The sequence below is a fragment of the Triturus cristatus genome, chromosome 11, assembly GCF_964204655.1.
Source record: "Triturus cristatus chromosome 11, aTriCri1.1, whole genome shotgun sequence".
Lineage (NCBI taxonomy): Eukaryota > Metazoa > Chordata > Amphibia > Caudata > Salamandridae > Triturus > Triturus cristatus.
In genome coordinates, this window is record NC_140594.1 from 1,127,677,308 (window position 1) to 1,127,749,396 (window position 72,089).

Sequence of the window (72,089 nt, forward strand, 5' to 3'; positions counted from 1 at the left end):
TGGCACCGGGGCAGGGACAGTGAGAGTCATGGAATACACTGGCACCGGGGCAGGGGCAGTTAGAGTCATGGAATACACTGGCACTGGGGCAGGGCAGTAAGAGTCATGCAATACACTGGCCCTGGGGCAGGGGCAGTTAGAGTCATGGATGCACTGGCACCGGGGCAGGGTGCGTGAGAGTCATGAAATACACTGGGGCAGGGGCAGTGAGAGTCATGGAATACACTGACACTGGGGCAGGGACAGTGAGAGTGATGGAATACACTGGCACCGGGGCAGAGGCAGAGAGAGTCATGGAATACACTGGCACCGGGGCAGGGGCAGTGAGAGTCATGGAATACACTGGCACCGGAGCAGGGGCAGTGAGAGTCATGGAATACACTGACACTGGGGCAGGGACAGTGAGAGTCATGGAATACACTGACACAGGGGCAGTGAGAGTCATGGAATATACTGGCACCGGGGCAGGGGCAGTGAGAGTCATGGAATACACTGGCACCGGGGCAGAGGCAGAGAGAGTCATGGAATACACTGGCACCGGGGCAAGGGCAGTGAGAGTCATGGAATACACTGGCACAGGGGCAGTGAGAGTCATGGAATACACTGGCACCGGGGTAGGGGCAGTGAGAGTCATGGAATACACTGGCACCGGGGCAGGGGCAGTGAGAGTTATGGAATACACTGGCATAGGGGCAGGGGCAGTTAGAGTCATGGAATACACTGTCACTTGGGCAGGGACAGTGAGAGTCATGGAATACACTGGCACCGGGGCAGGGGAAGTGAGAGTCATGGAATACACTGGCACTGGGGCAGGGGCAGTAAGAGTCATGGAATACACTGGCACTGGGGCAGGGGCAGTGAGAGTCATGGAATACACTGGCACCGGGGCAGGGGCAGTGAGAGTCATGGAATACACTGGCACCGGGGCAGGGGCAAGGAGAGTCATGGAATACACTGACACCGGGGCAGGGGCAGGGAGAGTCATGGAATACACGGGCACTGGGGCAGGGGCAGTGAGAGTCATGGAATACACTGGCACTGGGGCAGGGACAGTGAGAGTCATGGAATACACTGGCACCGGGGCAGGGGCAGTGAGAGTCATGGAATACACTGGCACTGGGGCAGGGAGAGTCATGGAATACACTGGCGCAGGGACAGTGAGAATCATGGAATACACTGACACTGGGGCAGGGACAGTGAGAGTCATGGAATACACTGGCACTGGGGCAGGTGCAGTGAGATTCATGGAATACACTGGTACCGTGCAGAGGCAGAGAGAGTCATGGAATATACTGGCACTGGGGCAGGGACAGTGAGAGTCATGGAATACACTGGCACCGGGGCAGGGGCAGTGAGAGTCATGGAATACAATGGCACCGAGGCAGGGACACTGAGAGTCATGGAATACACTGGCACCGAGGCAGGGACAGTGAGAGTCATGGAATACACTGGCACCGGGGCAGGGGAAGTGAGAGTCATGGAATACACTGGCACCGGGGCAGGGACAGTGAGAGTCATGGAATACACTGGCACCAGGGCAGGAACAGTGAGAGTCATGGAATACACTGGCACCAGGGCAGGGGAAGTGAGAGTCATGGAATACACTGGCACAGGGGCAGGGACAGTGAGAGTCATGGAATACACTGGCACCGCGGCAGGGGCAGTGAGCGTCATGGAATACACTGGCACTGGGGCAGGGACAGTGAGAGTCATGGACTACACTGGCACCGGGTCAGGGGCAGTGAGAGTCATGGAATACACTGGCACAGGGGCAGTGAGCGTCATGCATTCAGTAGTGAGTCAGTTCACTCCTTCTCAAATAGATTTGAAAAGCAAGAAAATCAAATGAGTTGGTAAATCCAAATTATTGTTTTATTTGTTCAAATGAAGGACTTGTATTTCAGCTGATCCAATCATTCAAGCTTATATTTGTCAAAATAAAGCGAACAAGCACATTTGAAGCGGAGGTGAACAGCCGACACGTGTTTCGCCCTTAAGGCACAATATCAGGCCAGGGCTTTCTCAAGGCTGAAAAAAGATATTTGTGAAAAAATTATTAGATGAATTAGAGTCTATAAAGAAATCTAATATCACCCGGTGATGTGTAAGGAAAGTAACCGTGATATATAAAAGACCAGGATAATGGGAAAGTGCTCAGGGCAACGTGAAGGGGATCCCTGGACCTTGGTATCTCTATAATAGCAGTGAGAGTCATGTATACACTGGCACCGGGGCAGGGGCAGTGAGAGTCATGGAATACACTGGCACAGGGGCAGGGGCAGTGAGAGTCATGGAATACAGGGGCACCGGGGCAGGGGCAGTGAGAGTCATGGAATACACTGGCACTGGGGCAGGGACAGTGAGAGTCATGGAATACACTGGGGCAGGGACAGAGAGAGTAATGGAATACACTGGCACCGGGGCAGTGACAGTGAGAGTCATGGAATACAATGGCACCGAGGCAGGGACAGTGGGAGTCATGGAATACACTGGCACCGGGGCAGGGACAGTGAGAGTCATGGAATACACTGGCACCGGGGCAGGGATAGTGAGAGTCATGGAATACACTGGCGCCGGGGCAGGGGAAGTGAGAGTCATGGAATACACTGGCACAGGGGCAGGGGCAGTGAGAGTCATGGAATACACTGGCACAGGGGCAGTGAGAGTCATGTATACACTGGCACCGGGGCAGGGGCAGTGAGAGTCATAGAATACACAAGTACCGGGTTAGAGGCAGAGAGAGTCATGGAATACACTGGCACTGGGGCAGGGGCAGTGAGAGTCATGGAATACACTGGCACCGGGGCAGGGGCAGTGAGAGTCATGGAATACACTGGCACCGGGGTATGGGCAGTGAGAGTCATGGAATACACTGGCACTGTGGCAGTGACAGTAATGGAATACACTGGCACCGGGGCAGGGGCAGTTAGAGTCATGGAATACACTGGCACTGGGGCAGGGGCAGGGGCAGTGAGAGTCATGGAATACACTGGCACCGGGGCAGGGACAGTGAGAGTCATGGAATAAACTGACACCGGGGCAGGGGCAGTGAGATTCATGGAATACACTGGCACCGGGGCAGGGGAAGTGAGAGTCATGGAATACACTGGCACAGGGGCAGGGGCAGTGAGAGTCATGGAATACACTGGCACAGGGGCAGGGGCAGTGAGAGTCATGGAATACACTTGCACCGGGGCAGGGGCAGTGAGAGTCATGGAATACACAGGCACTGGGGCAGGGACAGTGAGAGTCATGGAATACACTGGCACCGGGGCAGGGGCAGTGAGAGTCATGGAATACACTGGCACAGGGGCAGGGACAGTGAGAGTCATGGAATACACTGGCACAGGGGCAGTGAGAGTCATGTATACACTGGCACCGGGGCAGGGGCAGTGAGAGTCATGGAATACACTGGCACAGGGGCAGGGGCAGTGAGAGTCATGGAATACACTGGCACCGGGGCAGGGGCAGTGAGAGTCATGGAATACACTGGCACCGGGGCAGGGACAGTGAGAGTCATGGAATACACTGGCACCGGGGCAGGGGAAGTGAGAGTCATGGAATACACTGGCACAGGGGCAGGGGCAGTGTGAGTCATTGAATACACTGGCACAGGGGCAGTGAGAGTCATATATACACTGGCACCGGGGCAGGGGCAGTGAGAGTCATAGAATACACAGGTACCGGGGCAGAGGCAGAGAGAGTCATGGAATACACTGGCACTGGGGCAGGGTCAGGGGCAGTGAGAGTCATGGAATACACTGGCACCGGGGCAGGGGCAGTGAGAGTCAAGGAATACACTGGCACTGGGGCAGGGGCAGTGAGAGTCATGGAATACACTGGCACTGGGGAAGGGGCAATGAGAGTCATGGAATACACTGGCACCGGGGCAGGGGTAGTGAGAGTTATGGAATATACTGGCACCGGGGCAGGGGTAGCGAGAGTCATGGAATACACTGGCACTGGGGCAGGGGCAGTTAGAGTCATGGAATACACTGGCACTGGGGCAGGGGCAGTGAGAGTCATGGAATACACTGGCACCGGGGCAGGGGCAGTGAGAGTCATGGAATACACTGGCACCAGGGCAGGGGCAGGGAGAGTCATGGAATACACTGGCACCGGGGCAGGGGCAGGGAGAGTCATGGAATACACTGGCACCAGGGCAGAGGCAGAGAGAGTCATGGAATACACTGGCACTGGGGCAGGGACAGTGAGAGTCATGGAATACACTGGCACTAAGGCAGGGACAGTGAGAGTCATGGAATACACTGGCATCAGGGCAGGGGCAGTGAGAGTCATGGAATACACTGGCATCGGGGCAGGGACAGTAAGTGTCATGGAATACACTGGCAACGGGGCAGGGACAGTGAGAGTCATGGAATACACTGGCACTAAGGCAGGGACAGTGAGAGTCAGGGAATACACTGGCATCGGGGCAGGGACAGTAAGTGTCATGGAATACACTGGCATCGGGGCAGGGGCAGTGAGAGTCATGGAATATAAAACCAAAGATGGAAGGTGCACTCATTGTGTCCGGACACATTAAATCAAATAGTCCAAACGGTATAAGATCTCTCTTCTTTTTATTCTTGAGATTTTTTTCTTATGATCATTCAGACACGAGCAATGTACAGCCAACGCGTTTCGTTCCGTACAGGAACTTCATCAGGGCTCTTTTAAAAAAAAGTAGAATATAGATAAGGTACTCCTAGGGCGATATGTGCTCCTTTATGGCTCGTTGCGTCACAGACAGAATTAATAGAGCATAGGAAAGTTATTTCATTCCTTGCGTATTGTCATCCCATGTGTGAATTAATACAATTGGACCCTCATGCGGTCCAAATGATGAGACTCATTCAGAGTGGTAAGATTCCTATAGGATGTTGTTAGAAATGGGATTTCTGGTTGGCTAAGGCTTGCGCCAAAGTCAGGCAGAAACCACCACTCTAGTCAGGGCTGGGGAGTTACACGCCAAAGATAACCCCTGCTCACCCCCTTGGTAGCTTGGCACGAGCAGTCAGGCTTATCCCTGAGGCGATGTGTAAAGCGTTTGCGCGCGCACCCAGCAACAACACCCAAGGCCCACCACAAAGGAAACTCCACACAAGGTATTCTATAAAAATAACCTTTGTATTATACACAACACATTAGATAAAAACACACACTCTACAATGTGCCAACAGGCACGGGCAGAATTTACAAGGGATTATATGTACAGGGGACAGGGCCACATGGACCACTGTCAGGAATTAGCACTCTTAGAACATAGCACTTAGAACATAGGAAATAAAATTACTGTTGCACAAAATTACACCTAGCACACAACCAGTCACTACTGGTATCAGGTAAGTACCACCTACGCAACCCTAACCACCTTAGGAAAATATTGCACAGGGAATCAGGACCTCACTGGCACTACCTGTACTAGGGAGAAAACAACCACCTAAGTATCACAATACCTGTAGGGGTCTAAGCACATAAACACATGATGCATAACATTCAGAGGTGTAAAGCAAAGCACATGACGCATAAACATACATTCAGAGGTGCAGAAAAGGTACAATGGCGCCAAAACTCACATTAGCCACTACTGTGGCAGTCCCTGGGCCAACTGGCCTTGACGGGGCTAGGACGCCCGGCGTCCAACAAAGTCAGGGGCAAGACTGCGCACGCAGTCAGGGCAAAGCGCAAAGTCACTGCGCACAACCTACACGTTGCAGCTGCCCACGAAGTGCTGGGCAGCTGTGGCACTGAACTTGGGCACCACTGTGCCTGTACATCAATTGTGGCATACGCTGGAGCCCCTCTGGGCTCTGAACTACTATGCCCCTTGGGAGCCTCGTGGGCTCGAGAAAAAGGATGTGCCCAAAAAAAGTTGGAGCGGCCCGCTGCCTTCCGGGGCCGCTCTGATCGCAAAGAAAGGTGCCCCCAGACGTTGGAGTCCCTCGGGACTCTAAGCAACACTGTCCCCAACTTGGGAGCAACCTCGCGCTTCCAAACAAATATGCCCCCGCAATGGATTGGAGCCACGTAGACTCTGGAGATCGCCTAGATCCTCCACGCCGCTGCCCACTGTCAGGTGGGGCAGCGGAAATGTGCACTGTGTGCTCGAGACGGGCACCGAAGCTGTGCCCCGACACCGTTGGGGAAATGCCCCCTACCTGAGCCTCTCTAGGCTCGAGAGCACCGCTCCCCCCCAGGCCAGAGCCCCACTCACCGGGCCTCGTCGGGGGGAGTCTCTCTTTAGCTGGCAGTCCTTCGGAGTCGAGGGAGCGCGGGGTAGGCTCCCGCCCGCTCCCGCTGGCACCTCCTTTCGGCGGCGTTCTTCTTCCTGGCGCGGGGCTTCCCTCCGTCACACGGGAGCCCTGCGCCGCGTCGAGATGCTGGCGCCACTTCCTGCCCGGCTGCAGGCTCCGCCCCCGTCACGGCAGGAGCGCCTGACTTCCGGATCAGTCGAACGGGGCCGCAGCGGTGATTATCCCGGCAGTCAGAGGGGTAGGCTCCCTCGCGATAGGCAATATATGGCGGGGTGGGCACCCGCCGTAGGAAAATAATTAAATAAGCGGGATAGGCACCCGCAAGTACACGGCAACGACAGCGGGGCGGGCTCCCGCTGTAAAAATAATGAATTAAGCGGGGCAAATGCCGGGTGGGCACCGGCCTCCAGAAATACAGTGCTCCTAGCGCTACTGCCAACAATGAAAGCGCCCTAGAAGCGCTGGGGGTCCAAATAAAGCGCTCCTAGCGCTATAAGCCAAGGAAAAGCGCTCCCAGCGCTTAGGCATACAAAAAAGCACCACAAAGTCCAGCAGAGTTCTTCCCTGCATGCAGCAGGGCAGGGGTGGGGGGGGCAAGGCTGGACCCAGAGCCAGCTCACTGGGCCTCCAGGCAGGGAGGTAGTCCAGGTGGCGGTCCTCTGGTCCAGCAGCAGCAGCAGCCCCCCTCAGGTAAGATCCTGGCAGAGAACAGTTTCTGTGGGGACACAGCCCCATTTTATACAGGCAAACCCTTTGTTCTGGGTTCAGGGTGAGGGGGAAAACCAGTCGCAGCTGGTTGGGGAGCACCCTTGATGTGCTCAGCCCCTCACTCTATTCACTGGCAGGGCTAGGGTCGTCAGTCGCACCACAGGGGGCGGGGCCAGCATTGTGTGTGGAAAACCCTGTCCTATTCAGGACCCAGGTGTACTCCTCCCACCCATCTAGCTGCTGATCTCCCCATTCACCACTGGGTGACTCATCCTGACTCTGGGGAATCCCTAGCCCGTCACATGACATGACCAGCCAATCACGCGACAGACACACTGCACACAGAAGTGCCCACTTCTAGAAGTGGCACTTCCCCACTAGGTACATGCACGCCGCACACATCATCGCGCAGCATTCACTCCCACGAGTCCGCACATACCAAACTCGGGCCTGCACACCCCACGCATCAGGAACTACTAGGGACACATACATTCCCCATGCATTCCTATGGGAGGGCAGGCCTATCTCACCACATGCACTCAGAGCACGCACGCACTTTACCCTGGGACACAGGGAAAGTGCGCAGAAACCAAAAAAATTACCACACCAAGTCACCAATAAAAAGCAAAAAAGTTCAGGGGTGAACCTGCCAGAAGGGCCAAGTCCAACACAACCCCCTTCCAGCCAAAACGCAGGGCAGACCAATCACCACCGTGATGGACTTCCCTGCTTGGGGCGATAGAACACGGACGCGGGCCTGCAACTGCAGGGACACCCTCCGGTTCTACGCCACGGTGAACCTATGGAATTCTTTCTAACACCACTGTCTGGACCAACTGGGCTACCCCACTGGTACTCCCAAGCTGTCCGCGGCCAAGACCAGGCCCTAGGCCACCCAGGTGCCACTGGTCTTTGCCTAACCACAGAGTGGGGGGTAGTAACCCCTGGCACATAGCGGCCATTCTCCACTCTTCCTCTCTGAAAGATAGGACTAGACTGCCACTGGTTCTCCAGCCTAGGGTCTACACCCTCAGGCGGACCAGGAGTCTCAGGGAAGGCTCTCCTCCCCCTACCTCTTCTCCTAGGGTTCCTCCTCCTCTGGCGAGGGGTACACCTAGAACGCTGTTCCAACCCAGAGTTTAACCCCTCAGGTTGTACCGGGGGCAGAGGTGGGCTCTCCCACCCTCTGCACCCCCTTCCAGAGCCCTGCTCCCTACCAACTGGGGCGGTACCTCTGGAAGAAGAACTGGTCGGGACGCTGGTTACAGACGTCCCACCCTTCAGGTCAGGCTGATCCTGAACCTGGCCTCCCAACCTCCGGCCTAGAACCTTTGGTGGAATAATTGCCTGGCACTCCAGGACTTCTGGGGATTTCCACTCCATCCCCCTGAGGCTATCAAAGGACACATATGTCGAGCGACTGTCTGTCTGGCGCTGATCTCCCGTCCCCTGTCCACCTGACAGTGCGCGGAGATCCCCCAGAACAGAAGTGGTGCCACCCTGGTCACTACACGGGATCCTAGCCCAACTGGGTAGTCCCTGACCCACAGGCTCTTCCACTGGGAAACTCATCCCCCAATCACTCCTCACACTGGACTCCTGTACCCTCCCTACCGGAGCGGTACTGCCAGACTCTAGAACCACAGGAGCCCTGGTTACAGGTGCTCCAGGTCCTCTACTCACCAGGAGATCTTCCTCAAATGGGCTAACAGGACAGCCTAGGTCCCCAACTTGGTGTTCCCTCATGAAACCATCCAAGTCCTGAGGCAGGGTTTCGGGCGTCTGGGGACCCTCGGTCACCCCCTCACTCCTGCTCCACTGAGCCAGGCAGTGAGCCCCTACACCCTCCTCGCTATCCTGGGACCTAGCTGGGCTACACTGAGCCTCTTCCACCACTCTGGGCTGGAAGATACCTGACCCACTACTTTTGGAGTCACTCCCTAATGACTCTAGAGAACCTCTAGCCCTTTCCCAGCGCTCTGCCTCATCCGCAAGGTCAAATGGCTCAGACAATCCACACCCCAACAGGTGTTGGCGCAGCCCCGGCACACAACAACTGAGCAGGTGTTCTTTGAGAACCAGATTACACAGTATATCAAAATCACTTGCTGTGGAAATCCAATCAAACATTGCATCCTCACATCCATCCACAAACTCCTCCCAAGTCTGGTGAGACAGTTTCCTACTGCCCCTGAATTTCAACCTTAACTCCTCCTCCTGGGGAACAGGTACCAGACTGGGGGAACTGGGACTGGGATTTCCTACACTGGAATCTACATCGCTACTACCACTGGACTCAACCCTCCCTGGGGAGCCCAGAAAATTAAAACTGCGCGCAGGGGATAGTCTACCCTCCAGAGCTACTTTGCCTCTGGTGGAGGCCCTCTCAGCATCCTCTACCCTCTCCCGCGCCAAGACCCACTCAGTCTCCCGCTGTTGCTTCCTGGCCTCCAGCTGCGCCATAGCCTGAGCATGCTCTAACCTGAGCTTCTCTAACGCCAGCTGGTGCTCCCTTTCTTTCCTCCTATCTTCCCACTCCTCTGGGGACAGGGAAAGGGATGAGGCGCTGCTTCCTACGCTGGACCCAGCAAGGGACGCCCTACCTATGGGGTCCTCACTCTCTACTGGCGTCCAGGTATTATCATCCTCTACCTCCTCTTCTGAATCTTCAGGGCTCCCCACAGACCCACCACCCTCCAGGTGTGAGGCCCGGGCCCTTTCCATACTGTGCTCAAGATCCCATGGACCCTTTTGCCATAGGACCAGGTGGTCCTGAAGTTCGTACAGGGTGTCGGACTCTCCCTCTGTACAGTACCTTTCTAACTCCTGCCTCTGGCGCCAAGCTAGCTCGTAGGGATCACAAGCAGGCTCCATTCTGGCGGACGTTATGGTAAAAATTATACAGGGAACCTAGGGGTCTGAGTTTCACACAGGAGCACACAATTCACAAAAAGATTCAGCAAGCTCTCTAACCCAGAGAACTCACACTCACTTGCCTAGTGCCACACACCATTCATCCACACACACAACCCTCCCCTCGGACTGGTAAGGCAGTTTCTACCACCCCTGATTCCTCAACCTGACCACCACGTGACACAGGTACCAACTCTGGGCGCAGGGCGGGGGACAAATGTACTGGACACTATTACGCTGCCACCACTGGATCCCACCCTCTGGTGAATCCAGAAACACAATGCACTAAGGGGGATGATCTACCCTCCCGAGCTAGGGACACCTAACTCACAGTGCACAAAAACACATTTCCAAAGAAATGACAATTAAAAACAATCTTTAAAACAATAATCCCTATACCATGTGATTTATCTAAATGCAGAGTTTTGTAGTGCGGCCAGTTGCCGCTGCGGTACAGCGCAAGCGCAAGTCCAAATCCCACCGCTGATCACCAATGTTAGAAATGGGATTTCTGGTTGGCTAAGGCTTGCGCCAAAGTCAGGCAGAAACCACCACTCTAGTCAGGGCTGGGGAGTTACACGCCAAAGATAACCCCTGCTCACCCCCTTGGTAGCTTGGCACGAGCAGTCAGGCTTATCCCTGAGGCGATGTGTAAAGCGTTTGCGCGCGCACCCAGCAACAACACCCAAGGCCCACCACAAAGGAAACTCCACACAAGGTATTCTATAAAAATAACCTTTGTATTATACACAACACATTAGATAAAAACACACACTCTACAATGTGCCAACAGGCACGGGCAGAATTTACAAGGGATTATATGTACAGGGGACAGGGCCACATGGACCACTGTCAGGAATTAGCACTCTTAGAACATAGCACTTAGAACATAGGAAATAAAATTACTGTTGCACAAAATTACACCTAGCACACAACCAGTCACTACTGGTATCAGGTAAGTACCACCTACGCAACCCTAACCACCTTAGGAAAATATTGCACAGGGAATCAGGACCTCACTGGCACTACCTGTACTAGGGAGAAAACAACCACCTAAGTATCATAATACCTGTAGGGGTCTAAGCACATAAACACATGATGCATAACATTCAGAGGTGTAAAGCACAGCACATGACGCATAAACATACATTCAGAGGTGCAGAAAAGGTACAATGGCGCCAAAACTCACATTAGCCACTACTGTGGCAGTCCCTGGGCCAACTGGCCTTGACGGGGCTAGGACGCCCGGCGTCCAACAAAGTCAGGGGCAAGACTGCGCACGCAGTCAGGGCAAAGCGCAAAGTCACTGCGCACAACCTACACGTTGCAGCTGCCCACGAAGTGCTGGGCAGCTGTGGCACTGAACTTGGGCACCACTGTGCCTGTACATCAATTGTGGCATACGCTGGAGCCCCTCTGGGCTCTGAACTACTATGCCCCTTGGGAGCCTCGTGGGCTCGAGAAAAAGGATGTGCCCAAAAAAAGTTGGAGCGGCCCGCTGCCTTCCGGGGCCGCTCTGATCGCAAAGAAAGGTGCCCCCAGACGTTGGAGTCCCTCGGGACTCTAAGCAACACTGTCCCCAACTTGGGAGCGACCTCGCGCTTCCAAACAAATATGCCCCCGCAATGGATTGGAGCCACGTAGACTCTGGAGATCGCCTAGATCCTCCACGCCGCTGCCCACTGTCAGGTGGGGCAGCGGAAATGTGCACTGCGTGCTCGAGACGGGCACCGAAGCTGTGCCCCGACACCGTTGGGGAAATGCCCCCTACCTGAGCCTCTCTAGGCTCGAGAGCACCGCTCCCCCCCAGGCCAGAGCCCCACTCACCGGGCCTCGTCGGGGGGAGTCTCTCTTTAGCTGGCAGTCCTTCGGAGTCGAGGGAGCGCGGGGTAGGCTCCCGCCCGCTCCCGCTGGCACCTCCTTTCGGCGGCGTTCCTCTTCCTGGCGCGGGGCTTCCCTCCGTCACACGGGAGCCCTGCGCCGCGTCGAGATGCTGGCGCCACTTCCTGCCCGGCTGCAGGCTCCGCCCCCGTCACGGGCAGGAGCGCCTGACTTCCGGATCAGTCGAACGGGGCCGCAGCGGTGATTATCCCGGCAGTCAGAGGGGTAGGCTCCCTCGCGATAGGCAATATACGGCGGGGTGGGCACCCGCCGTAGGAAAATAATTAAATAAGCGGGGTAGGCACCCGCAAGTACACGGCAACGACAGCGGTGTGGGCTCCCGCTGTAAAAATAATGAATTAAGCGGGGCAAATGCCGGGTGGGCACCGGCCTCCAGAAATACAGCGCTCCTAGCGCTACTGCCAACAATAAAAGCGCCCTAGAAGCGCTGGGGGTCCAAATAAAGCGCTCCTAGCGCTATAAGCCAAGGAAAAGCGCTCCCAGCGCTTAGGCATACAAAAAAGCACCACAAAGTCCAGCAGAGTTCTTCCCTGCATGCAGCATGGCAGGGGTGGGGGGGGCAAGGCTGGACCCAGAGCCAGCTCACTGGGCCTCCAGGCAGGGAGGTAGTCCAAGTGGCGGTCCTCTGGTCCAGCAGCAGCAGCAGCCCCCCTCAGGTAAGATCCTGGCAGAGAACAGTTTCTGTGGGGACACAGCCCCATTTTTATACAGGCAAACCCTTTGTTCTGGGTTCAGGGTGAGGGGGAAAACCAGTCGCAGCTGGTTGGGGAGCACCCTTGATGTGCTCAGCCCCTCACTCTATTCACTGGCAGGGCTAGGGTCGTCAGTCGCACCACAGGGGGCGGGGCCAGCATTGTGTGTGGAAAACCCTGTCCTATTCAGGACCCAGGTGTACTCCTCCCACCCATCTAGCTGCTGATCTCCCCATTCACCACTGGGTGACTCATCCTGACTCTGGGGAATCCCTAGCCCGTCACATGACATGACCAGCCAATCACGCGACAGACACACTGCACACAGAAGTGCCCACTTCTAGAAGTGGCACTTCCCCACTAGGTACATGCACGCCGCACACATCATCGCGCAGCATTCACTCCCACGAGTCCGCACATACCAAACTCGGGCCTGCACACCCCACGCATCAGGAACTACTAGGGACACATACATTCCCCATGCATTCCTATGGGAGGGCAGGCCTATCTCACCACATGCACTCAGAGCACGCACGCACTTTACCCTGGGACACAGGGAAAGTGCGCAGAAACCAAAAAAATTACCACACCAAGTCACCAATAAAAAGCAAAAAAGTTCAGGGGTGAACCTGCCAGAAGGGCCAAGTCCAACAGATGTGCAGTATAGGCCTTGTATCCGGCGTTCGGTCCAAGCAGGGTAGTCATCACAAACTTTCTTGCTCCAGGATGGCTTCAATAATTTTAATTTCTAAGATGGTTTGTGCCAAACATCTTATCCTAATACATCCTCACTGATGTCAGTGTTGGATTTATTATTAAAGTCACACAGGAGACCCTTTTAGAGGGTCCCCTGAAAACCTACCAAGCACTGGTGTGGTCTCTGACTTGTCTTTACCTGTCTGCCACCACTAGGCCGGTTTCTGACCTCATGGGGTGAGAACCAGGACTCTCAGAGGCCGGAAACAAAACCTGCTCTGTAGCTTCACACCTCTTCCAGGAAAGGATGGCCTTCCTGGGCGGGAAGCTTTGAAATCCAACCCAGGAACCTCCAGATAGCAGGGGAACTCAAGCCCCCTTTTTCCTGTTCCACGTTTGGTGGGAGGCAAAGCGGGGAAATTAGTTAGATTAGGGGGATGGCTCACACCTAACCTACACCACCCCTAGGGTGGGGCAAGCAAGGTGAACCACCCGCCTGAAATTCCATCATCTTGGAATAGTTTAGAAACAACCTATCAGGGCTGGGATAGTGCCCTTTCCCACAGAAACCTGTCTCCCCCTGTAACGCCCCTAAATTCAGTATTTAGGCGGCTCACTGAGATCTGAACATCAGATCTGATGGACAAGAGAAGACCAGGACAAAGAAGACCCGCTGCACGAGAACTGATGCCCTGCGGCAGAAGAAAAAAAAGCGCCAATCCCTGCCTGCTGCCTCAAGGACTCGACAATCACTGCCTGCTGTGTCATCCTGAACCTGAAAGGACTCCTAGAACCCCAGAGCACCTCCAGCCTTCAATCAAATGCTGAGAAGCTCATTTGGAGTGAAGGTATCACCCCCCTGCACCCCGCAGGCGCCGACCCCATGAAGTCCAGTTTGTCAACTTGTTGCTCCACAATGACCTTGACGCAGCAATGAAGCAAGAAAAGGTACAACAGCTTTAAAGGGTCAGATCTGTCTCTTCACCAATACCCCGGGGTACTAGACCCCCCAACGGCAAACACTGAGAAGAAGAATACACACCGGACTCCCAAAGCACCAGAAGCAAGCACCCATCGAGGGGCGTCAAGACACCTGAGGTCCACCTATTGAGTGGCCAGCTGTCCAGAGACAACCTCCCTCAGTTGCCTACTCATGACTGCAAGGACTTCAAGATGCACGACGCCCATCAGACTTGTTTACTCTGCAACCAACCCCACTGGCCCCAGCAATGACTAACCAGCTGTGCTCCCATGGTCCCCAAGCCCTCGCGACCTCCTCCCTACAAGGAGACCCACGGTACTTACCTGTAAGTCCTCCAGTGCAGTGTGTTTTCAAGTAGGCCTCTTCGTCTTTGTGTATCAGCTTCCAAGACCCTCAGAACTCTGCTCCCGGCCACACCAAGATGCCCCCGAACTTCAGTGGATGCACCGACCCTGGGGCAGGAAGAAGTGTACAATCTTGAATTACACTGACAACGGGGCAGGGACAGTGAGAGTCATGGATGCACTGACCCTGGGGCAGGAAGAAGTGTACAATCTTGAATTACACAGACCCTGGGGCAGGAAGAAGTATACAATCTTGAATTACACTGACAATGGGGCAGGGACAGTGAGTCATGGATGCACTGACCCTGGGGCAGGAAGAAGTGTACAATCTTGAATTACACAGACCCTGGGGCAGGAAGAAGTATACAATCTTGAATTACACTGACAATGGGGCAGGGACAGTGAGTCATGGATGCACTGACCCTGGGGCAGGAACAGAAACAGTGAGAGTCAGGAAATACACTGACACTGGGGCAGGGATAGTGATAATCAGGGATACACTGACACTGGGGCAGGAAGAAGTACGCAGTGGGTCTTGAATTACTGTGACACTGGGACGGGAACAGTGAAAGTTAGGGACTACAATGACACTGGAGCAGGAAGAAGCACGCAGTGTGTCAGAGGATACACTGACAATGGGCAGGGACAGTGAGAACCAGGAAATACACTGACACCGGGGCAGGGCCACGGACAGTCAGTTAATACACCGATACCGCGGCAGGAAGAAGCACACAGTGAGTATAGGAATGCCCTGACATTCAGGCAGGCACAGTGTGACTCAGGGGATACAATGACACTGGGGCAGGGACAGTATAAACCAGGGAATACACTGACATTGGGGCACAAGGAAGCACACAGTGAGTTGGTATTACACTCAAACTAGGTCAGGGACAGTGAGATTCAGAGAATATACTGACCTGGGACAGTGACAGGAACTGTGATAGTCAGGGAACACACTGACACTGAGAAACTGATGATGCATGCACATGTATCTTGAGCGCACCTTGGACGCCAAGCACACCGCAGCTGCCTGCCGCTCCCCGCTCCCTGTCCCCGGCTCAGCACCTGGCCTCCAGCTCCTCCAACACGTTTGTCGATTGCCGACAGTGATGGTGGAGACCACAAGGTGATTCCCTGGCAGCCGGTGGACAACCGAGCTTGCGGCCCTTCACAGTTCAAGGAGGGCGCGGATTAGATTCAACCTTGTTTTGTCCCGGCCAGGCTCATGGAGGGCTCTGACTAGGACCAAGTATCCAGGCATCCAGGTGGGAGAGTCCTGTGCGAACCCTAAGGGAGCAACCTGGTGGCCCCGGTGTCGAAGGATCTTTGCGCTGTACTTACGGGCCCGACAATCAGACTGCGAAGTGACTGGGGACTGAAAGGGGTCGAGTGAGCGTGGTGGCCTTAGAGCACCGCCACTGAGTGCGTGCCCACGGTAATCTCCACGAACGTGGCCCAGATAGTCTGGGTGCAGCTTGTGGAGTCCAGAAAGCTCCGCTTTGCTCCCCCACGTTCTCCACCTACATTTGCCACTGGCTGTCTCAAAGCGGCAGCAGGATAAGCCGGAAACAACGGAGGGAGTGTTCGGTCCTTCACCTGAATTGGAAAACCAGCCTACCTCACTAGTTGCAGCACAGGTGCCCAAAACAGGCACAAGTAACTACACAGCAGCCAAGGTAGCCATCCCCAAGGGTCTCTCTTTTGATGCACAGGGCTTGGGGGGGTGGGGTGTGAAGGCGGGAAGAAGGAAGGAGGTGGACACAAGGAGCACAGATTCCCCAGCAGGAGTTCCAAGGTGAGCCCCGTTGCCAATAACACCAAAAACAATCTACTTTAAGCTCACATTTTAAAAGGCTCAGTGCCGCTCCTGCACTTGGCCACGCCCAATCAAAAAAAATGTCTCTCTTCCTTCCCCGATTAACATGGCGTTTAAAAAGAAGACTTCTCGACACCTAGGGATCGACATTGACGAGAACAAACTCATTGGGCCAACACAAACAAGGGTTACCAGAAGCCCTGCCCTGTCATTCAAGCAAGAACAACCCCCAGTGAATGAACCCCCAACAAGGGCTCATAACTCAATACTTCCAAACACCTGCTAGTCAACTAACAATCCTGGACAGTCCCTTGGAGGGGGTAGAAGATGTGACAATACATAAAATCCTATGGCTAGGCTCTAGCCAAACTACTGCGGACTCTTAGCAATCCCGCCTCCAAGCGCAGATCACACTCATGTCCCAGGGAATGGGAAGCACATGACCAGGCCCCATCTAGAGGGACCCAAGGGGCGAATGAGGGAAACAGCTGCATCACCCACCAATAAAGGGACCAAGTGACACTGCCCAGGAAGATCTCACCAAACCCAGAGAATACCAGGGTGACACCAAACAAGGTAAACGGTCCCCAGTTCACTGAAACTCTAATTCACTGGCGAAGCGAGTGAGAGCCTGAAGTCCCAATGAAGGATTTAACACTATCTACCCCAAGGTGTGCTTTAACTACCTCACCAGCAAACAGCCAAAAGGTCGACACCTAAGAGGCAGACGATCTTACTGCCTCCTTTTTTACAAAAACTGGAATTAACATCAAAAGAACCCTGGAACTCATCCCAAAATTATTTGGGAAGACCGAAGAAGCAAAGGAACATCGTAGAGAGATGGTCACCTGGCCAACGATCGAGCAGGAAGACCTTCATATGAAAGCCCTAAGAGAAGCTCAAAACATTTTAGCCAGGGCTCTGCTGTGGCATTCAACAAAAAGGGAGGTTCAAATTGACCTTCTGCAATCAATGGCCCAGCGCCTCGCGAACCAGGGAAATAGGTTGGCAAATACGGAAGTAAACATCCTCTGCAACCAGGCAATGAAGCCTGATGGTGCTCAAGTGCTGCCATCATACACAAGTGGGCAGACCTGCCAGAGATACTAGGGGAGATGGTAGTGATAGCAAGGGGCAAGGGGGAAGCATTGATGGCAACCAGTGGATTTTCCAGACCAACATTAGGGCGCAAACTCCCACCGTGTCTAAAAGGCAAAGGCAGCCGTGCCCCAAGTCCTAAAATAAAGGTAATCAAGGAAGGGCAAAGAAGCAGGGTTGGGACTGAAGTATTTGATAGCCCACGAGTGGCAGGTACATGTGCAGGGGAAGAACTCAAAAACAACTCCGAGGGGGCAGCAGGAGCGATGGAACTTGCTCTGGCAGAAGCCCCCCTTTCTGGGGGGGCCAAGAAGAAGCTGAAAAAAACACTAAAAAAGACGAAAGCCAAAAGAAGATCAATCTTGCTGTCAACGCTGCAAAGTCGCAGTCCTGCGGAGAGTGACAATCTAAGGCCATTCTATACCATCTTTACTGCCAAACATCAGAAGAAGCTACAGGCACCAGTGGATGGAAACCCCTAAGGGAGTGAGGCCCAACCGTGTCAAAGCAAGCCTCATGTTCTCCAGCCACTAACTGGGCCAACATTAGCCTCCGGACTCTACGAAGAACTGGCGGTAAGCCCAGAGAAGGCGGTCGCTACTACACAGATCTGGGCATCTAACCAACCAAGTTCCGAGATGCAGAGCGGTCCGGAAGGGTGCAACACACTCTCCCAGATGGAACAGCAGATAAAAGAAAGTCTAGCAAGCACCTCAAGAGGGGACGCCGGTCAACAGCAGCACAGAATTACTCACAACCCTCCCTTAAATTCCGGTCCCCAAACCTTTTTACAAGTGAAAGACAGGAGCACAATGGATGCACCAATCCTAAAAGATACACCTCGAATTCATGCTCACCCCCAGGTACCACATCAAGGGCCCTCAAGGCATATTGAACAGGTCCAACATCCTTTGGCTATTCAGCCCCATTGCAACCCTTGTAAAAATTGTCTCGGGAAATCTAGAGTGGATAGAATTCAGAAAGCTCCCAGGGGACACCCACAGTGATTCCACCCTAGAGTGATTCAGTCAACAGCGACTCCAACTGGCCGTTTTATGGGAAGCACAACAGTTAGCCAGCTGGGGCATGGATGCAGACTCACCCGAAATACCCATATGTTCTAATTTCCGATTACGAGGACAAGGACGGGGGGGCCCCATCAATCATGCAAGGACCAAACAATCGCAAAAAAGGAGGCAGAAGCAACCAAGCACGATTAAGCACCTCTACAAACATGGGCATCACAGAGAAACAACCAGAGTGGTGCGCAAATGTGCCAGCTCGAGCAGGCAATTACAGAGAAACCCAGGCAGCAGCAGCAGTTTCCATAACAATAGACAAATATTCATCATCGTAGAGCAGAAACTGGGGGAGCTCTCAGATCAACATCATTCAACAACTAACACTAATCTCCTGGAACATTGCAGGGCTCAGGAAAATCACCAGGGACAAGAAAATAGAGGACTGTCTCGCGAAGGGAGATATAGTATGTTTCCAGGAAACCTGGGCAGTATCAACACCTTTAGTCAGTTTCCATGAATATCAAGTAGCCACCTCGAAAAGGAACATCTTTGACTGCCCGTCAGGAGGACTCTCGGTATTCCTAAATCACACCCGTAAATTTAAAACCACAGAAATAAGCGTCAAATCTCCTGAGCTGCAAGTTCTTATAATCAAGGGGCCCAGGTTGAATCATCATCCCTTCTGCTTGCTGTTAATAAACTGCTACATTAACCCAGTGCAAAGTCAAAAGAAAGCCTTCATGGAAACCCCCATCAGCACATTGGAAGATTTATTAATTAAATTAATTAAATTCGAACACCACCACGTGATCATTGCCGGAGATTTCAGCGCGAGAGTCTTGGATATGGCATTAGATTCGGATAGACATGGAGACAAGGTGGGGCCCTTTTCTCTCTTCTTCAAAATCACAAGTTGCGATCGACTCACTTTATAAAAAAAAACTTGCTCCCCTTCATGGTGCACCCAACCGACCTTTAAGAACGCATCCACAATTGACTACATTTTACTTAATGAGAAACTGGCCGACAAGCTGGGAGACTTTGCAGTCAATGACAGAGGAGAAAGCAATCATAGGCCACTGTGCGCCTCTCTTCAACTAGCAGTGCAAACAGCAGCTCTTCAGCATGTGATAGGAGAACCCACAGGAGAAGAGCGGCACAGGGTCCTCCAAAGAATAAAATGGACAGCAAAACTCAGAACCAAACTGATGGAATGGGCGGAAAAGAGATTAGCATACCCAGGGTCAGGGACTCCTTCGAAGGCAATAAGCCTTCATGGCAGACCTACAGCAGAATTTGGGGGAGGCCCATCATAAATACAAGAGAACGATACTAGAATCACCACTTCAGGGGCCTTGTGCCCCAAAGGGCCTAACTCAATGTAAACGAGCCCTAAGGAGTGCACTCAAGGCAAAAAAGAAAGGTGGTATATCGTCGGAGGCGTGTTCTATAGCTCCCCTGAGGACAGAATATAGGAAGAAAGTATGGGAGCGTGAAAGAAAACTCATTAAAGGGAAATGGCTTGAAGTGTTTCTCCTTGTTGAAAGAAAAGAGTCATTCTAAATCATGGAGATACATTATTCAGCTTGACACTCAAAGTCCTACAGAAGAGAATGGCGTATCCGGAAATGTGTGAGAAAAGTACGTGAAAGGACTGTACATGAAAGTTTCCCCAGATGACGGGCCCACCATTAAGAGTGTCTCGGAAGTAGGCCAAGATACTGGGCCCACAACCATGTGTGCTCAGGAACCAGGTCCAGAGTTCACCCAAAGCACTTAATTCACAGAAGGCGAGGTAATCAGGAACATCAAGGCAATGAGGGGCATATTATCAAGACAGGCGATAAAATTATAGCCGCTTTAGTGGCAGAAAACTGCCGCTAAAACGGCGATAATGGGCTTGATAATATGCTCTATGGAATTCCAATTGAAGCCCATGTTAGATGTGAAGGACATCTAACCTGAGTTTCAATTGGAATTCCATAAAGCATATTATAAAGCCCATTATCGCCGTTTTAGCGGCAGTTTTCTGCTGCTAAAGCGGCGATAATTTTATCGCCTGTCTTGATAATATGCCCCTGAGAAACCAAGACACTGCAGGGCCAAATGGGATTCCCTCCCCGGTATTCAAAGTAGCTCAGGCATACTTAGTCCCAATCCTGACTCAATTTTTTAATTACGCATTTACGACATCAACGATACCGCAGTCATGGAAAGGATCCATCTTATTCCCAATCCATAAAAGAGGCGAGCACTCAAATCCAGCTAATTACAGGCTTGTCGCTCTGCTCGATCTAGAAGCCAAGACCCATGCCTGAATTTTACTGAAGGACCTGGAGGAATGGGCAAACAAAACAAATCCTCCCACTCCATCAGTCAGGATTCAGGGCAAACAGTTCAACCATGGACAACATCATTGCGTGGGTTATCTTTCCAAACAAGCGGTTACGGCAAAGCACCCGCCCCTGTTCTGCTGCTTCATAGATTACAGCACGGCCTTCGACAGGGTGGACCGAGGCAGGCTTTGGGGAAAACTGACCGCCTGGAGGATCCCCTCTAAGTTCCTGAAAGCAATCATATCCCTTCAAGGGGGGACATGGGTTCAGGCGAAAACAAGCCCCACTGCAGTAAAATCAAGACTCAAAACCAACAATGGGCTCAAGCAGGGCTGTGTTTTGGCCCCCCATCTTTTCAGTCTTTAGACCTCAAACTTGGAGAATGCCCTGAAAGTAGCCAGAGACTGGGCAAGGCAAGGCTCTCTACCTTTCAGTGTGCAGACGACACAGTAGTAATGGACCATACTAGGGTGGACTTCCAGAGAGCCCTAAATGATCTTTACAAGTACAACAAGGAAAACCATCAGCTAGTCAACCAGAGAAAAACCAAGAAAGTTGTATTTGGCAAATACCCAAATAAAAGGCAAGTTCTTTGGAAATTGGGAGATCATCAAATAGGGACAACACCTGTCTACAACTACCTTGGGGTATGGCTCTCGGAGAGAGCCACCCTGTTGACCCATATAAAACATCTAAGCGCAAAGGCCGACCGCGTAATCTTCACAATGAAGCGACTAAGCCAACGCCTGACAAGTCCAACAGCGAAGCCAATGCTGACAGTCCTTAAGGCGAAACTAATACCGGCCATAAACCACGGCCACCTGGCTTTTCCTGGAGCCCTGGATCAATTAATAGCGGCGACCCAGGTAAAAGCCTTTAAGGCAGTGCTGCAAGCTCCGAGACAAGCCTAGGAAAGCCAGGCTGTGGCTGGAACTCAGCCTTGGCAGACTCGGCTTAGTATTACAGGGGGACTTAATTAAGTTCAACATCAGGGTCATAAGAGCTTCGGGCAACACCCTTAAACATCAATTGGGACCCATCTTCAAGGGAGTGTACTCCCCCTGGCATTTCAAGTTGAACCAACCATTTGGAAATCTGAAGTTAGAAGCAGAGAGCCTGCTCCTTCCCTAGACCCAGATATCTGGCTGAACCAACGCAGTGAAGCGGCAGGTCCGGGCCATCTTTTATGAAAAGGATAGGGCCTCATTGCATCAGAATCCAAATACAACGACATTGGACTCGTCTTACATCCGGGGGAAAGCCCAACAATACTTAGAAAAGGCGCTTTCAGCCAGGCTCACAGGAAAATTCTGTTCATGAGGCTCTCTGCAGAATAACTGGCTTTAATCCAGCCTGGGCATGCAAGGATGGTGCTGTCTCCTGCCGGTTATGTTATTAACACCAGGAATCCTGGTTGCATCTGCTGTGCTGCTGTCCTAAACTATCCGGAGAGCGTCACCATCTGGTCTGCCCCATTTGAGGGCTATGGGCACGAGGACCTGCAAGGAAGCTTCGGACTGGTGTTTTTCGCATATAAAGACCTGCATCCTTGCTAGAGTGGCGAAGTTTACACACTTAATCAGACTGGCTCTCGTAGACCCGCCACAGTCTCCATAGCCCTATGGTCGGTCACAATAATAGTTAGGTAAACAGCCTGGGCGCTTCGCTATCCGAGCTCTAAATCGAATAGATGGATCTCTGCAACAAAGAGCCGTCAATAAGGGTCGTAGCAGCGCACAGCCGACGAAAAGAAGATCACCCGTCAAACTCCAGCCCTGCCGGCAAACAATGTAGGCTGTCAAGGCACCACAACAGTGGTGAGGAGCGAGGAAACAGCATTCCAACTTTTATGCCTATTTTACAGTCAAGATTTGAATTCATCGAATGGTCAATATATTTACTTACTTACTTCACCAACACTGGGGCAGGGACAGTGAGAGTTAGGAAATACACTGACACGGGGCCAGGGATAGTGAAAATCAAGGAATACAAAGAGACTGGGACAGCATCCGTCACAGTCTGAGTCTGGGAATACACTGGCACTGGGGCAGTGAGAGTATGGGGATACACTGACACTGGGACAGTGAGAGTCTGGGGATACACTGACACTGGGGCAGGTAAAGTGAGTGTCTGGGAATACACTGACACCGGGGCAGGTAAAGAGAGTGTCAGGGGATACACTGGCACTTGGGCAGTGAGGGTATGGGGATACACTGACACTGGGACAGTGACAGTCTGGGGATACACTGGGACAGTGACAGTCTGGGGATACACTGACACTGGGGCAGGTAAAGTGAGTGTCTGGGGATACACTTGCACTGGGGCAGTGAGAGTATGAGAATACACTGACACTGGGACAGTGAGTGTCTGGGAATACACTGGCACTGGGGCAGTGAGAGTATGGGGATACACTGGCACTGGGGCAGTGAGGGTATGGGATACACTGGCACTGGGGCAGTGAGAGTATGGGGATACACTGGCACTGGGGCAGTGAGTGTCTGGAAATACACTGGCACTGGGGCAGTGAGAGTATGGGGATACACTGGCACTGGGGCAGTGAGAGTCTGGGGATACACTGACACTGGGACAGGGACAGGCTAGGGTTTCTTCCTCTTCTGCATCATCTTCAGCCTCCACTTGGAACCCCTCAGATTCACAGCTAGCCCTCAATATGATGGCCCCTTTCAACTCTACTGAACAATCTCCTCATCCAATGACGTTTTAAGACCCAAAACCTTCTCCAAACAAATTCAGAATTAGGCGCCAACCCTCCTTAAAGCTGACCCTACAAAGGCCTGGGTTTTCTTGCTCGCCCATAGCTCCAAACAACTTCAAATTCAATCTGGTAATGTTATCTGAGTTTAGACCACATCACCGCCCCAGCTGACAGCCAATACAAAATGATTCAACCTAGACACATGCCTCACCCTTAAAGAACACATTGCCAGGAAAACCAAGACAGCATGATGCCAGCTCTCCCTTTTGGAAAGAAAATCAATTTCAGAATGATGATAGTGCAATGCCCGGTCCTCTCGTATGTGGATTTAGTGTTTCCTCTCCTCAATGGGCTTCCCCAATTCAACTCTGGGCCTGTAAGAGAGGTCTTTCAAGCTGCAGTGTTTCTTATACGAGACTTGAGCACTTCACTCCAAGGCTGACAGACTACTTTGGCTTTCCTTCCAGCCCTGTATCATCTTCAGGAGCAGCGCATCACCTACAGGGCTGTCAGCAAAAATACTCCTACACATCTGGCCAGGCAGAGTCATTCCAGGAGCCGGGGCACCCTCACACTGGAGACGAAGAAGGTCAGCAAAGAGAAAAAACAGAGGATAGGCCTTCTAAATCTACTCCCAGGACATCAACGTGACCCAACCCTCATACAATGCAGAAAGAAACTGAAGACTTATTTCTTTAAGGAGAAGCCTCCATCCCCTCAAAATATGAATCCATTTGTTACTTGGTCACTTATAAAATTATTGTGTATTTTACCCTTGGGCTCTTGCCAACTGCTTAGTCCTCAGTTGCTTCCCAGCTATGTTTGCTGCATACAAATACCATTAAGCACATACACAATCACACATCCAATCCTTCCTCTGATGATCACAAGGCTGGCTTTTGCTCCAGTTCTTCTGTGCTGCTGCCGTTCATAGTCCGCTGGCAGAAGTTAGCTATCACTTTCTCCTGCTCATGTCTTCCACTCCCCGCACTGCTCCTCCAGGGTCATGGGGAGCAGGAGGCGGGCTGAGAAATCTGTGATGAAAGTGAAGGTGCAACTGTTGGGTGACCAGTGCTTAATTTGTACAAAAAAAAGGTAAGTGCCAGGATCCTTCTCAGGAGGCCACTGCAGCTAGCACAACCCATTTCCCCTGACAGCACTTCCAATGACAGTACCAAGCAGATGCGCTTGACGAGTGGCAGTTTCTGCTAGTCTCTGGTAATAGACGAGCGCCTGGTAAAGGGCTCCGTGTTTCGTTGCTATTATTTTATGAATCTTGCTTCCGTTACATTTTAAAAGCTGTATTTGCACTAGCACTTGTTGAAAAGGAGCGCCTGGTAAAGGGCTCCGATCTCTTTCACTTGTGTATTTCTCGCGCCGTGCTTTTAAAAAATGTATCTTCGTACTGTGCTTTTTTAAAAATAATGAATTGTCTTTTGCTAGCACGTTAACAATCATTCAATCATTTCCCCTTACCTGCACTGTGTCCCCGGTCCACCGCCAATTGTTTGGATTGAGTGGAGGGACGATTAGTGCAACAGGAAAGTGATTTACGACTTCGGGTCGCCCACCAATCAGAAGCTCCGCATCTGAATACCCAGCTTAAATTTAGATGCCTCCCGCGACGCGCAGTGGACACGCCGCTGGCGAGCCGAAGGCGCGCCTAAGGCAAGCCCGTCTGCACCTGTCTGCGGCTGGACGGGGCCTGGGGCCAGAACCCCTGTCCAAAATTCTGCAGCTCACATTCGTACTAATCTCCTGAACCTACGGCCTGCCCCCAACCCCCTTTTCTCACTCCTTATCCCTGACACAGCCCCATACAGCTGTTCTTGCTGTAGCTTTACCCTCCCACCACCCCTCCATTTGAGCCCCCCCTGCCATGAGCCTAGCCGAATTCCTCCTTCGACCTATAGGAATAACGTATCTCTCACCCCCTTCACCTTTTTTAGCTTAAACTGCCGCTCACTCCCTAAACACAAGGGTGATATTTTGAATATTCTCATGGACCTCCAACCTGATGCCCTCTTTCTAACTGAAACCTGGCTCGATGAGAGTTCCGGACCTGACATGGCGTATGCTCTTCCCCCCAACTATACCTACCATGGAAAAAATCGCATTGACCGAACTGGTGGGGGCATAGCTATAATTTTTAAAACAAAGTACACATGTAAATGGGAAAACTTGGATTTCAAAGATTGTGAAGCAGGGTTGTTCAAACTCCTGCTATCGCCCAATTTTACTCTCTCCGGGGCCCTTATTTACCGCCCCCCTGGCCCCGCTGGACCTTGGGCATCGACCTTCCCTGACCTTATTGCTCCCCTTTTATTAGAAACCACCAACGTTTTGATCTTAGGTGACCCGAATTTACATTTCAATGATACATCCTGCACTACGAGTGCTACTCTCTTAGCTAACTTAGCAGCACTAAATGTTCTTTTACATAATTCAGGCCCCACGCATAAGGCAGGACACTTATTGGACCCTATTTTTTCCAACCTTGCTACCATTTCCTGTAAACAAGCTATTCCCATCCCATGGTCTGATCATTTTCTCGTGGAATTTATGATTAAACAGAAACAAGGTCCGACTCCCCTCGGGCCTCGCCCCTCTCGCCAAATCCAGTACTCATAGAAACTGGAAAAATATAGATATTAATACTCTGAACTCAACGCTGAAAAAAACCATGCTGTTGATCAGGAGTTTAAAAGATGACGGGGTCATCCATAACTGGCTTACCTCTGCCATTAATGAATGTCTTCCTCTATCAAATAAAAAGAATAAACAGGGCTCCCAGCACCCCCCAGCCCCCTGGTTTTCAGAAATACTTCAAACAGAAAAATCTAAATGTAAGCATTTGGAAAGAAAATGGCGAAAACATTATGAGCCACACAGGAAATCTACTTACAAACTAGCCCTTCTCAACTATCACCTGATGTGTAACACCGCGCGAGCCAAATATGACACCCAGAATATTTTACAATCTCAAAATTGCCCCAAAGTGCTGTTTGAAGTGGTAAAGGAGCTCTCGGGTGACACCTGCTTACCCAAGCCCCCTGACCTCAACTCTAAAAAATGCAACGATCTGGCAATTTTCTTTGTGGATAAAATAGACAAAATCTACTCTGAATTCCACAATTACTCTAATCATCCCAGCGTCAATACTAAACCCCAATCCACCCACTCCTTACCTCCTCTTAACACACAAGAAATGACCCAAGCTAATAGCACCAATCTACTTAATGAATGGCTTCCCATGGATACTGCTTCTTTTCACAATATCCTCACCAACGTTAAGTCCGGTTCTCCGCAAGATCCTATCCCCACTACTGTACTCCAAAAACTAGACCCCCCCATACTTCTCTCCATCATGCAGCTCCTTAATATGTCACTCACGGAGGCTTGTGTTCCTGCAACGTGGAAGCACGCAATGGTCCTCCCTTTATTGAAAAAAGCTAACTCCGACCCTGAAACTCTCTCTAACTTCCGCCCAATCTCTCTCCTTCCCATTTTCTCCAAGATTTTGGAAAAACACGTTAATCTTCAACTGACACAGTGTGTGGAAACCAGTAACATCCTCCATTCCTCTCAATCTGGCTTTCGTGCCGGCTATTCAACTGAGTCGACCTTACTGGGTGTGACTGAAAATATCCGCCAACAAATTGACAAAGGAGAAACGGTAGCTCTTATCCTATTGGACTTAAGCGCAGCTTTTGATACCGTATCTCACTCCTCTCTCCTAAAAATTCTTAACACTAAGGGCATCGGCGGCAAAGCCCTCTTGTGGCTGTCCAGCTTTTTATCTAATAGGACGTTCCAGGTCTTTTCCCCCACAGCTCTTTCCCTGACTCACGCATCCCCTTATGGAGTCCCTCAGGGCTCCATTCTCAGTCCACTACTCTTCAATATATATGTTAGTCCTTTGGCGAGTATAGTAGAACAAGCTGGTCTGACTATCTATTCCTATGCTGATGACACTCAATTTATTTTCTCACTCTCCCCCAAAGAATCCTCCAACCCACCCTCCTTGCAAACAGGATTATCTAAGATAGCCGACTGGATGCACATTAACAAACTCAAGTTAAATGGAGGAAAGACCGAACTCCTCATTTTTGGAAACAAAAAATCACTCTGGGGCCCCCAACATTGGCCCTCTGAGATGGGTGACCCCCCCATCCCATCTCCTTCAGCACGTAACCAGGGCATCATTATCGATGACCAACTGACTATGAAACAACAGGTGATCAAAGTAGCTTCTACCTGTTTTGCTATCCTGAAGTGGCTTCGAAAAATCCTTTGGATGCTTCCAGCGGCTACCCAAAGAACTGTTGTCCAGGCGCTGGTTATTTCCAGACTGGACTACGGAAACGTGCTCTATCTGGGTGCGAAAAAAGAACTGCTCCACAAACTTCAAGTAGTTCAGAATTCTGCGGCCAGGCTTCTTTGCCAACTTCCCAGAACCGCTCCAACCTCTGGTGCACTTCGCGATCTTCATTGGCTGAGAATTGAAAAGCGCACCAAATTCAAAGCCCTATGCTACATGCATAGAATTAATACGGGCTCAGCTCCCAACTACCTTAGAACTTTGGTCCAACACTATCGACCCTCACGATCACTCCGATCCTCCAATCAATTAAAATTCCAGGTGCCCAGAATCACACGTGCCAAAATGGGGGGACGTTCTTTCGCCTTCCTGGCTCCTTCTCTCTGGAATTCTCTTCCTACTCACTTACGTCACAAAAGGGTGTTTATTAGATTTCGTAAGGAACTTAAGACATGGCTCTTTAACCAATAATCTTCCAGGTTGACTTCCTGATCCTACCTCTGTCTTGCATTGTCCTAGGCGCCGGGAAACCTCCGGGTAGCTGTGCGCCATATAAATCCAATAAATAAATAAATTCACCTACCAACCATCGCCCTTCTACAAATGTGACAGCTCAGACTATTCCAGGCCCGCAAAGATATCCTCTTAACCACGGCGCGACTTCCGCCGCGGTGCAGTGGTTTGAAAAAGTGGGCGGGGCGCATCGGCCAACGGACGTGCGCAGCACTAGCCAGGTAGTGCTCGCGACAGCCGTTGGCTGACGGGAGCACGGAAGGGGATATAAGAATGATGTGGAATTGTTTCAATTGTCCTTTTTAATGTATGTTGATTTATTAAACACTGTTGTTGTGCTCATCTCAAAATAAGATAGACAGCACCACCATGTGGTAGATTGTCATTAGTTCTGGTGTTAAGAATTGAGTGCTGGTGCTGAGCACCGGCAACCACCGGCTCAGATTAAGAAGCACTGGTTTGGTCAAACGTTTCATAACGGAAAAAGTTATTGTCAGTGCAGAAATGTTCTGATCTAGTTTGCTGCTAGATAATCAGCTCTCTGGCCAACATTCTTTTTACCTGCTGATGTTATTGCTGGTGAATCTGGGAACATACAACATGCAAAACAGCCCCAGTGGATGCCATTTGTAAACATATACAACGGGCACACAGCCAGTCGATCGTTCAAGGACATTTTTGATTCTGGATATGTTGCTGTAACAATACCAGACTTCATGCCAATGTAACAAATTTGAGGCTCTCAGTTTGCCATAGGCTTTTTCTTAGCATACGTAGGTGATATTGGCAAGGACATGGAACATTCCCACCACTCTTACTAACAGTCGGGATGCAAGGGCTAGTCTCAACATAGCACCCCATCAGCCAAGATTACCTCCTCGTCCGACCTCCCCATCACAGTCATTACCCTTTGAGCGAATGGGCTTCCCACCAGAAAAATAGCCAAGTAGAAAAGGAACATTTCCCACCCCTCCTGTGACATCACACCAGCATCCTATCACCTGATATAAATAGAACCTTCACATACCTTACCAGCTGTTTTGCCTTTTGTGCCCCAGTTGTGTCGTCAGGTAGAAAGTAAGCACGATTATTGTGTTTGGATATTTCATTATGGGCTTCTCTAGCAGACACTGTGCCGAGTGTAGTCGGCCGTGCTGGGCCGAGTTCTGGTCTATGATGTACGAAGTAGCTAAGTACACATTACTACAGGTGTTAAGTTAGGTGCTCTCACAAATAAGGACATAAAATGTCTTACATCTGAGAAGATGGGCCTAGAGTGTTGGGATGGCCGAATGTATTATTGGATAACCTGTAGGACCTTTTGCACCCTTATAGTCCATTTGATTGGTCCTTTGGATATGATTACATTTTTTTTAAACCTATGGGGGAGGACCCGCCCCTGCAAGACCTGGTGCCCCCTTTGTTATTGGTTACGGCACCCTGAAGGGGTGGGGAGGGTGATCAGTACCCACCATGCATGTCCATTAAGGTAAAGGATACTAGCTTGTGTAAGATAAATACAAAATGAGAAAAAATACTTTTTGAAGATATCTCACTGTTATCAGGAGAGAATGAACAACATAGCCAAATTGGTAAATACCTCTGAGTTCAGGGACATCCATATTGCAGTTTTGAGGTCAGGCATTATACAATATTACTTGCTATGTTCACAAGGTTAATGGGTGAGTTGGTCGATGTGTTGGGGATAAACGTGTGAAGAACCTATACACACTCCCCAAGCGGTCTTCTCAATTTTGGTTTGATCAAGATGGAAGTGCTATGTCTTTGGAAAATTCTGAATATTATTAGATGTAAATAAAGCACCGAGCAATAGAGCACTGGCTAATGCAAGTAAAGTAAAAAGAAACAATATATACACAATGGTGTAATGCAAATAAAAGATGGGATTACCTCTCGGACATCAAGAGAAGGTGGATTTCTGGTGGATTCTTTCAACGAGGTTATAGAATGTAAGTAAAGGTCGACATAGAACAGAGGAAGTCTGGTTGCTGTACATGAAGAAGTCCTGTGGCCATAAACACACATGCTTGTTCTTCCAGTAGACTTTAGAAATGCTGATTAGACATGGGAGAACATTCTACTACTGGCTGGGGGGTTGAACCCATCAACACCCATTGGACAGGATGATGAATAACATCTGTTTGCTTGTCTCAATATTTATATGGGTGGGTGTGGTGTTATAAAGCGTTGATAACATTCTGATGATAACACAACTGGAATGGATCAGCAGCTGGCATCTCTAGATGGCTCTGGGTCATAAAAAATAAGCAAAGGAGCTTTTTGTGTATGGAAGTTATAAGCAAGTTGAAATTCAAAAGAACTTTTATAAAGTAGATAAGATAATATGTCTGCGATGAGGAACTGACCTCTGAAGAAAGAACAACATTGAAAGTTTAGGTACATTTTTCAATGTTTGACAGAATACAGAACTATCCCTGGAGGCCTCTGGGTTTCCAGAACATGCATTGTATGTTAAATTTAGGATGTACCAAATACACTTTTTTGGGGGGTGTTACTTTTGAAAATCAGGGTGGAAGAAATATAATTGGAATTGTAGATTATATGGGATTAAAGGTGGACGTTTCAAGCAAACCGGTGATTGAGTCCAAGTGCCGGAAATTATTTCCAAAATGGTGCTCCAAAAAATGTGTATATTTGTTAATGGCTCCTATGGATATGATCATTTTCATTAAGGCAAATAGATGTATGAACTATTTTCAAAAGAGGTTTATGTAGAAACGGTACCACTATCTTACTATGAGAGCTTTTGTAATTGTATATTGAGGAGAGGTGAAATCATCATGAATATATACAATTTATTATTGTAATAATAATATGTTATTAATTCGTATTTAAAAGGGTTCGTGCACTTTAAATGAACTGTAGAATACAGTAAAAAATGAAAAACTTTAAAACACGGAAGAAAGCAGCTAGGTTATAGGTGACTGCACTGCCTAGACATGTCACTCAATAGTAGTAAGGGTATTGCCAACCTCAGATGGCCAGCTGCCAAAAGACCATAGAATAAGTTCACATTCACAAGGGTATGAGAGGCAATACATTATACGTTTCACTGTGTTTATACAGTAGTACAATTAATTAGAGAGTCCACGCAGAAGCTTGTATTCTTAGTTGTTCTTTAATCTTGAGATGCTTAGAGTTCAATACAGCCACAGCCAACGCGTTTCGCCCAAGCATGGGCTTTTTCAGGGCAAAATGTGACAGCCAATGTAGCGCATAAGCGCATGTAGGGTGTAATTGTAGGGTATCGTGTAGTCAAAGTGGACCTCACAGAGCACTTGCTCTGATGTTGATGGGCGAATGAGGTCACTAAATGATGCCTCAGATTGAACTAGATCCTGGGTGAGTTGATTTCTAGTATAGTGTAGGAGGTCCTAAGTGGGGAGCCTTCTGTACTTCTGTGTCCGTCGGAGTGAAAAACACCTTGGACATAACCATCATAAAATTTATGTGAGCACAATACGTTGACTAAAACCATTTTTTTTTTTTAATTGTGGTCAGTATGTAAAGTGCATCAGGCAGGGGGGCCGCCATACCATAGGAACGCTTGGCCCCCCTTTACATGCAGTTGCTAGCAGGCAGGGCTGGGGTGTCAAGAGCTTGCTTCCTAACTAAAAGCTTAGCCCATGTTTACACTTCCGTAATCTCTCACTGATTTTTGCATGAAAGCTGACATTAAAGTTCGGCGCTGCATTGTGAAATAAACTTTAAAACCTTTCTTTTAAATCATCAATTCAGGAGGGAAACTGCTCCTGTTGGGTCCTCTACACAAATTAACGTGATATTGGAATAATCACAATACTGCATGAGTCACTTAAGTGTGCACACTAGTGAAATCAGTGGTCGAAGTGGGCGGGATCGGCAGGGCACGGCGTGCCCCTACTTCTTTAATTCTATACATTCCGTTCCCCTACTTTTTTATTTTGATTTTGAACATGCGTCCATGGACCTCAGAAATATCCAAGGCCTGCAGAGTGGGCTCGGCATTAGTGGCTGTTCGGGGACGGGCGGGGAGCAGAGAAGGAAAAGGTCTCCGTCTCTTGCTTCCTGCCCAGACAAGACAAGGACAGTGTCCCCTTCTGCTCTAACGCTAACAGCGCCCTTTCTTTCTTACTCTTCTTCCCTCTCTTTCTGTCTAGCTCCTCCTCACTTACCGAATCCGTGACTCAAGAAATGGTTCTCACCCTCTCTTCTTGTCGTTCATTTGTACCCCTGTGAAATAGTTGCAAAAAAACAAAAACACTTTCCTGGAAATGCCGTTTTTGAAATTTTTCTATTCCAACGTGCAGCGTCGGAAATAAACAGTTAGAAATATGAAAATAAATAACTAAAAGCAAGACAGAGTGTTCTTAAAGTGGCCAGATTGGTTTTATTCACACCCAAACCCATTAGCGTCACTTTACAGAGTTTGCCAGTGAAGCACTACTTTTGTTTTCTTGTCTTTCTTTTAACAGCATTGTTTTCCCCGGGTGGGGAAGTGCACCAGTCCTGGGGTACTGCAATACCTCGTTGATGGGAGGATTGAAAAACAAAATGTGCACGGCGGCATTGTGTTCACTAATTTGGTCTTTTGAAACCATACTGCTGACGTTTTGTAAGCATATGAGCAGTGGACATTGAAAAGGGTCCTTTCTGGGCCCTGTAGTTATGTCCTTAACTTTTCAGGCAAAAATACTCGTTGATTTCTGAATAATGAGTGTAAAAGCGTTAAGTTCACCATGTTGTTCCTGCTTACATTTCACATGCTTTATTTAATCTTTCATACCCTATGAGTGTTTGCTTTTTCCAGGATGTTGTTACTTTTTCCTTTAGGGAGCATATTGCTCTTGCCTAGTGCGTAATTTGAATTGAGTCGCATCCAGTTGTTTATAGCAGGTCAAATTGCATTGTAGTTGAAGGCAGTGTGATTTTCTCTTAGTGGGACGGTATGGTGTTCAGCAGGGGTGCGGATGTAGGACTGTGGTCAGAGCTGCAGAATTTAGAACTGGGGGAACCAGGTTCAGCCTTTATGACCAGTCCCCCAGACCATTCTCCTGAGGGACCACATTCCCGTGCTAGACCATAGAAGGCCTCGCAAGACTTTAGATGCCCAGGTGTCTTAGCACCAGCAGCTTGACCCTAGTGGTGGCAAGTGTGGGTCAACCTTGAAGGCCTGTCCACCACAATCCATACTGAAGCTCACCTCCAGTCTTGCGGACAGGCTTAGGAATCAGCAGTGATTCTGTCACTGAGGTCACAGGACCTTTGAGCAGGGCGGCTCTAGGGCGGTGCAATCGCACTGGGCGCTGACTTTGGGTGGGGGAGTCATGTTTGCAAGTATATTATGGTTTTAAATGCACTTGCTGTCTCTTCTCTGGCCTCCAGCAATTTTCGGCAATAATAAAAACGTCATGATAACTCCAGTGAATAAACTTCTTCCTAGAGCGAGATCGGAGTTTTGTCCAGTGGAAGTTTTGACTCATGGAAAGATAGCGCAGAGGGTTAATGTGCCTGCTGCAAAAAAAATGTACCATGCCCATCACAAAGTGCAAAGAATGTAAATAGGTCAGTGGGTTACTGCTTTTGTCAGTGAGATCCTTTTGTTACTTGCAGTTTATAAGTTAAAATCCTAGCAAACAACAGTGAGCTATTGACTGTCATCTAAGAGCTGCATACAAACTGCAAGGTATAAACTAGAGCTTTATGTTTTTTCCCCCCAGCCTTTGTTTATCCTAATGTTGCAAAAAGTGTTCATTTGGATAGAAATCAATTCTGATTATTAAAGAGAACCCCCAATCATGGTATTAAGTTTTAAATTCTGAGTTTGTGTTTCTCCAGATCAATCACTATTAAACTATGCTGTCTACTACTATGGTTGTCATGTGACTCCTACACCTTGTAGTCCTTGGTCTTATGTAACATTTCCTATACAGTGATTTACACACGTAAAATTGATTGTCTCTGTGTATATTGCTGACGACAGAAACTCCATGGCTCGGAAACAAATGGCTTGTGCTTCCACTTTTAAGCATATTTGGGACATTCTGTATTTAGAAACATATCCCACTTTGTGAATTTATTTTAATGTCAATAACTCATATTAATCTTTAAATAATCATGTGTATCCATTGGTTGAATTAAATAACATAATAAGCTGTAACTGGTCAGTGAACTGCCAAACAAATAATAAAGATTGGGATGTTTTACGCATCCTGGCCACACCTCTCACTCCACCCCCTGATCCAATCCTCAGGTTATTCCCGCCCTCTGATTCTCCGCCCACAGTTCCCCTACTTTTTTCCCCCCACTTCAACCACTGAGTGAAATGGATGTTTCACTTGTCTAGTTGTATTTTTATTTTTTATGTGAGTCTTCCTCTAATAAAAATTATATTTTACAACTTTTTTTCAAGAGATCCTTGCTCCATTTAAGATCTTAAGCTGCCCAGGCGCTCTACAAAAAGGTGTTATTATGATGGGATTTTGAGGGATGGTGTGCAATACCTACTGTAGAAATTTGAACGATAGAGCAAAACACAAACAAAGTTCCAACTGACCAGCAATAGTCAGTAAAGTATTTAATTTAAAAAAAGAGCAGTAACTATAACAGTCAGAATAGTAAGAGCTTGATTATAGGTGAATCAGTATTCCGAAATGTTGACACGTAGTTGTAGCAAGTAAACAGCCGACACGTGTTTCGTCGATAAACGACTTTCTCAAGGCTTGGTGCAAACTCAGTATGTGGAAGAATCAACGCAAGCACCCTAATGTTCTTCAAATACGTAGTTCAAAGAAGTGCAGTAAAAACAATCCCGTATCCGTGAATCATAATGAACTTGTATGTTCACTAGTTGAGTCGAGTGAGCTAAATGAACCCGTTATGGTAGACAGGTAGAACCCAAGGTAAAAAGCTTCTAAAAGAGTGTCGGTCTTCAGTTGAAGTCCTAAGAGCGAAGTTTCCTGCTCCCAATGCGTACGGTTAGTCACTGTAGGCTGCTTCTGGGCAAGGGAAGGGGTAGGAATCCCTTGTGGTGCAGTAGTGGGAGGATTTCAATTCTTAACATAGGTTGAGTAGGCGCAGGGCATGTGCGAGATATCTTTGAGTGCAATAATACCATGGTCTAATCCTCGTCCCATGGGTTGTAAGGGCAATAACGAAACTAAGCAGTAGTGGCTCGCATTGGGGGTGCTGCGGAGCGGTGGGGCGGGGAGGGGTACGGTGGGGGTAGCAAACACGGACATACAACGGAACGGAAGAACGTAATAATTACTTTCCTCCAATCCATCCTATTTCTGTGTTTGCTACCCCCACCCTGCCACTCCCCCGCCCCGCCTCACTGCCCAGCAGCACGCCCGATGCGGATCCGCTACTGGAACTAAGTGAAATATTATCATGGTCAATTCCTCCCCCCATGGGTCGGAAGTGCAATAATGGGACTAGCAGCCAGATGTACAACCATGGCATTTTGCGAGTCGCAAATTGCGCTCAATTGGGAGTCGCAATTTGCGAGCCGCAACATACCATGTACAACAGTGTCTGAGACTCAGCACGCCTCCATGTCTGGACTGCTTTTAAATAAAGCAGTTTTTTTTAAATGCAGCCCGTTTTCCTTAACAGAAAATGGGATGCATTTAAAAAAGGAAAATTAAACCTGTTCGTTTAATTTTTTAAGGGCAGGTAGTGGTCCCTGGGACCGCTGCCTGCCCCTAAAAAAAATGTTCCCCTGCATTCACAAAGGAAAAGGGGTCCCCAGGACCCCTTCTCTTTTGCGAGTGCTTTACCACCCTCTTGAAGAGGGCGGTGAATTGAGAGTGTTTTGCGACCGCAATTGCAGTTGCAAAACATTCTTACATAGGCCTCTGGATCGCTATTAGGAAGGGACGTCATCAGAACGCCCCTTCCTAATAGCGACTCGCAATTCCTATTTAGCAAGTGGCAAAAAAATTGTGACTCGCTAAATAGGGATTGTGCATGGCCCAATTACATTTTCTATGAGCAAACAGGTTGCAAACTCGTTTGCGCATGCAAAATAGGGTCGTACATCTGGCCCTAAGTGCAATATTATTGTGGTTTAATTCTCGTCCCATGGGTTGGAAGTGCAATAAAGAGACTAAGTGCAATATTATCATGGTCTAATCCTCGTCCCACGGGTCGTATGTGCAATGAGCGAACTAAGTGCAATATTACCATGGTCTAATCCTCGTCCCACGGGTCGTATGTGCAATGAGCGAACTAAGTGCAATATTATCATGGTCTAATCCTCGTCAAATGATTCATAAGAGCAGTAACGGGACTAAGTGCAATATAATCATGGTCTAATCCTCGTCCCATGGGTTGCAAGTGCAGTGACTGGACTAAGTGCAATATAATCATGGTCTAATCCTCGTCCCATGGGTTGCAAGTGCAGTGACTGGACTAAGTGGAATATAATCATGGTCTAATCCTCGTCCCATGGGTTGTAAGTGCATTTATGGGACTAAGTGCAATATTATCATGGTCTAATCCTCGTCCATGGGTTGTAAGTGCATTAAAGGGACTAAGTGCAATATTATCATGTTCTAATGCTCGTTACATGGGTTGTAAGTGCATTAACGGGACTAAGTGCAGTACTTTCAGGGGAGAGGAGTTGGCCTAACGGCTAGGGCGCTCGACCTCGGACCTGGGGAACTGGGTTCGAGTCTCGGTAATGACGCTGAACATCCTGTGATTCAGGGCAAATCACTTAATCTCCCCATGCCTAACAAAAATGAATGTGTGTCCCAATGTAACGTAACTGGTGCTTTGGAAACAACACAAGGCCTCTGGAATTTGAAACAACACAAGGCAATCCTCAGAGTGAGCAACAGCACGTAAAACGAATCACTGGGTCAAGAACTCAATTTTTTATGTCACGAACGGAGGCAAACCCTCTGACCCAGACCACAAAGGAACAACGTAGAGCAGCCGAAAACTTCAGGCGAAGGCAGAGGCGCAAAGCCAACAGAAAGCACTACAAATGACAGCAAGAAAAGAGGACGAGGTTACTGGCAGAAGAGATAAATAAAGATGAAAAAAACAACAATACTGTAGTCAATTTGTCCAAAATCCAACTAAAGCCTCGGTCTACCATATTCCCCACCCAACGACTTCAACTATGCATCAACGAGGATGGATTTATATAAAGGGGTTCGAAAATTAAAACTTTAAAAAATCATATGCTATTGGGAAATAGTGATCAACAACAAAAAAGTGGTGTAGCCACAGAACCTACCATATATCCAAATCTCACTCAATCAGACCTTCCCCTCCTACATGAAATGGAAGAGCTTTGGGATGGAGATGAAAGCGGACACCACACTGCCAGTGGGACTAAAACCAGCCTATCAGGTCATGGCACTCTAGCACAACTTACACCGTTCAAACCCAAATCCACCTTCAACCCCATCGCCCCTCGTGACTCGATTGATGTGTTTCATGAGACAGTTGATACACGAATCAAAAAATTGAATAAAACCGTTCTTATGACAAAGAGAAAATTCAATAAACAAAATCAACAGTACAATAATTTGATTAAAAAACTACAAAAAGACAACAGCATCGTCATACGTAATAGTGACAAAGGTGGGAACATTGTCATTTGGTCGCAAGAAGATTATAAAAGTGAAGCATTTAGCCAACTGAAAAACAGATCATGTTACAGTCGGAGCAACATGGCAAATCTCAAATCCACACACCATGAATTTTACAACAAAATGGCATCTTGGAAGACAAAAAAACTAATAACTGAGGAAGAATACAAGTTCCTTAAAACAGATAATCCTACTAGTCCATCGATTTATTCTATCCCAAAGATACAGTAGGATATTAATAAACCTCCGGGACAACCTATCATCACAGCCAGAGAAGGACTGCTGGAAAATTCTTCCAAATATGTCGACTACTTTATACGAGACTTTGTTAAAGCCTTGCCCTCTTATGTGCGCGATACCAGCGGTTTCATAAGAAAAATCAAAGACTTTGAGTGGCAGGATGATTATTTGCTGGTGGCTCTAGACGTTACCTCTCTGTACACTAGCATTCGGCATGAGGACGGAGTGAAAGCTAATCGATATTATCTGGCACAGCGGGCTCCACAATACAAAGAACACAGTAACATGCTTGTTGAAATGGTGATGTTCTGTCTGAACCCTTGTCCCATGGGTCGTAAGTGCAGTAACGGGACTAAGTGCAATATTATTATGGTCTTATTCCCGTCCCAAGTGCAATAACTTGACTACATGCAATACTACCAAGGTCTAAGTCTGGCTAGTAATGAGGGCAGTCTACACCGGAGAAAAATATTTTTTAGACTAAAGATGGTTTTAAATTAAATAAATGAAATGAGAAACTAAGGCTGTTCCGTTTTACTCGTCGGGGTTGTGGGGGTGAGTATCTGTATGTGTATATATATATGTATAAATTATCTACTGGCGGTCGCCAGTAGATAGTTATAGTTAGGACCGTGTTTCCATAGGAAATCCGCAACATTCTATTTGGAATAACTTTGGCGCCGATTGACGAATCATCGCGAAATTCTCAAAATAGGTGGGGCGCTCCATTCCGCTCCTTCCCTGAAAGTCTCGGGGGGATTTGTCAAGCGGGGGCTGAGAAAAAGGGGGGGTCCCAAAACGCGTTTTCCCCATGCATTTTTCCATAGGACCTTTAGTCCGAGCTACAGCCCGAACGGCTGAACAGAATTACTTGAAATTTGGCAGAGAGGTAGCCCTCAGGTCAGGGATGTGCCTTTTGAAGGTCTCGTGTAAATCTGTTCAGTATTTCCTGAGAAAATAGCATTTAAATCAATATATATATCTATAGGCGCGCTCCGAGCGCGTACCGTAAGCTTACCGTACGCGCACGCCGCCGTGCACGAGCGCGATTCTGATTGGTTGTTAGATCTCAGTAAACATTCGAATCGGTCGAAACCAGGAAGTGTCGGCCGCCATTTTGTCTCTCGCAGTCTGAGGGGGTGAAAAACAAAGGTGGAGAACGTGAAAAGGGGGCAGGGTGGACAGTTCCTGACCCTCTAGCCTTTGTCAGGAGGTCCCAGAAGGACCCCAAGGGCAAAAATTAATAAAAAAAATTTTTCGAAAAATCGCCGAATGCGCGTAGCGTACGCGCACGGCGTAAACGGAGAAATTCCGCGAGAAAAATTCCGCAAACTTCGCGTAACTATTCCGCGATTACGCATACCGTACGCGCACGGCAAAACATTTTTTTCAAAAAGGAAAGCTAAAAAAATTGTGAGGTAAGGTTGGCTCTTAAAAGAGCCGTTGGATTAATACAGGGATAGAGGAAAGAAAGAATGGGAATATTATGAGCGTCTACAAACGTGCTGGTCTATCTTATTGTTAATAAGGGAAACACTGGTCTCCCCAAAAACAATAAGACCACAACACGTTGTACACCTCATTGAAACCCTCCGAAATTGAGGGTTAGTGTCCAGAGGAGCAGAAGAAGGTGATGCTCCCACCTCAGAGGAAGGGCTCAGCTGAGCTGCCGATGATGTACTCGGCTGAGCTTCTGAGGTTGGGCTCCGGTGACTTACTGAAGAGTTTTCTTCAGTATGTCGAGCAAAGGTCCTGGGATGTTTATCCCTAAGGTGTCTCATCATAGAGTGATTTCCAAAGGAATACTTCTTCCTTGGATCTCCTCTAGATAAAACACGGTCACAAAGTGTGCAAGTGACCAATGGAGCATTGACCTTTTTCTGCCCCTCTGGAAAAGTAAAATACTCCCACACAAAAGAATCCTTTTGTTTCCTCCTTCTCTGTCTGATGATGGTGCTGCTAGGCTCACTCTCAGAAAAGGTCTGCTGCTCTGCCATTGTATCTCAATGTCAATTCAGCTCCTTCTCCTAGGGGATCTCAAGCAGTAATGAGGGGAATGGGTGTGGTGTGGGAAGTTTCTGGAACTGAAAGTAGTTTCAACCAATGAAAAGTGTTCTTTGTGGATCACATGACCTACCGTGCGCGCTCCATAAGCTTACGGTACGCGCTCGTAAACAAGTACGCATGCGCAAACGTGACGCTTACGGAGCGCTTACGGAGCGCGTACGTAAGACGCACTCGCGCATGCGCATTACACGCCCCTGCGTAACCGCGACGTTGCTTCCGCACAACGCGCATGCGTATACGCGTACGTCACGTACGTATCACATAAGCGCACTGTACTTATGACGTACGGAGCGCGTAGCGTCAGCTTACCGTACGCGCATCGTGTCACGTAAGCGCACCGTACTTATGACGTACGGAGCGCGTAGCGTCAGCTTACCGTACGCGCACGGCAAAAAATGCATAAAAAAAAAATACAAGTTTCAAGAGTTGTAGAAGATAATAACTGTGATGTACAACTGTATGTAAACATTAATTTTAAAAAAATTAACCATTCCATAATGCAGGATATAGTACATATATTATTTTATACATAGGTTGGATATTATTTTTTACCAAAAATCTCAAAAAAAAAATTTGCATTTAAAAAACCGTACAAATTCACTGAAAAAACCATAGGTTTCACACACATTATAGTTAGGAATTAGCATTTAAAAAACCTTGCAAATTCACTGAAAAAACCATAGGTTTCACACATGTTATAGTTAGCAGGACATTTCACTCGTGAAAAACCAATGAAATTCCCCCGTTATAGTTAGTGCAGGCAACTATAACTCACGCGACCGCAATCCTCTGCTGATGATGTCAAATATTACATCACTGATGACATATGTGTCTTTCTGAAAAAAATATATTTGTAATATATGTATAGCTGAAAATTAATGGAAGAAGACATGGGTAAATAAGTGTCTAAATACAGTGATGTAATATTTGACATCATCAGCAGAGGATTGCGGTCGCGTGAGTTATAGTTGCCTGCACTAACTATAATGGGGGAATTTCATTGGTTTTTCACGAGTGAAATGTCCTGCTAACTATAACATGTGTGAAACCTATGGTTTTTTCAGTGAATATATATATATATATATATATATATATCACCTTCTTTCCGTTTACAAGCGGATAGCTTCAAGAACGGACACAGACCCAAAGTAAGTGCAAAAAAAGGTTTATATAGTCGCCATAACGCGTTTCGGCTCACGCGAGCCTTGTTCGCATGACATGGTAGTATTGATTTACGGGCCTTTTTAAAGTGACAGTGCAAATTGCGTGAACATCACATGACAATAAAATTCATAGACATGGAAGAGATGTGTGTTATATATTGGTGTACTGAGGCATTACATGTTAAATACAAGGATTATCAATAACAAATCGATATGTTGTTGTTTTTAGGTGTTACATGTATCTTTTGCAATATCATATTATATGCCTAACTAGCAGTTCATATCAAACACCTGAATCCGAATGCCCCCAGAGTATACAGTATGAATCTAAGCAAATCTCGTAATTAACCCAATATATCCTGCATGCCCATAATCCATATATCCTGCACAGACTCTAAAAGATCAATTAATTTGAAATAATTAGGGTAAATCCTCTATGCAATATGTGCAAGACATGTGGGTCCTTGTAAAATGATCTTTGGATCTATTTTAACGTGTAGTGCTTAAAGTGCTATCGTGACGTCAACTAAATAAAAAATACATTAATACAAAAAGAAGAGTTATCTGCAAGAAAGTGAAAAACAATTATTTAATAAAACATTAATCTGACTCTGAATCTGAAGTTCTGGAACTGTTACTTGGATACATCGTTCTTAGGTTACTGGTCGTTGTTGTTGTCCTGCATTATCTGTTTCATCAATATACAATCCACAATGAATGATCAGTTCCGATCTCATAGTACCAATCGGCAATGTGGTATGAACAAAAGGGAAAATCATCTCATAAAATATGATATGACTGTATACTATGGCTAATGATATTCGCAATGGGTTTTAAGCAAATCAGCCGCTGCTGTGCAAAAATGTATATCCTATAATCCACATAAAATATGTATGATTAGTTAAATAAATATACAATAAATATATAACTATAGATAAGATATATAATGCAGCATCTGAATAGTATTAAATAATAAAACAGTCTCTCAAAATCGCATAAAAACTGCAAACCTAAGGATAATAGCAGCTGTTGATAGAATAAAAACAATTTGCACAACCCATTAAAATACATTAAAGACATGTGTATACATCCTCAGTTACATTAAGACCTCCCGGGTTTTTGGTATCAAGTTGCCAAATGTATCTGGTTTCAAGTTTTCTGAGCTTGTGTTCCCTGTCTCCACCTCGTCTGCTGGGGGGGAATAGCGTCAATCACATAGTAGCTGAGTTCTCTGTTGTTAGATCTGTGGAACTCCCTAAAGTGTCGAGCCACTGGATATGTATTATTTTGATTAGTGATTGCTGGTAGATGTTGTAACACCCGTTTATGAACTTGCAGTTTTGTGCTGCTTATCTATTGAAGGCCATATGGGCACAGCAGCACATAAACGGCAAATTCAGTTTGACATGTTAGTAACTTTTGAATTTTGTATTCGCTATTGCTGAATAGGGTGAAATATGTGTCTTTATTAATGCCATGTATACATGCACTGCATGTTTTGCATTTGAAAAATCCCTTGTGTTTTTGAAGCCAACTGGTACTTTCTATGATTTCAGGGTTGGTCTTTACAAGGCTGTCCCTCATGGACGGGGCTTTGCTTTAAGTGATGGACACCCTCTGCGGAAGCAGGGGTCCAATCACTGGGCCATTCAGGACCAATGGCCAACTTGATTGTACTATTTTATGGATGGATTTTTGTTGCCTACTATATCCCATGATAATTCTGAATTCTTTTGTATCATGGGCTGTCTCTGATATTGTCTTATCTTGAGTGACATTGTCAAGTTGTTTGTCTTTCAAGAGTACCTCTCTAGTCTGAAGCATGGATTTGGATATGGCTCTGTTGATAATGTTGAGGGAATATCCCCTTTCCAAGAATCTAGATTTACTGTTCTCCTGAGCTATTCTCAAATCAGCTTTTTTGCTGCATATCCGTCTGAGCCACAGCATCTCTCCATACGGTATGCTATTGATCAGGTGTTTGGGGTGTGAGCTACCAGCATGTAGGGTGGAGTTGCCCGCTGCCTCCTTTCTATATAGGCGGGTCTCAATTGTATTGTTGTGTATATAGACTTGTGTGTCTAGAAATTTAACTGAGACCTCGCTAATGGTTGCTGTAAAGTGTAAGTTCACGTTATTGGAATTAATCCTGGTAACAAACTCTTCTGCTTGTTCTTTTGTACCACGCCATATAACACGGAGATCCTCAACGGAGCGGAGCCACATCTTTATATCGCTATCAACAAGGTGCCCATATTCAGCCTTTTGGACCAGCTCCTCCCACCAGCCCATGTGAAGACATGCGTAGCTGGGAGAAAAGCTGGCGCCCAAGGCAACCCCTCTTGTCTGTTGATATAGCAAATTGTTGAACATGGAAATGTTGTTGTTCAGACAGAACTTCACCATTTCAACAAGCATGTTACTGTGTCCTTTGTATTGTGGAGCCCGCTGTGCCAGATAATATTGATTAGCTTTCACTCCGTCCTCATGCCGAATGCTAGTGTACAGAGAGGTAACGTCTAGAGCCACCAGCAAATAATCATCCTGCCACTCAAAGTCTTTGATTTTTCTTATGAAACCGCTGGTATCGCGCACATAAGAGGGCAAGGCTTCAACAAAGTCTTGTAAAAAGTAGTCGACATATTTGGAAGAATTTTCCAGCAGTCCTTCTCTGGCTGTGATGATAGGTTGTCCCGGAGGTTTATTAATATCCTACTGTATCTTTGGGATAGAATAAATCAATGGAGTAGTAGGATTATCTGTTTTAAGGAACTTGTATTCTTCCTCAGTTATTAGTTTTTTTGTCTTCCAAGATGCCAGTTTGTTGTAAAATTCATGGTGTGTGGATTTGAGATTTGCCATGTTGCTCCGACTGTAACATGATCTGTTTTTCAGTTGGCTAAATGCTTCACTTTTATAATCTTCTTGCGACCAAATGACAATGTTCCCACCTTTGTCACTATTACGTATGACGATGCTGTTGTCTTTTTGTAGTTTTTTAATCAAATTATTGTATCGTTGATCTTGTTTATTGAATTTTCTCTTTGTCATAAGAACGGTTTTATTCACTTTTTGATTCGTGTAACAACTGTCTCATGAAACACATCAATCGAGTCACGAGGGGCGATGGGGTTGAAGGTGGATTTGGGTTTGAACGGTGTAAGTTGTGCTAGAGTGCCATGACCTGATAGGCTGGTTTTAGTCCCACTGGCAGTGTGGTGTCCGCTTTCATCTCCATCCCAAAGCTCTTCCATTTCATGTAGGAGGGGAAGGTCTGATTGAGTGAGATTTGGATATATGGTAGGTTCTGTGGCTACACCGCTTTTTTGTTGTTGGTCACTATTTCCCAATAGCATATGATTTTTTTAAGTTTTAATTTTCTAACCCCTTTATATAAATCCATCCTCGCTGATGCATAGTTGAAGTCGTTGGATGGGGAATATGGTAGACCGAGGCTTAATATTCTTAGTTCGTCCGGTGTTAGTTGGATTTTGGACAAATTGACTACAGTATTGTTGATTTTTTCATCTTTATTTATCTCTTCTGCCAGTAACCTCGTCCTCTTTTCTTGCTGTCATTTGTAGTGCTTTCTGTTGGCTTTGCGCCTCTGCCTTCGCCTGAAGTTTTCGGCTGCTCTACGTTGTTCCTTTGTGGTCTGGGTCAGAGGGTTTGCCTCCGTTCGTGACATAAAAAATTGAGTTCTTGACCCGGTGATGGTTTTACGTGTTGTTGCTCACTGTGAGGATTCCTAATTTCTGACTCTGATTCACTGCCCCCTGCAGAGCTTAAATCCGATTGTGATGTCTCATTGGTTGGTCCTGCCCTCCTTGAGGTCAAAGTTGTGGGGCCTTGTGTTGTTTCAAATTTGGATACCCTTATAGTATCGTACTTCTTGGTGAAGGTAAAGATTTGCCCCAACTCGTAGTCATTCTTGTCTCTTAGGAATTTATATGCCTTCCGCTCTTTTGGGCTAATAGTTAGACTTCATTGAGTTCAATTGGTTGTGAAAATACTTTGTTGGGTGACTGATTATGAGGGGTGTGGAATATTGAAGTTACCAAGGGAAGTCCTGTTCTTCACTTGTTATTAGTACCCTATTCCTTTGGTGTGAAGGGGGCCCTCTCTTGTTTTTCTGACTTTGAGTACAGCCTCTGTGGCTGGAGAGGTGGCATCTGGTCTTTTCTTGACCATTTGCCTTTGACTTGGTACCTATTAGTATTTCTCGTTGAATATATGGATAATTGCAAAACCTTCGGGTTTTCTGACAATCAATTTAACAGATTGATCAATCAAAACCCATGAAGTGGTGGGAAAACAACTACGAATCATTTTAACCATGATCAACTCGTTAAGATCTTAAACTTAAGGGATAAAATGGTTTGTACTGAACTACATGCAGAGTTCCTGATTGAATATGTGAAGGCAGGTGTGATTCCAATAGGGCTCCAAATTAGAAATGTGCCAGGTTTGTTCACAGAAAAGAAAAAATTATTGGAAACGTGGACTCTTATAGCAAACCGCTGTAGTAGAGATTTGATCATTCTTATTATTGAAACGGCTCAGGAAGTGATGATCATTGAAAGAAAACAGATAGAGGAACTTGAAGCTAAGATTAGAGAGAATACAGTACTTGAGAAGGCAAAGAAATAACTTGAAGAATTAGACCAAAAGACTAACGGCTATAGAGATTATTTGATTAATAAAAAAGAAAAACAAATACATTGAAAAAAGATATAGGGAAATTCAATGCAGAACTCGTATACCCATATCTAGGGAAGGAGTAATATAACATGAGGATAGAAAAAAGATGGGAAAAACCCTATTTTCAGAGACCAGTATATTCTAGAGGAGGCAACAAACGTGTTACCTTTCCAGAAACATCTGGTTCGAGTGGTGAAGCCGATGAACAGGCTAATGAACCACAAAGTAAATCTGTATCTAACACTGATCATGAGTCTTTTTTAGGCCCACGCCAGGAAAGAGGACAAAGTCACCCAAACAAAGTAGTGTCACAACCGATTGAAATATTACATCAAGTACATTTCATATTCCTATAGTATAACACCACTGTTGTAAGCAGGCAGCAAAGGAATTTCTGCTACCACATACAGAATCAACATACCACACAGGTAGCAAAAAGACAATGAGAAAAAAAAGACAGTACACTTTGTCATAAAAAGCAAATTTGTGTATAACAGTATAAAGACTGGAAGCCGATATGTTGACACTCGTTGGTTATCTATGGCGCCAGCCCACAACACGAAATGTGTATCAGAATCGTCGACGCGTTTCAATGGTGTGGTCCAAATTTATACCATTTTTATCAAGAGTAAAATAAAACTCCCATAGCTTAAACATGAGGTTGATCCTAGTCATATTCCTGTACATTAAAACAGATATAAATGTATATGTCAATACCATATTTATAACATGATGCTCAAAAAACAAAACACAATAATATTATTATCATCCAGATCTTCAATATACATCCACGCAAGTACTATCATATCTTCGTTAAATTAAAAAGGCAAACAGGTTCTACTACTAACATATGTTAACACACTGGATGAGCAAATTATTAAAGAACTCCCCGGTACATCACACAAACCACACATCATACCAATTCTATTGTTCTCTTACTGTCTAATAAAGATAAAAATTGTGAACCCATATTGTAATTATATAGGTTCATTTCCTGCATTGCTAGGCCTTGTTGTAGTTTTAAGAACTAAAAAACATGGTGGGACAGGCCTCACCTTGCCGGGCCGGTACTTTATTAAAAGATGCCGCGGCGAGCAACGTGGATTTTTGGAGTCCCAACTAGAAGGCAAGAATTTGTATCATCTGGCCGTTATATATTCCATGCCGACCTTTTAAAATAGGACGGTGTGACGTTTTATGCATTTTCAATCAAATAGATAGTATATTATCCTCTTTGCTTTTCACGATACAAGTTTTTGGATGTTAGAAGCAAATAAAGTCTGTAAAATACTGGAAGCAAAAACCAAAGGAAATGATGGACGGAGTGTTGAACATTGCAAGCACTCACCCCAGTCAAATGATCTGGGTTTAATCCATCACCGTTCTTTAGCCCACTCTGCCACCCCAGTTCAGACATGGCCATATGCAAATCAGTCTGACCCTGTGCTTCATGGGAACAGTCCAGCCTGAACTGCCAATCCATGTCTTCCCTGGACCGGAAACAAGCTTCCTAGGACCGGTTTCTGGCATTTCAGCCGTCTTCAGCCAGGCTTGCTTGAATCGAGTGGCAAAGTGAGCAAGGGACTCACGTCTGAGCATACCCTGCCAACTTATGGTGAACAAAGCAAAAACCAAAGGAAATGATGGACGGAGTGTTGAACATACTGGAACACTGCTCTGTGAACTTTCCCCATTGTTTTAAAAATGAGGCGATGTTTAATTTTCAAAGCTGGCCTGGTGCAAAATGAGAGTAAAATGTTAGAATTTGGGGTCATACACAATACATCAAGAAGCTAATTCTCATCATGTGATGGAATTGGATAAGGGCATTATGACTGGGATGGGAAACATTGCATCAAGGAAAGGACATAAGCAGGGGCGGACTGGGAACAGCAACCAGCCCTGTCAGATTGTTGCTCGACAGGCCCTGGAAGCAGGGAGGGTGTCCTAGTAAGAAGCACCACTCCTGCTTTTGTTACAGGGGGTCAGTATTGCAGCCCTGCTGCAAAACCAGCCCTCAGTGACAAAACTGGCCTACACCCCTCCAGCCCACCGGGGAGAAGCCCAGTGTCCGCTATGGCCAGTCCGGCCCTGGGCGTGAGGACTATGAGTTTTTAATTGCCATACATAGAATTTGGCTGCAGTGTCTGCCTGGGTCTTTAATGATCAGTCTGCACTGATAGGAGTACTAGGGTTCGGACTGAGGTTGGCTGCTCTGGTTTTTACCACATACCTGGTGGCCGGTCCAGGAAGGGCCCCTTAGATAGCTGGAATAGACCCAAGAGGAATTCAGTTTAGACTGAATTTAATGTTTTGGCCATGTGTCATCGAGTAACCAATAGGCAAATCGCTCATAGGAGCCAGGGAAGCCTACTTTACCATTGGTAAACCAATAGGCAACCAGTCATAGAAGCTTGAGGGAAGCTCGCCTCTTCTCTTTAAGAGAGAATATGGCCTAACGGCTAGGGCGGTTGACCTCGGAGCTGGGGAACCGGGTTTGAGTCTCGGCAGGGATGCTCAACATTCTTTGGTTCTGGGCAAATCACTTAATCTCCCTGCGCCTAACAAAAATGAATGTGTCCATCTGTAACGTAACTGGTGCTCTGATACCTTCGGGTCTAGTTCACACTATATAAACCTCCACACAAAAAAAAGCTCAGCCTTAAAGGGAGAAATGAAGAAACCAGTAATAAGAACTCTAAATGCAACTAAATTGAGCAGCAGAGCGGTGGTAGCTTCCAAGTACCAGTTCTCCGTGCTCTGTGACAGGATTTAAAATATGTATTTTAAAGATGTGCAGTATGTCATCATGGCAGGATTTAAAATATGTATTTTAAAGATGTGGGGGGCACATCATCAAGGCCATGTGATAATTATCACTCAACGCTCTTAGTGCGAGGATAATTATCGCCGGCCAACTCTGAATTTTATTGCGGAGATAGTGTGCTATCAGCAACGCTTATCTACAAAGCGATAAAATTCAGAGCGCAAGCTGCCAATTGTTCGATTATCGCTGGAAATACAGCGATAATCGCACAAGGTTTGGCGATAGCTTGCTGATAGGGCAAGACATACTTAGCCATGATATCCACCTTACATTGGATATCATGGCTAAGTCAGTTTTGAAGCAGGCATAAGGAAAGTAGCGATAACAGAGGTTATCGCTACTTTGCTTGTCACTCTGCAGGTTAGCGTGCCCATTGATAATTGGAGAAATGTAGCTTAGCGATATTTCTCCACTTATGTCAGGGCAGGAACGCCCACTTTGCATCTCATTAGAGATGCAAAGATGGGCGTTGGGGGAAAGGGCGATAATGCAAGGTTTAATGCGATAGCGTGACCTTGCTGATTAGGCGATTAAATTATTGCTGCTTTCCGTCCGAAAACGGATGCTAAAGCGGCGATCATTTTATCTCCGGGGCTTAATGATATGCCCCTTGCAGTATAAGTCATCAGTTGGTAGGAAACTGGAGAGCTGTCCTGGCTGCCTGGCCCTCTTGTTTCTCCATTCCACACCATCTCAGAGACAGGCATACTCTGCTGCAGCACTAGGACAGTGGTAGGCCTAGTGAGCAACACTTCCACATCTACTGCAGTGGAGAAAGTGAGACTATCTCTGCCTATGGTGAGGAGCTTTGAGCAGCTCTGGCTGGTGGCTGAGCAGTTGATTAAAATGGCCACATCTCACCTCCAATTACGATAGTGCAGCAAGTATTTGCATATTATGCATCTCCAAAAATTAAACAATTGCAGTACATAATGGCGTTTTGTTGGCACATTTTTACATTGTTTTAATGTATCCTTTGGTTTATCATAAAATGACCAATTTCCGGGTTTTCTCCCTCCTCACACCCAAAGAAGGCCTCATAACCTTGTAATATACCTTACATGTTCAGCCTCAGATCTCCTGTCTTCAATTGCCTGAGGATGGTCTGCACACAAGACATGACAAGGGATTTGCTTTGAATGACGGAGGATAGAGAGAAATGCTGTAATTCTAATTAGCCTTCCCTATTTTTCCACCTTTAGAGGCAACCATCCAGCATGCAGGGCTTAATTTGAACCAGTGGTGTCCATTGCTCGGCACCTGCATATAAATTGTCAAACCCAGCACTTATGGAAGTCTGCCACATGGTGGTGCTGCTTGTCTAATTACAGATGAACACAAGAAAAGTTGTTTATTAACTTAATATACATTAACAATAGTAATACCAGCCACCCAAGCCATTTTTGAGGCTTTGGGGGACTGGAATAGTCCGAGTTGTCACAATCTTAAGAGTGTGGTGGTTAGTAGTTGTGTTGGTACTGTTGATGGCCGCCCTGGCATGGGCAGTGGATGATGCAAGCTGCAGTGGCTTTCTGACAAGGGCCCTGCCACTTATTGTTTTATAAATTAAGCACTGCCAGCATGTCTATCACAGCCTCTGTTGCACATGATGGGAGAGCCATGGCTGAAGGATGCTGGGACAGCCGTGTCCTTCGCTGGGTTCACTGTAGCTTCAGCAGAGATAGCATGCAGGGCAGCGTGGGAGCGTGAATTGCAGCAGCAGGTACGCTGCAGGCATAGCATGGTAAGTGCACATCTCAGCATTGGTACAGAGACGTCAGACAGACTTGGATAGGTTGAGGCGCATAGGAACATGGGCGGAGTCAGGCGCATCGGTGGGACGGCTGCAGGCTCAGCAGGGCGTGGCTGCAGTCTCAGTGGTGGAGCGGCAAGCAGAGCAGTGGGAATGCTAGCACGCGCAAAAGGCTCTGGTATTTTCACAGCACAGATCTCAAGTTTCTCACAAATCCACAGTCCACGTTTTTCAGTTAAATTCTGGTGCATTTATGTCTGAATGAAAAACATTCTAATTGCCCCAGAGGCTTTACAAACATTTTACGCTTCGCGATTTACAAACTAAAGTGACGCTAACCAGCACAAAATGTTTTTTTCCTAATTCACTTTCCAGAGGACAACTTGGTTTGCACTGGAAAGTACTCTAAAAGTAATGCAAAACAGCGTGAAGCGCAGCTTTGCTTTACATAGCACCAAGGGGGTGTTACATGGGTGGTACATGGGCATTCTCATGTAACCACTCATGTCTTTTGACGCAAAACCCCATCTACAAACAAATGTAGACAGGGCTTAGCACCAAAAGTAAATGCCATTTCAAAGGAGGCGTTAAAAGGAGATATGTTTTATTTCTCCTTTCTTTTCTGACTTTGCATGTGTTCTGCACTGTTCAGCATACGTACAAAGTAGGAAAAGAGTTTGAACTTGTCTAGGCATAGTATTTTGTATAGGAAAGGTACACTTCCTGCATAAAACCTATGGCAGACTCAGGCACGCACCCTGGAGCTACTACGGCAGCTGAAATCAGTTCCAGTGCTAGGGAGAGGGTAGGAGAGAGCCACGTCTCTGTAGATACGATGCTGTCCTTCGCCCTCCTTGTCATACAACGCAGCGCAGCATTTTTGGCTGCCGTGCTGCGTTGGGTGACAGTTTTGAAAATCTGCTCCCAGGTGTGGTCAATAGCCCCTTTGCAGCGTGATGCACTCACCCTGCTGGGTTTTTCGATGTAGCACAATCAATAACTTTTGCACAGGGTTTCAGAGTGCTTCACAGGAGGCTCACAACCACACAGTGTGAATGAGACAATATAAGAAAAGATTTATACAGCATGATTTAATAATGCTCAAAGTATGTGGCCGCACATCCAACGGTGAATAGAACACGACTGGCTCTAGGCCAGTGTGACCGGTGCAACCGCACCTAGAGCTGACCTGAGGGGGTGCTGTTTTAAAAATAATTTATGGGTTTAAAGGCTCTGCTGCAGCGTTCCTTGCATGTCCATCAGTCTTCAGGCAGCAATAAAAATGTCAAGATAACTCTGGTGGTTAATGTTCTTGCTGGAAAGAGATATGAGATTTGTCCATGGGTAGTTTTGACTCATCCAAAAGTAGCACAGATGGTTATTGTGCCTGCTGCTAAGTGCATGAACCATGCAGATCGCAGAACAGTGTGTGAGTGAACTATGAGTAGCACTATGAAAAATGAAATGCATGTGAGAGAGGGGCTATGGTGATATGAGGTGCACTGTTGAAGTGTAATAGTGAGGGAATCCGCGGAAAAAGAGGTCACTGGGAGGGTGCCAAAAAGATTGTTGCACCAGGCGCCACCAGCGCTAAAGCCGGCCATGGAATGGAACCTGCCGACAAATACAATCTTGCATGAGTTCTGTAAGAAAGCACATTTTACGGCTTCACTTCTTAGGTCAGAGTGAAGTGGGTCAGATGGGCACTGTAGAAGACTTGGCATCTTTGTCGCCAACCCCTCAGCGCCTCTCTGTTGTACTCTCCTCGTGCTATGCCCTCAGAGCATGCTTCCTCCTCAGCAGTATTCTACCATTGCTCCTGCTGACATGACATATGACATCAGCCAGTCAATTTCAATTCGATTTTAGTGTTATAAGTGAATAAAACCGTCACAATAATACAAGATAATAAAAAAAAATTTTTTAAGATACTAAGGGGGTCATTATGATGGCGGGCAGATCGCCACTGCCGGCTCGGCGATTTGCCCGCCATCCCAACTTGATCTACACCCCGCCATATCATTATGGCGGGAGGTACCGCGGCAGAGGGAAAGTCCATCCACCGCTTTTCCGCCGGTCGGCGATCGCTATGATTGCCATCGGGGCGGACTTGGCCACTAATATGGTGGCGGTGCCTACCAGGCACCGCCATCCATATTAGGATGGGTGCGGTAACTGGCCTTTTCATGGCAGCGATGCCGCCATGGAAAGGCTGGTGGGGATGTGCTTTGGGGGCCATTTGCGGGCCCCCCCTCGGGGGGTGCACTCAGGGGGTACCCATGGTACCCCCCTGCATTCCCATGCACAAGGTGGCAGACACCGCGCGGTGCCTGCCACCTTGTGCATCGGAATGCATAATAAACGTAACATGACATGTATATTTGTAAAGCACACGTTCACCGCTACGGGTATCTTGGCGCTGAACAACAGATGTTTGTTGTCACCCAACTCAATGGTACTCATTTTATCGACCTCAGATGGATAAAAGGCTGAGTGGACCCACCGGGATTTGAACCTGTTACCATGAGGTCAAAAACAGGCCCCTGCAGTAGACGCGTTAGTCCACTGAGCCACCAGACCCGGCTTCGTGCACAGCATGCCTTTTCTCCATTGCGGCGGGTGCTGCTTATAGCAGCACCCGCCGCAATGTTGGAAATGCGGAATGCGACCGCTAGGGTGGCGGTCGCATCCTAATCAGCGGTGCGGGACCGCCGCACGTCAGGTGGGCGGTTCCAGCATCGCGAGGATGGCGGGCAGACTGAAGTCCGCCCACCATCCTAATGGGCCCCTTAGTAATTACTTTTCTGGTTTGTCAATATCTAAAAAGTCACTTTATTCTTTCAGCAATAAAAGAATACACTATAAACCCAGCTAAGTTATTGCAAAGTGTCATTGTGCGTGAAAGTAGCAAGTTGGATTTTTGTTTCTGTTTATGCAGGGTACCAGAGTCCCAGATCTTTAACAGAATCCTATGGCTATCTTCTGTCCTCCGACATCTGGTTGTTTTATCGCTATACTAACCCGCTATCAGCCAGTCCGGACTTTCTGTCTAACAGCACTTTGGTGGCTGAGATATGAGGAACTCGAAACTACAAGGCCCCGAGTGCAAAGTGTTGTTGGTCTTTGTTTACTTTAATTGGCAGTCAGGGCTCATTAGGGCAGCAGTAGAACACATTTTAAATTATTTTCTTCTATCATTTACTGTTTAAAATATGTATTGATAATGGAAGAAAAATCAGGTTTAGTCATTCTTTAAATTTTTGTACCAGCAGGACATATCTTCCTTTTACTCAAATCAGTTTCAGTGCTGGAATCGACGAAATATGTAGCGAGGGGGTGCTCTTAGATTTTGCAGGGGCTTTTGTAAAAAAAAGCAGGCATTTTACAAAAGTACAGATTTTGCAATATTTTTCGTGATTTGGTGATAACTACTTACAATGGCCCACCGCGATAGGCAAGATTCAGAGATTAAGGAGCAAGCCTCACTTTGTTTACGTCAGCAGTATAAGCGGGACAGCTGAAGTCCTGCAATTTTCAGCTTTCTTTATTTGTTCTGGCCTGAAGGTCTGGACTCCTATTATCTGCTTTCTTCGGTTTCCCAGGTCTATTTCTGAGTAGCTAAACGACTTAAGGTTTTTAGGTTGAGCCTTGGGCAGCGCGCATGCGTTGCTCTAGGAGATGACCTCTTGGAATCACTCAACACTTTTCTGAAACTCATGTGTATGGCCTTTTTTTTTTTTGCATTAATTGTATTGGCCTTTGCGTGAGTCTTTCCAAAAAGAAAGCACGTAATTGGCCAAAGGCGGGTACATGTCCCACTTTTTTAAGCAAATGTTTCCACCCACGGCATCCACCTTGCGTGAGCGAGCAGTGGCGCGTAGGACGCCATCTGTTTTTAATTAGCGCGGTGTCCTTCAGTTTCCTTTTTAAGCAAATGTTTCCTCCCATGGCATCCACCTTGCGGGAGCGAGCAGCGGCGCGCAGGACGCCATCTGTTTTTAATTAGCGCGGTGTCTTTCAGTTTCGCTGCCGCATGTTCAAGTTTTTTTTTCTATTTCTTACCGCTAACAGAGCAGAGGCATACAGTATATGTAACAGAGCGGTAAAGTTAAATTTTGGGAACTTTGACGTACTCTGTTTTGAGTGACTTGAAATTTTGTTGTTGTGAGCTTAAAAATCCTTGCATTAAAACATGTCGCACTGCATTGGCTGACAGGGAATTATTTTGTATCTATGTTTGAACGCGTTGTTATATATACTATTGAACCCTTGTGTATGGAACTGTTGTCTTGCGCAGTGGGTGCCCCCAATTGTCTTTTTGGCTACTTTATAAAGACAGTGGTAATCCCGTGACGATAATGCAACATGGCTCTGTTTCTTTGTTTCTGTGTATATGTCCGTCTTTTACTGTCTCTGTTCAGTTATTTGTATAGCCTTTCTCATTGCCCGTGTTTTGCTTTATCTCTGTCTATCCGTGTGTATGCTTGTGTATCTATCTATACCTGTTCTTCTCTCACTGTCCGTGTCTTGCTCTCTCTGTTTGTATACACAGCTATTTATGTTGCTCATTTGTTTTTGCTTGGTCGTACATTTCTCCCTTTCCATTTCTTTCTGTGTGCACTTTTCAGGGCATGCTAAATGTACAACTTTGAGAGCATAAGCAACCCTCCGGATATGCATGAAAATTGCGCTTTTTTATATAGTTATTTTATTGCAATAGTTTGGAATGGAACCCTGTTTTCTACAAATGAGGACTATTTATAGGTGCAAGATGAAATACATTTTGCTAAGTGTTCTTCTGTACACCTATGCTAAGGTAAAGTTGGCGCCAAGCAGAGGCGTGGCCCGCAGCCTCTGTTTGGGAATCACTCTTAATAATAAAATGTTCTATTTACATACCACTTTTTACAAGCTGTTAGTTTTTTGTACTTTATCATTACGTGCTGTAATTATTACCTAATGTAATGGTAATGCGCTAATGCTTTTTGAACAGTGGGAAGGATGAAAGTCAGAGTCAGCCCTGTTTTTATTTGTACCTGTGGCTGCTGCGTGCACACAGATTTCTTCAGTACACGTGTTTCCTATTCATGGTCTTTAAAAATGACCGAAATTCTGACCTAGGCTTCTTTCAAAAAGTTGTTGTTTTTGGTGGTATTTAAACAGAAGCAGCAACAGGCTAGCTTTCCGCTCTGTAGCAAAGTTTTCAAAAAGGTAACAAAATGCGTTTTGCAACCTTTTGAATACACTCTACCATATTTAATCCGTGGCAGGCACCGCGACCCTTATATATATGCACACAAAATGCACACTGACTTCAGGGCACATAAATTGGGTTCGCGAAGAATCTAATCCTGTGAGATGGAACCAAAAATAACCCTGATGTGAGCTGGTTACCAAGACTTGAGTTTAGTTGTTGCTTAAAGTGCATCAATTTGCTTTATTAGTGAAGACATATATTTTTAGTATGATATTTAATTTGAAAAAATATTCCGCTCATATACAAATGTATTCACATTTTTTTAATATATGTATGCAGAAGAATTTACTTCTTAACCATGTTATACCAGCTGCTGTTGCATTGTGTTTATACCATCCCAATCCTTTTGTTAAATTCTTTGCCAGTTTAATTTGGTACCCTATTATTAGTATTGTTCATACATGTACCCTGCACTTTAGTTGTACAAAAAAACCATTTAAATAAGTACTTCTCAATGCAGTTCGATAATATGCCTAAAACATATGTTAAAGCTTCCACCCACGATAATGTAAAGCATAACTAAAAACGTATAAGGTCCCAAAGGCGAGACCTATTGGCTATGCCAATGCCTGTTTTCTTTGTATTCTGGGGCTTATGATACTGACCTTACAATTGTATAAAGAAAACTGCAAGTCCCAGAATGCAACAACAACAAAATCGGACTGGCTCGGCCAAACATGCATGCATGTACCAAGAAAACTGGACAGCTCTGTGATGAACAATGCCCGCCGCACACACTTTGGGGCTGGAAGGAGATGGGGTATATGATATGCCTCTAGATGGTGGAGAAAGGGTGCTGGGGAGGGCAGAAATGATGCAGACGTTGCAGCGAGGCCACACCTCCCTTTGTTTTCCTGCATTGAGTCCATGACGGAGTAGGAAACATAAGAGTCGCACAGACTTGTCCTCACCTGTTGGCCCCACTGCTGCAGCCAATGGGCATCTTTTTTGCCCATATTTTCCAGCCCCTGGGCAACACTGTTATTGTGACCCGGGGAGGACTGCCCCTGGCTGGCGTTCAGCGGCTCACACAACGTACCCATGAAGCGCAATGGAAGCCACTCCTGATCCTGGCCACCTCAGCAGCCTGTCTGAGAGCTTGTGATACTGAACTCTGACTGAGGGGGCGAGCCAGATGCGGGAGAGCAGACCCCCCTAAACTGAGGCCCACCCAGCTCATCACCAATGACCCACCCACTCAAGTTGTAACAATAAATAGTTTCTTTGTATTTCATGGAGCAGCTACAGGCCCTCTCACTGGCTGCACAAAGCACAAGCAACTACACACTCACGGGGTCATGACAGCAGTCAAGCCATGCGATTGGCGGGTCCCAAGCATTGGTGGTGCCCCGCACCACTTGGGCAATGGGGGTACCTGTTATGCCCCTGTGTAGGGGGACTGAGTTAGTAGGCAGACGCACAAAGACATTAGCACATTATTGTTTGTGTAGTTGAATTCTGTGTTTTGTGTGTAATAAAGTACTCATCTTTATACAAAGAGAAGCCCTGAGCTGGACATTGAGCTAACTGCACTGCTGGGGGTGGAGGGGGCGTTGTTGATTCCCAATCCTAACCCCCTCCCTCACAAACTTCCCTGAGAAGCCTGTGATTGCTTCCCCTCACTACTACTGACAGTCAAGTGCAGAAAGGGTTGTACTTGGACCAGTTTGCAGAGCTATGGTAAGGCCAGCCTCAGCACAGCAGTGGTAAAAGGCCTCAAGCCCCATAGTTGTGGCTCAAGTATCCCCTGCGTCCCCATAATCTATTGAATTGGGACTAGCTATGGCAGTGCGGCGGCCTCACTTGTTCTCGCTCCTGTGTCTAGTGGAAGTGTCGCCATCACACACTCCGGGGATCTGTCCAAGAGCGCTCAAATATCTTTATCCCTTTTGAATCGGGAGTTTTTTCCATGTCAGAGACTAATCAAAAGGTATTTTGATTCACATTGAATCCACCACATTTGTTAAAATGTTTGTATAATTTGAACATTCAATTGAAATTCAGATGAAATGCCTGCGATTCCTAGCCTGGGCGATATTTTAATTACGCTAGAGTAATCAGGGTAATGTCAATATTTGCACATTACTATTCCATCTTGAGGAATCAAGAGTAGTTTGGAGCAAAAATCCCACTGCAGGGGCACAGGAACAGCGAACTAGGGGGCATATTATCAAGGACGGCGTTAAAATTATCGAAGTTTTAGCGGCAGGAAACTGCCCAAAAGCGGCGATAAAGGGCTTCATAATGTGCCGCAGAGAATTCCAATAGAAGCCCAGGTTCTGGTGTGAACATGGGCTTCTATTGGTATTCTCTGTGGCATATTATCAAGCCCATTATCGGCGCTTTAGCGGCAGTCTCCTGCCGCTAAAGCGGCGATAATTTTAACACCGTCCTTAATAATATGCCCCTAAGAGAGAGGTAGAGGCTGCTGGCGATTGCTGCTCGTGTCCTGTAGCATGCAGTGATTTTTTTTTTGCGCAAAATGCATCATCTGTCCCATTTTGGAAGAAAATAGCGCTAAAATGCTGGATTACGCTTCTCACACAATTACGTATAATTACGAGGTAATTTTGTGATAATTACAAGAAATTCTGCTAGAGAGAATGACGCCAGTTATGCCCACCCTTAGAGATTACAGCAGTAGGCAATGTCACGTAAATGAGACATCATTCAGCTAAAAACCATATCACAGGAGCATGGCATGTGAAAACACACAAACTGAACACGAGTGGCTGTTGTTCGTGTCACACGCAATTTTGTCCTTTTTTTTGCATGGTGTGTGTCCTCGTGCTAATATTGGACACAAGGACACCTTTATGCACTAAAAAACAATGCAAAAAGTGCCAGATGGGAATTTAGTGTAATAACTCATAAGTCTCTGTATTTGTCTGGGCATTTCATGCAATAGCCACTGAAGGAACTGCAACTTCACCCTGGCATAAATGTTAAAACCATTTGGCACCATCGTGTTCAAATAGTTGACCCCAAAAGTTTCTCTCTGATGTAGATGTTGTTTCTGTCCTGTCCCCAAGGGGGTGGAGGCAGTAGCGGCTAATACCAGACGGGGTGGTGGGCGGAGGTGGAGGGGGGAAAATGTAACAACAAAAAAAAGGACTTACCTTTAACGGCCGGCCGTCGCCGCTCATCCGTCCTCTGTCCTCACCCTCTTCATTTTCCTGTCTCGGCCGGCGGCAGCTGGCAGTGCCCGGGCAGACAGGCTCCCCTGAGCAAATCACAACACTACAATGCAGGGCTGTGATTGGTCTGAGCGCCGTGGATCGCCGCTCAGACTGAAACAGGGAGTCTGTGCATGTTCCTCAACAGACTGTGTAATGCTGCCTGGTAGGGACATGCAAAGTGCGCATGAACTGTTTGGTCAGCCCAAGAGGGCCAGCTAAACAGTTAATGCCCACTTAGGAGTGCACACCACTCCTCCCCGGCTCTGTCCAGACCCGCCCTGCCCCACCACTGAATGCAATAGGGAAAAATAAAATGATCATAACGATACGTTATTAACATTTCATTTTTCCCCTTTGAGCAGTGGGGCGACACTCCTCCGCCTTAGTGGAGGAGCCGCCACTGGGTGAAGGTACCCGTACAAATATTTGAAGCATATTTTGTGGTATTAATGCTTCGTGGCAATAAAGTGGCATGCACAGGAGATTCCTGAAAGCTTTTTCTATAGTCATTCCTTCTTTGTTTTTGTGTCCATGTAGTTTGTCCTACAGAAAGGCAACCCCATGGGCTTTTTATAAAATAAGTTAAAAACATAATTTGGCAAGCATCGTCGTATCACAATTTGATCTTCTTCCCAGTTTGTGGATGGGTCAAAATTCCCCCTTTGATCACATGATTACAGTCCAAACAGGTAAGGAATGAGTATGATCCTTTCTTCATAATGGTTTACTCTATTTCTGGACTCATTATGTTATTCTGCCCATATTAGAATGTTCTTAACGTTACCTAATTTCATGTATAAAAACAACAGTTGTAGCTTGATTATATTGAACAACGTTTTATCAACTTTGATAATTTCATAAAGTTTCAAATTGTAGAAATATATCCTTTGCTGCTGTAGAATATTTTGTAATAAACGTTATTTTTTCCGAATCTCCGAATCTATCCTTCTTTTGAAACATATTATCTAAATTGGCATTCTGTATTTTGTTTTTTACTTGTTGTAATATATATAGCGCATCTTCCTAAATGTATTCACTAGACTCTCTTCCTTGTGTGCATTAATGTTTGAGTCTAAAATTATTCTCTAGAGCAGCAGATCTTAACCTTTTGACTTTTGTCGACCCCACTAAATCATTACTGTAACCCGGGACCCCACTAAGTCATTATTTGTGTTACTGGGATTCTGCTCATGAACACAACTATACACGGGACCATAGAATGTTAGTAGGCAGTAGCTGAGTCACCATACACCTCAGTATCTAGGAGCTCAGATTCGACTAGCTATAGTGCCTCACTTACCCTCCTAACCATAGCAAGGGAGACAAGTGAATTGACACCCCAAAACACAACACTCCCGACCCTCTCAGGGATCGTGGTGACAAGACACCCCCTTTTGCTCTCACACTAGTACTCGTCCACAATAAGATATAACAGCAACCTGAAGGACGTTTGAAATGCTTATTTAAGCTATAGTTCTCTAGAATTCAGTAATGATGCCAAAATTAGAAAACAAATGCCTAACGAATATACAGTCAGCATAGTCAGTAAACAATATAGTATGAAAAGCTCAGTCATATTATAAGACAGATCAGCCTAACCCCCCTCCCCTTCTACAGAAGCGGAATGACGATAGAACAGAGATCTCGGGGATAAGTAGCAGACACCAGACTTTAGGATACACAGGTGGACATTCTACATCTCAGGTACAGCCGTGATCTCCTTTCAGAAAGTCTCTCTCTCTAAGTAAGTTACATTACTGTGCATACCTATATGACAAGGCTCATATGCTCACAAACAACAGCTGCACTCATGTGTTGTGTCTAGGTGCTAGTGCCTGCCAAGTACAAAATAATAAGGGACATTGTTTTTTGACCTTGTCTGCTGTTCAGACTAAATCCCATGAAAGAACAGAACGAGAAAACAGCTTCAAGTTATGTGAAAAAGTACAACGTGGAACAAAAATAAGTGTGTTTACAAGCGAATGCGGCCTTTATCATGCACAGTTAGGCTAATATAGGGAAAACTACAATGGGCCATACACTGAGCACATGACATTGGAAGCCGGGACCCCTAGTCTCTGCAATTCCTATGATTTGAAAATCAAAACAATACACATAAATTGAGAAACAAGTATGCATCAAACAAATACAGAAATATTGGAATATTTTATTTAAGTCTGAATCGAACATAGAAAAATCTGATTTTTTTTACTTTATTGCAATGTTTGACTTAAACGCTTAAAGACAAAGTAATATGCTAACCTCTAGCTTATCACTGTCTATTTTTGCTCCTCATGCTTGCTGTCTTTTTGTCTGTGCGTTGTTTTAGGCCACCAATTGTGCATATTATATCTGCTGTACTTACCTTTCTTAATCTTATATCTGCTGTACTTGTCCTGCACCAATTAATCAAGCTAAGAATACCAACTTATTTTTTTGCCTTCATATTTAAATTCCTCTACATTTTTTACAGAACATTTAACAATTTTGCTTCTTTATTAATATTACCTTAATAAAGCATAACATTTAATTTTGTAAACAGTCGCGGAACCGCTGACTAGGAGTCGTGGACCCCAGGGGTCCAGGGACCACGGCTTAAAAACCACAGTTCTAGAGTGTTATCATTTTCCCACATGGTAATCCTTCAATGAGACTTCTGAGGTGAAAACTTGTTGGGCTTTGAAATGTATTGCTGTCTGCTAGTCTATTATATAGAGTTGCATCTAACATGCATTTAACATACCTTTACGTTTTGTTTTCCAACATTCAGAAAATATATATTGGATGGCTTTTTTTATTATTTGGAAGCACTGAAACTTTGCTCAGAGAATTTAATTAAATGTCCAATCAGAACAACCCCTGTGTATATGCTGAACATGGACATCCAGGTGGTGTGCCAACCCGTTGAGAGTATATTAGCAGAATAATAACATTATTTAGTGATTAGTCGTTTTTAAATTTCAACCTAGCCAGCAGGCATCAGCTGTTGCTTTAAAAAGAGGGGCACCATTGGTCTATTAAGATTATGGAGTGAAGAGTGTATCATGAGTACAATAATTAGAGATGGCAGGAGGAGGAAGAGAGTAAGGTTAGGGGAACCTGGAATGATGTGGCAATTCAGGGTGAGATGCGCCTTTATCTTCTATCTCAACTCAGCATTGGGAGCATGAAATGTGTCAGGATACTGATGCGAATCCTTGACGCATAGAGCAGTAAAGCTTGATCCCTTGGAATTCCTTTATCCATTTCTTGGTTTCAAGTCTGGCCATGTCATGGCACCTTGCGTTCCACCAATCAATTTAAGTAGCAGGAGCTTTGGCCAGGGGTGTTGGTGCACAAGTTCCTTTGCAGATCTAGCAATAGCTCTTAAGGATGACGCAGTTTCGGTGATATGTGGTCATATGTGCCTCCTTCTCCTAGTGGTCTGGATGATGTAAATAATGCACTTCAGTTGCGAAGGACTGGACACTGAGAACTTCTATTGAGCTACATTCTTGTTTGCCCAGGTAATAGGTGACCCCTCCCAGCAGCCATAGTGCCACCCTGAACTCAATAGGACACTTGAAAGTTTAAGATTCTCCTTAAGAGGGTCCTACTTTGGAGCAAAAAAACGCAAACGGGAAAAACATCCTTGGCAAATTTGGACTACTTGATAAAGATGAATTTTATTGTACAGTCATTAGTAAGATTTCAAACTCCCCTTGACATCAGGCCGGAGCACAGACCCAAGCAAGCATATCCAGAAGAAATTCAAGTAGTAATGGGGGAAGAACACAACAAGAAATAATGAGAAAATGTGTTATGGCACATCCATCACTTACAAATGCATCCTTGTTTATGATTAAACTGGAATTCACATCATAGGAAAAGACTCTATTTCATCTTGGATTGGGAACATCAAATAGATGTTGACAGGCACACACCATCTTGGAAGAGCAGCTTATACAATTTATCGATGACCTTTCCTGAAACCCATGGATTTGGTTTGGCATACAAAGAAGAATTCCAACTGAAGACAGCACTGAATTCTTCATCCCTGCTGCCACCTTTCATGCCTATTGATCCATCCAGTCTGCAGTATGCTTTTCTGGATGACTGTGGGAGTGTCAATGAGGTTTCGGCAGCGAGGATGCTTAACTCACTCGCCACCGTCCCGCGCATGCGAAGAACAACCAACGGCGGGAGATCCTTCTCCCACCTCGCCGCCAAGACATGGAACACCCTCCCACTGAGCCTAAGACAGACCCGCTGACCTTCAGGAGGATACTCAAGACCTGGCTGTTCGATCAGTAGCACCCCCCCCCCCCAGCGCCTTGAGACCCTCGAGGGTATATAGTGCGCTTTACAAATGATTGATTGAGTGTGGTACCCAACAACATGCTGCCTGGGAGTGTGAGGAGTACTCTGTCATCTACTGAACTCTTGAAGTCCATGGTAAGCGCTCATCACAGCTGTTGGCACAGATATAACAGCATGCCCTCCTCCAGATGCTCAAGGCTTATTGGGGTGCTGTTGAAAGAAATGGCAGACTATCAAGTGAGCATAAACTGATGAAACACCTTTACAACTAACTGTCACTAGAATGGTGATCTTTCAAGTGGATCAGCAATTGAAAATGACCTCAAATCTTTAGAGAATCACACGTGTCTTGAATCTTATATTCTGGTTCCTCTTGCGCTATAAAGAGGATCAGATAAAAGCCAATGATGAAGTACAGAAACACACTGCTACAGGCAAGGTGACTAAAAACAGAGTGAGTCTTCTAAGCGCGATGCACTTCCAACTGAAATGCAATGGGATTGATCTGTGGAGTTGTGAAAAATTGGTCCGGAAATAGGTTTTAATTTTAAATGGCAATGTATGAACAAGAAGAAAATTAGAACACATCAACACGTTCTCACTGGCAGCAAAAGAAGTTACTCTAAATTTATCATCATGTCCTTTCATTTTTATTTTAAAATTATGTAATCATTCAGAAACACGTTGCCCATGCCTCTGTAACCTATTCAAATAATCAGTATCTGCTGGAACCAAAGGATCAATATGAGGAAAAAAGGACAACTATTTGGTGAATTACTTGCATACAAAAGAAAGGCGAAACTTTGGTGGCACTGTGAGATGTAATAGTATAAACAAATATTGCAATTGGTTAGTAGGAAGTCCAATTATGTCGAACTGTATTACAGCAACAACATCGATATTTGCCCAGACTTTGATTTGTTCATTATGTTTGTCTAATTGACTGGGGATGATAATCGCAAACATGATCTTGCTTATCTACTAATGCCTCACAAACAGTTCTCCAAAAACATGCAAGACATTGAGTACATCTGTTAAGGTTTTTTCAATGTGCAATTTTGGGTGACAGCTAATAAGTTTTATGATGAACTTTAGATGTATCTGATTAATTAACAACATTGTGCTTAAAACTATTTAAATCAGACATTTACATGTGTGTGTATACTATTATTCTATTTTAGTTGTGCCACATTTTCACAAATTCATCATTTGTATTGATATGGTTGCAGTTCTGATGTACTGATCATTCTGCAACTGCTCATTCCCCATCCCAATTAATGTCCCCTGCATGGCATCTCGACCCACAGTCTTCTCAGAGCACAGGACACTGTAACGTAACTAGTTATTTTCCATAGAGAATGTGTATTATGAATTGAACTCCCTTCATGTCCCAAATTTCGCTGAGGGTCCTTGGTAACTTCCGATGCAGTTCCTCTGTGAGCCTGGCAGAATTCATTGTGTGAATCAATTGTTTTAAAAAAATAAATCACAATGGTATATATCTCCCAGTGGCGTAGCAAGGTCAGGTGGTACCCGGAGGGGAAACTTTCTTGTCCCCCCCACCGTTTTCGAGTACAAACTGCAGAGACAAACTTCGGCGGAAAGAAACACCCCCTCCCCTTCCTTATCCATACGCTCTCCACCATTTTGTCACCCCCCTCAGTGATGACACCCGGGGCGGTCCGCACCCACTGCAACCCCCCTTCCTACGCCGCTGACATCTCCAAACAGCAACACTGCAGAAGCTGCTGGCGTCTTATGTAGAACGGGGATTGGTAGCATTGCCATAGAATTCACGACGTTTTAATTTGTAATTTGTTCATATTGCGCTAGCTGCAACAGTACTCTGCTGAGACAATTGCTTTCCATTACTTTGTATACTTCGAAAGTGTACAAACCTACCTGACTTTGAGGGTGAGCCAGTCTTCCCCCTTGCTACTATAGACTGTCAGTGTCCTTGTGATTCTGAAAGAGACTTTTCTTTTTCACTAGAAATGCTGTTCATTTATTCAGATATTATTAGGTCCATTTCTCAAATGATTTTGCCGTTCATATGGGACTTACAATTATTTTGATTTCTGATTATATACTCTGCATTCTTTTCTTCATGGTGTTTAGCTTTTATTCTGTACCACCTTATTTTTGAGATTCTGTAATAAAACCCTTTATCTTTCCCTGATCTAAAACTGTTGTTGAGGAGGGTAGTTACTCAAATTGCAAGATCAATGGTGTTGAAGCAGAACCACTCAAGGTCAATTTTGGGGAGCTGTGAATTCTTGGGTGCATTAAAATTTGGGGTTCTGCTTCCACACCTAAATCAGAAATGGCAGTATGAGGCAAAAATCATTAAACGACCTTGGGACATTGCATCAGCTGGAATATATGACATTACAATGCAAACATTTACAGCACATGCTTTTACAACGTGGTTTGTACATCGCAACTACCATTACATTGCAAGATTTTATAATGCATACCTTTACAATGCATTTTTAAAAACTACCATTGCAATGCATTCCATTACAACGCATACCATTACAATGCACACCATTACAATGTATAATACTTTTAGGGTAACAGTAGGGTAAGTGTTGGATAGTGTAGGGGTACACATTACTATTCCCACTCCAGTGAGTGCAACAGTAGGGTAAGTGTTGGATAGTGTAGGGATAAAAATTAGTATTCCCACTCCAGTGAGTGCAGCAGTAGGGTAAGTGTTGGATAGTGTTGGGGTAAAATTACTATTGCCATCTACCCCAAAACCCATACCCACCCTAAAACAAAAAAACACCATTAATTACCTTATAAAGCATTGTAATGGCATGCGATGTAAAGGAAGCTGAGTTGTAACAGCTGCGTAGTAAAAGCAGTGCGATGTAATGACGGCGTTGTGATGGACGTTTCCCATCAGCTGTTGGTAACGTGGACAAAGGGCAAAAATGGACCATCTTTGAAAAGTTGAATACCGTAACCAGAAAACACTGAATCCTTCTGAAGGAGGAAGATCCATATCTAAATCTGTAGAAGTCGTATGCTAAGGAGCAGAAGCCACTGGAAAAATCTGTATGAAGCCAAAAGACAGAGAACGTAACAATTTATTCTAGCCACAAATGACAGGAGCTGAGAAGTCAGAACCACTGAGCACTCCTGATGTCCCTAAATCCTTGTGCATAGATATTGGGTCTATGAAATGCCCATCGCAGGTACTGGGATAAAAACGTAAGAGAAAATCATGACTGGTCTTACCCGCTAAATGATTTTGTCTCACGCGGTAGAGCCATCTCAGGACATTCATAAGTAATATCTGTAACGCCAATGGATTATTTACAGACTGAGAGGTCAGAAGAATACGTCCTTTGTGAATATGGAAGGAATATGCATATGGAAGTAGAACCATGAGACCAGAAAGACTAGTCAGATGGATAGAAAGAGGCATATCCGTTGGTGAAAGTCCAGAATGCTGCTGCCCGGATGCTACTGAACATCCCAAGGCGAACCCCGATGGGAGCAGCACTAAGGGAACTGCATTGTCTACCGGTGCAGTACAGAGTCATTTTTAAAGCTCTGTGTTTCTGCCATAGGATTCTGAATGAGAAAGGTCCTAGCTATATGCGGCTCTTACGGATGTATGACGTTACAACGCACACTTTTACAACGCATGCACTTACAACGCATTTTTTACAACGCAAAATCCATTACAACGCACTACACTTACAACGCATGACACTACAACGCATTTTTAAAAACTACCTTTACAACGCATACCATTACAACGCATAATATTAAATTGCATTTAAGGTAAGTATTAGATAGTATAGGGGTAAAAATTACTATTCTAACTCCAGGGGGTGCAACAGTAGGGTAAGTGTTGGATAGTATAGGGGTAAAAATTACTATTCTAACTCCAGGGGGTGCAACAGTAGGGTAAGTGTTGGATAGTATAGGGGTAAAAATTACTATTCTAACTCCAGGGGGTGCAACAGTAGGGTAAGTGTTGGATAGTATAGGGGTAAAAATTGCTATTCTAACTCCAGGGGGTGCAACAGTAGGGTAAGTGTTGGATAGTATGGGGGTAAAAATTACTATTCTAACTCCAGGGGGTGCAACAGTAGGGTAAGTGTTGGATAGTATAGGGGAAAAATTACTATTCTAACTCCAGGGGGTGCAACAGTAGGGTAAGTGTTGGATAGTATAGGGGTAAAAATTACTATTCTAACTCCATTGGGTGCAACAGTAGGGTAAGTGTTGGATAGTATAGGGGTAAAAATTACTATTCTAACTCCAGGGGGTGCAACAGTAGGGTAAGTGTTGGATAGTATAGGGGTAAAAATTACTATTCTAACTCCAGGGGGTGCAACAGTAGGGTAAGTGTTGGATAGTATAGGGGTAAAAATTACTATTCTAACTCCAGGGGGTGCAACAGTAGGGTAAGTGTTGGATAGTATAGGGGTAAACATTACTATTCTAACTCCAGGGGGTGCAACAGTAGGGTAAGTGTTGGATAGTGTAGTGTAATATTATGCGTTGCAATGATAGGCGTTGTAATGGAATGCGTTGTAAAGGTAGTTTTTAAAAATGCGTTGTAGTGTCATGCGTTGTAAGTGTAGTGCGTTGTAATGGATTTTGCGTTGTAAAAAATGCGTTGTAAGTGTAGTGCGTTGTAAAAGTTGCGTTGTAAAGGTTGTTCCCCGGCTCTTACTCACTCCCTACAGAACTATCCGGAATCTTAGGTCTGCGGGCATGGCTAAGCTGACAGTGCCAAAAATTCATAAGGCACGCTTTGGAGGCAGATCCTTCAGTTTTTTTAGCAGCCAAAGCCTGGAATCAGCTGCCATTGGAGTTGAGGATGCAGCCTTCAGAAAGGCAGTTCCATAGAAAACTCAAAACATGGTTCTTTCGATCTTCTTTGGGCGATCGGTGCTAACTATTGCTGTCTTGGATTGGACCCCGTTTTTCTCTCAGACAGGGATGTTTTAGCGCGGGGACACTCCTTTGGAATAATTATGCACTTTATAAGATTTTACTCTAATATAATCTAATCTAAAGGTGCTGGAACGAGATCTGGCAGACCAGGAGACCAGACGGGAAACATAAAACACCAATAGACAACCAGGTTGCAAGCTGAAAATGAAAATAGTCAGCAGGGAAAACATAGGGGCTAATAAACCATAAAGGGAACTCAAGAGAAATCCTAACGGTGGGGAACAGGCAAGGGAGAATATTAAAAAGGTGTATGGCAAGTGTGAACTAAAGTGAAGCAGAGAACCAGAGCAAATACACAACACATTGCCAGGCAACTACTCCATCTTGAAGGTGCATTGAATAAGGATTTTACAATGAAAGTCTTTAGACTAAGCTAGAAGTGAGGATGCCAAGTGAAATTGTGTTGTGCCGGCTAGTGTTTTCCTAAACCTACTTTCCACTGCACTGCCTTCCATACTCTCCAAACCTTTCCAACCCCAGAAGTGACTTGATGTCTGAGATGTTTCTGAACGTTTGTGGAGGTGCCCTCAAGTCTGGAGACAAGAGAGATTGGGTGAATGTTGTCATGGCTTGTCACAGGTGCACTCCCATCTACCTCTGGTTGTGGGCATTATTTGGCTGCTCCTCCCACCCTTTGCTCAGGGCATTGCCACTCATCCATGCTGGTGTGCTAGGAGTCATGCCAATAAGGATTGTGGTGGTTATGTGTGCTGCCCAGTTGTGACACTCCCATCACTAGCACAGTCAATCCTATCCCAATCAGGACACCCTAAAAGCTGTGCCTAGATACCCTATTTTAGTGGAAGGTTACAGTGGATTTCAAAGATCTACTGCAGGATTTTCAGACCTAAAATGTGAGGATGCTGCAGTCTACAAAAGCCACGAGGAAGTCCCATGATGGGCTCTTCTCTTTTTTGTGTCTCTCTGCTTGGGGTCAGTTCTTCGCCTGTGTTCTTGGCTCTCAAGTCAAGATTATTTTGAAGGCAAACGTCGAGTACATCTTCCCAGAAGATTTGGGTTTTTTGGTGCTTCTTTAAATTCCTTCTGTAGTAAGACCTCAAATACTTTCCTTGTGTCCTTAAAATTATACAACCTCCCCCAGAACTTTCTTCGGAGGCCTCAGAGTAGCAATGGCAAGTGAACATTAGATATTACTTTTTTGGATTGTGGGACCCCGGTTGGACCTCTGTACGATCCCTGCATCTACATCCTGGGATTCTGTCCCACTCTCAAAGTTGTGCTCTAACTACTGTTTCTTCGACCCTGTAGTGTTATATGCAGATCTTGTGTGAACCTTTGTTTCTGATCAGTGACTCATGTTCTGGGACATCAACAACATCTATACAACATCAAAAAATGCCTCCAGTACCGTTCCATGGACATTTTCAGGCCGTCCGTCTGACCATCTCTACAAGAATGGTAAATGGTGGACTTGAAGAGCTTAGTACATATTCATATCACAGTTCTTTTCAAGAATAAAGCTGTGAATTGAGTGCCTCTGTTAGTAACAATTTTGTATTGCGTCCATGCAAATGAAAGATCGGAATTAGAAATTTTCCTGCTATTTCCACCACTTTTTGAGTGGTATGAAGAGACTCATCACAGTGAAATAATGTACCCTGACCAGTAATGGGTGTATCTATTTGATGGGGTGGGGGTTCACAGTAAAATCTACAGATATCATGCTGCATGTTTGAGTGTTTGAGAAAGAGTTGGTAATGGACGCATTAATCCAGCTGGAAGGCGCTGGTGAAGAACCGGGGTTTAACCCAGCAGCATCAGGGGCACGCCTAAGATCTTCGAGTTCACCTGTCTTGGTATACAGAGACACGGAATACTTCTGGATGGCATCAGAGACCAAGTTTATTAGCTGCAGCTAGTAACAGTGATCCTAGAAATACATCATGGTGTAAATTCTCAGGAGACTGCTCATTTTACTAAGGCGAGACATTGAAGAACCAGAACCAATTGGGCCTGGCGGCACAGGGTGCGCCTTAATCTACTGGGTTCTCCTGCTTCAGCTAACAGAGACACGGGGACACTCTGTCGGCGTAAAAGATCAGATTTTATTAGCTGCAGCTAGTACAGTTGTCCTAGAAGTACACACGGTATGTTCTCAGGAGACTGCCACTTCACTCCGTGGCGCACAATCTTATATAGTACATAGATAACATATACATTAACCAAGAACACACCTAAAACATACATAGAGGACCAATAAGGAAAGTTCGAAAATAGAACATGTCAAATAGAAAAGGTTGAATAACAAAGATATCGAGTAACTCGAAGAAGCCTCTCCTCCAATGGTGTTTGCCGTCCCTCCCACAGGTTAAGGTATTAACATGTCTGTAACTGGTTTGCAGGTGGCGAGATACGTTCGTGTGTTGTGAAACAAGAGAATACGAGCGGAGGACAGCGAAGGCCAGAAGATGAGATAAAGTCAGAAGAGAATAGTGTGAACCAACAGATAGTTAAGACAGGGATTAGGAAAACCAGACAGGGATTAGTGTACTCGGCCAGTCTTTAACACCAGCTTCGCAAACAGAGGCACAAGGCTATTTTGACACAATATTGCAGGAAAAGCAGAAAAGACTTCGTTCGTCGTGCTGCCTGAGTGAGGGCAACACAAAATGGCGGCAGAGCACAAAATGGCTGCTCAATGCGATCGTGATCGAAAATCGAATTTCCTCAGACCCTCCTTTTGCCAGAACTCAGGCAAGATACACAGACTCACGTTAATCTGAGTCGATGTCGATGGCCATGAGGTCATCGAGCTGTTGCTGTAACATCATTCTAATATTCTCTGTTCTTTGTGTCTTAGGTTTTGGGATGCACATAGTAGCACAAAGGTCGCAGATGGCGGGACCACAGTGCATACAAAGACAACAAGAGAAAACGATGGCCAAAATCATACCAAGGAATGTTAGCACTTTCCAATCCCATTTGGACAGTAGTCCCCAAAACCATCCCAATAACGACCAATCTCCTTCGTCCTGATGAATTGACTCAGAGATTATATGTAATTTAGAGATGGCCTGGTATACTGTCGGAGCGTCGTCAGGTATATAAATACAGCAACTCGATTTGATCAATTTACAGACTCCACCACGATCTGCAAGAATAACATCTAAAGCAACTCGGTTCTGTAATGTCATAAGACGATCCGCCTGTAGTTCCGCTGTAATATTACTTAAAGCTCCTACAGTGATGTCTATGGTAGTCTCTACAACACAAACCAGTTGTCTCATATTCCTGCTGTTTGCCATAGGACCCAAAAAAGGAAGAAATCCTTTTAGGAAGTCTCCTCCCTCTTGACCTGCTGTGTCTTTGGAATCAATAATTCCTCTGTCATATCTGTTTTTATGGAAATTTGAAGAAGCAGTGTATGTAGGGGGAAGAAGAAAAGCTATATAGCAAGTTCCAGAAAAATCAGTCGGCAACCATGTATAGGCTGTATCGTGACAGATGAAATACGTGCCCTGAGATGGCACTAATGGCGGCGAATTCTGAGAGGAGTGGATATAAGTATGGGTCAAAAGCTTTTTCTCTGTTCGGGGTCAGTAGTTTGGCCATTGATTTGTAAACAGAAATTGCCTTGATGAGGTACAGTCCAAATCGGTGGAGACTTTCCTTGTTTAACCTTATCACTAAGGCTTGTGATATAATGAGTGACGT